Source organism: Miscanthus floridulus, chromosome 6 (genome assembly GCF_019320115.1).
Source record: "Miscanthus floridulus cultivar M001 chromosome 6, ASM1932011v1, whole genome shotgun sequence".
NCBI lineage: Eukaryota > Viridiplantae > Streptophyta > Magnoliopsida > Poales > Poaceae > Miscanthus > Miscanthus floridulus.
The window spans coordinates 92,633,646-92,704,706 of NC_089585.1; the positions used below are offsets into that span (position 1 = coordinate 92,633,646).

At 50.7% G+C, this 71,061-nt stretch overlaps 4 protein-coding genes and 1 pseudogene across 4 annotated transcripts; 4 read left to right on the forward strand and 1 right to left on the reverse strand.

Moving 5' to 3' along the window:
* Positions 1–11,781: 11,781 nt before the first annotated feature.
* Positions 11,782–13,061, forward strand: LOC136458632 (acidic endochitinase-like). The gene has a single exon (XM_066458569.1). It carries the CDS (start codon positions 11,890–11,892, stop codon positions 12,775–12,777), a length of 888 nt encoding a protein of 295 aa, XP_066314666.1. The 5' UTR covers positions 11,782–11,889; the 3' UTR covers positions 12,778–13,061.
* Positions 13,062–21,278: 8,217 nt separating this feature from the next.
* Positions 21,279–22,477, forward strand: LOC136458634 (acidic endochitinase-like). The gene has a single exon (XM_066458570.1). The coding sequence runs from the start codon at positions 21,383–21,385 to the stop codon at positions 22,268–22,270; it is 888 nt and encodes a 295-aa protein (XP_066314667.1). The 5' UTR covers positions 21,279–21,382; the 3' UTR covers positions 22,271–22,477.
* An 8,194-nt stretch (positions 22,478–30,671) lies between these two features.
* On the forward strand, positions 30,672–31,907 carry LOC136458635 (acidic endochitinase-like). Its single transcript, XM_066458571.1, has one exon. The coding sequence runs from the start codon at positions 30,784–30,786 to the stop codon at positions 31,669–31,671; it is 888 nt and encodes a 295-aa protein (XP_066314668.1). The 5' UTR covers positions 30,672–30,783; the 3' UTR covers positions 31,672–31,907.
* Positions 31,908–36,733: 4,826 nt separating this feature from the next.
* Positions 36,734–56,681, reverse strand: LOC136456318 (plastidial pyruvate kinase 2-like). Its single transcript, XM_066456138.1, has 12 exons — positions 56,280–56,681; positions 55,310–55,597; positions 54,888–55,053; positions 48,005–48,139; positions 47,815–47,925; positions 47,639–47,727; positions 47,340–47,402; positions 46,903–47,078; positions 40,066–40,168; positions 39,836–39,984; positions 37,909–38,017; positions 36,734–37,156 (listed from the first exon to the last, which is right to left on the reverse strand). Exons 1-12 carry the CDS (start codon positions 56,511–56,513, stop codon positions 37,049–37,051), a joined length of 1,731 nt encoding a protein of 576 aa, XP_066312235.1. The 5' UTR covers positions 56,514–56,681; the 3' UTR covers positions 36,734–37,048.
* Positions 49,259–50,683, forward strand: LOC136457286 (uncharacterized; annotated as a pseudogene).
* Positions 56,682–71,061: the final 14,380 nt, after the last annotated feature.

Consider the following 71,061-nt stretch of genomic DNA (forward strand, 5'->3'; position numbering starts at 1 on the left):
CTGGTGGTCGGGTGTTTCTTCGGCGACATCCTTCCTGATGGCCGCAAGCTCCTTGGAGGCAACGATTGTCGTGGTGTGATCAGTAGCATTTGACCTCGCACTCATAGGCGTGTGATGACTCCACCTAGGGCCCAACATCTTTAGCTTCAAGTAGGTGTAGTTGGGGATGGCCATAAACTTCATGTAGCATGGACGTCCCAGGATTGGTGTGGTAGGTTTCATGGAACCCAACCACCTTGAAGGTGAGCATATTCGTCCTATAATGGGATGGATCCCCGAAGGTGATGGGCAGATCGATCTATCCAAGTGGCATGGCCTACTTCCTAAGCACAATGTCATGGAAAGGCGCTCTAATCGGTTGAATGCGGGATCGGCTGATGCCCATGGCTTTGAGCGTCTCAGTGCACATGATGTTTTGGCCGCTGCCTCCGTCCATCAATACCATGGAGAGCTACTTCATGCTAATGATTGGGTCAACCATAAGTAGATACCTCCCTAGTTGTGGGACGCTCTCTGGGTGGTTGGTCCAGTCAAAGGTTATGGTGGACTCTGACCACTGGAGGAAGGTAGGCACAGTTGGCTTGACCGTATAGACCTTGTGGCGCGTGAGCTTCTAGCGATGCTTGGAGTCATAGGCCGTTGACCCTCCAAAGATCATGAGGCAGCCATCCAATGTCAGAAAGCTACCGTCCATCCCCTCGGCATCGTCCACGGTTGGCTTGGGGTCCTTCCCATGCTCCCCCCTGTTGAAGCCTTTGGACAAGAATCGCTTCATGAGGCTGCAGTCCATGTATAGATGCTTGATGGGGAAGGACCCTCCGTGGGCTTCTGCCCTCCATTGCGGTCGGCGGTGGCCACTGAGCTAGCCCTCGCACTAGCCTGCTTGTTCTTCTTCTTGATGGGATGGTTGGAGATGCCTTCGCCAGCATCCTCGTCCCGCTTTGTCCTTGCCTTTTAGGCTGGTCGAAGATCGCTCCTGACCGCCTCCTCGCCCGAGGCATGGCTGGTGTCGATGTCTAGGAGCTCATGGGTGGTTCATGGGCCCTTACGTCCTTGCTTGTGAACCAGGGACTCACAGGTAGTCCTAGACAGGAAAGCTCCTATAACATCGGCATGTCGGCGATGTTAGGTAGCTCATTGCACTATCTGGGAGAAAGCACCAGATGTACCCACGAAGGGTTTCTCTAGGCCTTCTATCGACTAGTTCTTGAGATCCCATGGGTTTCTAGGTCAGCTTGTACATACCCTAGAAGTTTCCCACTAAGATCTCTTTTAGGTCCGCCCAACTTTGGATTCTGTTGGGTGGAAGGTGTTCCAACCATGTTCGTGCCGAATCGGCCAGGAACAATGGATGGTTGCGGATAATGAAATTGTCATTATCCGCTCCACCGGATTAGCAGGCAAGCCGATAATCCTCGAGCCATAGTCCGGGGTTCGTTTCCCCATAGTATTTTGGGATGTTGGTTGACAGTCGGTACCTTGATGGGAAGGCGGCATTGAGGATGTGTCGTCTAAAGGCCTAAGGCCCCGGTAGGCCAGAGCTTGGGCTTCAGTCATCGCCGCTGTCGTAGCATCCGCCACAACAAGGGTGAAAGCCATGGCTAGCTCCCTCTCTTGGATCATCGTGGGTACGTCTGTGGGCGTCGAGGGTGTCACGTGCGTCATGGTTGCGGCCAAGAAGCTCATGCACCGAGACCGTAGTGCACTTCCTGCCGCATTGTGGCACCTGGTGGACTAACGCATCCTTGTTGGGTCACTCTGAGGGCATGCGCTGGCTGGCATCGAGCTCGTGTCACTGAGACAGCGAGCTCTTGGCCTGCTGCGCCACCACACGCTCGAGTAGCATGTGAATCTCATAGTGGGCCTAACGATCCTCGAGCATCGCTGGCCCTAGAAGCCCATGGAGCAAGGCCGCTGCAGCAGCGATGTTCTGGCTCGCCTGGGCGAAGTGTGGGAGGGTGTCCTCATCCGTGATGATCCTTTGGTTCACGTTGCGGGGCATAGCGCGTGCACACCATCTCCGTGGTGCTCAATCTCCTGATCTAGCTCCGCGCATTCCTGCTTGAGCTAGAGTCATGCTTCCTCGAGCTCTAGGTGTCTGGCCTTCAGCTACTCCACCTACAGGTGGGGTGGGGCCCCTGACTCCACCTCGACCTCATCATCGAGGTCGCTCATCGGGGTAGCCTCCTCTTCATGGATGCTTTTGACATGTCCCTTAGGAGTACCTACCATGAAACACTCATGGGAGGGGTGATGGCTACCCCTGCTAGAGTCAGAGCTAGAGGGCGACTCTGATTCTCCTGCGAGGAGGTCGTGGAAAGACTCCGTGACATATTTGGTCATCCCCATGAACTCATTGTTGGTGGGGGACGGAGGCCCGTGTTTAGCCACAAGGTGGCCATCGGTCTCTACGGCGTTGCGGAGACCAAACAGGAGCGCTGTCGGGGTGCTCCAGATGAGGTATTCTAGAGAGAGCGGCTCCCCTCTAGCAAGCTGCGCCCTGACGTTGGTGAATGAGAAGGTGAGATGGCGTAGGTCTTCCTGGGACGGTCGAGGGTCCTAGGAAGGCGTCGAGCTGGTGCTTTAACCTCCCATAGTCGAAGTCGAGGAGCTAGTTGCTCCTGGGGGCGTGGGCCTCCAGTGCGTGTAGCTGCAGCTCCTCAAGCGTCTCGGCGATTGCGTCGAGGCCAGCGGAGTGGAGAGGTCGAACGGCGGCAGGAGCCATCGCCTACTCTCCCTCCGTCGTGACGATGATGTCTAGATTCCCAAAGCGCATGTGCGCACCCGGGACCTAGCTGAGGTTGTGACTAGCCATCCGAGGCCTGGTGTGGATGTCGAGACACGCAAAAGGCCTCTACCAGGCGTGCCAACTGTCGGTGTTTCGAGTTGCCACCAACAAGTAAATTTCTAATATTGCGCGTCTGGCTCGGATGGTGTGCTAAGAGGACACGAGGTTTATACTGGTTCGGGCAGAATGTCCCTACGTTCAGTTCGTTGCTGTTGCTCGTGTTACTAGCACTGAAAGTTCATAGTAGGGGTTACAAACGGTCGAGAGAGGGACAGGTCCCAAGTCTCTAGTGAGAGGAACGAATGGGTGCCGAGAACTCGGTCGCTTCTCGGCTGTGTGCTCGTGTGTTCTAATCGGTTTGGGGTTCGAGTCCGAATCGGTGCAATGTGTTTTGATGCGATTGATTTGAGTTGAGTCCCCTTCATGGGAGGCCCTGCTTTCCCTTTTATAGGCCAAGGGAAAGCACGGGTTACAGTCAAGGGAAAAGAGGAGAATGAGAAGGAGAAGTCCTCTAGGATCGTCGGGTCCTTCTTTTCTTTCACACGGGTCCCGCCAACCCTGTAGACGTCAACAGGGATAGCTCCACGTCGTGGCCCTGTCCGTCCTTGGCGCCATGCGCAAGCGCCATTTCCCGATCATGGCGCTCCACTCCGTCCTAGCGGACATCGTGGTGAACTGATGCGCCTGGCAGTGCCCATACGAGGGTTAGGCAGAACAATACTGGCACGCCCGACGCTGTTCCTAATGTGAATCCCCTAGTATGGCCTGTCATGGCCATGGGTTATATCGGGGCTTGCGGTCACCTCCCTAGCATCAGAGATTTGACCCAGGGACATTCACTTGGACCTAGAGTGGTTGGTGGAGGTATGGGTCTCCGTCGGTCGAGGCGGAGCCCGTAGCCTCGGTGTCGGGCGAGGTGGAGCCTACCCCTAGAGGTCGGACGAGGCAGAGCGCAGACCCAAGGGTTGGGCGAGACGGAGCCCGCGGCCTTGGGGTCGGGCGAGGCGGAGTCCTTCCCTAGAGGCCGGGCGAGGCGGAGCGCAGACCCAAGGGTCGGGTGAGGCAGAGCCCGTGGCCTCGGGATCAGGCGAGGCAGAGTCCTCCCCCAGAGGCCAGGCGAGGTGGAACCAAGCCTCAGAGGTCGGGCGAGGCAGAGCCCGCAACCTCAGGGTCGGGCGAGGCGGAGCGCAGACCCAAGGGTTGGGCGAGACGGAGCCCGTGGCCTCGGGGTCGGGCGAGGCGGAGTCCTCCCCAAGAGGCCGGGCGAGGCGGAGCCCGCGGCCTCGGGGTCGGGCGAGGCGGAGTCCTCCCCCAGAGGCCGGGCGAGGCGGAACCAGCCATCAGAGGCCTGGCGAGGCAGAGCTCGCAGCCTCAGAGGTCGGACGAGGCAGAGCTCGCGCACCTGGGGTCGGTTGGAGCTGTAGTCACGCTCTTGACTGCTCGAATGTATCAATGTTGATGGTTATTAGCTCCTCCTCTTTGGGTACTCTAGTATTAGTCCCCAACATTTCCCCTACTCGGCTTGGCTTTGGTGCACACCAATCCAAGCTCCTCTTTGAAGAGAGGTTTCCAAACTGTGAGGTTGCAGGCTAGGGGCCATTGTCAAAGATGATGCCGTTCCTCATTTTCCAGATAATCCAGTAGGCTGTTATCATGATTTCCCTGAAGATGATACTGCCAAAGTTTGTTCTTGCTTCTAGTGACCATGTCCAAAGGTTGAAGATTAGTATTCCAATGTAGGTTGATAGAGTTCCAACAGCTCTGACTGAAGGAGCATTCAAAGAAGAGGTGAAAAGCACTCTCTTCCACTCCATTGTTGCAAAGGACACAGTTGTAGTCATCTATGGCTCTGTCTTTTCTTCTTAGAAGATTTCTTGTATTGAGCTTATCTCTGAGAAGCAACCAAAAGAAAAATTTGTGTTTGCCCAGATTGCCCGAGGACCAGAGCCATGGGAACAACGGTGAAGCTTCCAAAGTTCCAAGAATGTGTTTGTAAGCCTTTCTTGTATTAAAGCTACTAGAACCCCATGTGTATGTCCAGCTATATGTGGCCTCTTCATCCAAGTTTCTGGCCTCTAATAGTTCCTGTAGCTCTGACAATTGCTCTACTGCCTGACAAGGAAGGGGAAGACTGGAAATTCTAGCCAGGTCTTGCACAAGGAGGTAGCTGAATGAACGTTTTGATTTTCTAGAGAAAGAAAGCAAACGAGGGAAGGAGTTTTTTAGGATACTGCCACTCCAATTATCAGCCCAAAGCATAACAGAGTTGCCTTTGTTAGGAATGCAGATTGAGAAATTTCTGAATTTTTCAAACAGCTTTAAAACATCTTTCCTACCAGAAGGATTCAACTGGACTTCTAGCATGGGGAGGGGTCTGTGTATTTCCATAGAACTTAGACCATGTTATTAATCTCACCCATGGTAAGTCTACACTGTTGTAGAATTTATCTAGGTGCTTGAGGAGCAAAACTGAATTTTGTGTCTTCAGATCAATAATTCCATGTCCTCCTCCTTCTTTTGGTGCAAGAGCTTCAATAATTTCTAATAGTTGCTTGCTAAAAATCAAAAGCCGAGCGTCAACAGGAGAGGAAAACTAAAAGCAAAGCTAATAATATAACCTGCTGCAGGCTGTATGAATCTTTGCAGCCCATTTATCAGCCTACCCATGTAGTAGTTAGTATGAATCTTTACAGCCCATCTATTAGCCTACCCATGTAGTAATTAGCTCTTCACTATTAATATTCGCAAAAAAATACTCTTCACTATTAATATATGGTCTCACTTTCTTTTTTCATAAAGTTTCTTGATTGTTGTGCATAAAGTGGCTTATGCAAATTTATAGCCCATTTTCCTTCTCTCTCCTCTACGTCACCATCCTACCCAACTACAGTTTATTATTATATTTGCTCTAACATGGCTATGAAAAACGTGCAGAATTAATGTTATAATTCATGGCTTGTTGGCATCAATTTCAAAAAGATGCGCCCTTCATTGCTTCATCGAAAATGCACGTGACTCTAATTTTCAAGAAATAAAGGGTGCATCTTTTCCAATCCGAGCTAGGATTTATGACCCATCTAGTGGAAGATGCACAGGCCTTTGATGGCTGCATGAGAACGGAAGACTCATAAAATACCCCACTAAGATGACCTTCTACTTGCTTTTACTTATGCTTATGTTTAAGCCCAGCTAGGAGGGATATTTCTAATATAAATAATCTATGTGATCTTTCATTTGGAGGGGAGTTGATATTAAGAAGAAATTTATAGGGATAATCTCCTGTGCTAATGGACCTTATTGAGTGATCTTCGAGCAAGTGGTTTTATTTTTATATCCAATCCACCATCACATACCCTTTCGCCCGAGTTGATCCTTATAAAAAACCAAACGCAAAGAGAAAAACCCGCACCAAAGTGCCAATAGTAAGCGCGGAATGCAAGCATATATATGAGAGTTTAGGGAGAGATTTACGAGATACTTTTCTTTAGGGAGTTTAGATATAAAACGTTGGATGACTTTTTTCTTTTTGCCAAAAAAAGAATTAGCAAGTTATTTTAAGGAGCTCGAAGATGCTCAGTATACATATGTGATGTGTCTAGATAATTAGATGAAAATAAACCGCTAGAGACACTGGCCTACAAATCTCGTGGATTGGATATATTATATTATAGTAGTATACGTCCAGATGAAAGACGCACTTTAGAATTGAAATGCGAAATCTGAAAGATGTAACCTCTCGTGAAGGTGTATTTGCCCCCCTTATCAAAGAAAAAAAGATGTACTTGGCCAACAATTACGATTTTCCACAAAGTACATCTGAATTACTACAAGTCTAGCAGCAAGTCAATTGTGAATGCTCAAATCTTCCAAGAGGGGCCATGCAGGTCTACGTGCCCACTTTTTTTTTTTGCCCTTTTTTTAAAGTTTTTCACAAATATGCCGGCTTTCAAAATCTGGACCCTTAGCTCGGCGCCCTCGTTGGTGGCGCCGAGCTTACAATTCTCGGCGCCAAAGGGTTTGGCGCCTAGGTCGGGGTCACGTTGGCGGCGTGGACGCTGACCTGGCAGGCAGCACGGCGCTGGGGTTATTGGCACCGAGCTTGGCGCCGTTCTCGGCGCCAAGATCTATGGCGCCGAGGTGGTGTTTTAACTCGGTGCCCAACCTTTCTGCCCGAACCTTCTTCCTCTTCTTTCTCCTTCTCTCAGGTTTTTCTCTCCGCACTTTGCCCTACCTCACGAATCGACATATTAGACCTTGGAAACTTTGATTTGATCCGTAGATCTTCGAGAGCAAGATATCATCGCTCCCTCCTAGTTTTTTTCACATCGATTCGGTATATAGTAGTCGGATTTTTCAACTTAAGAATCGTCATTACTTAGGGTTTCATGCAATTTTAATATTTATATTATACAACCGTAGGATGCCAAGACGTGGAAAAGCTAGCAAACCAGGGTAACCTCAGCGCACGTTGTTATATTATGGGTTTATTGTTGTGGATCAAATGGGAAACCCTAGGTGTAGAGTTTAATGTTAATTGCTTTCGGTTCTTAGAACGAAAATGGCTAAATTGTAGTTATGGCCGGATGACCTGAAAATGCCTTCGACCTATTGCCTCTACCTAGTGGTGTTCCAGTGTCCATGTGCTTTTGCGACGATTCTTGCAAGGTAGCCAAGTCCGATAAAGAGTACACGTATAGGCAGAGGTATTGGATGTGTTCCAATTTTACGTTTGAGCCTATACTTCGTCAGCACCGCATTAACAAAATGGTGAGGAATTGATATTGTGTAATAATTATTTCGTGTCATATGACATCTTGCATGATTTTTTTGTTTTGTAACAATTACATTTATTGCAGACCCCTCCACCGCTCTGTGATTTTGAGTAGTGGATCGACATTAAGATCGAGTCTAAAGACAAGGAATGGATACAGAAACTGTTGCGGTGGGAGGCAGAGGACAAGGAGATGATGGAGAAGAGACGAAGAGAGGAGGCTGCAGAAAAGGAGCACAAGGAAGAGGAGGAAAGGAGGCTGTGTTGCTGCGTACAGGGAGGAGAGGAGAGAAGAAGCTTGAGCGTGCACGTTGAGCGAAAGCAGCGATGGAGGAGAATCTCGATGCCCTGAGGAAGGGAAAGTAGCCTCGTTGCACTCAGTAGTCTCCATTACTTGCTAGTTCTATGGTTTATTCATGAACAATGTTGTCTACTGTTGGACTTTTCATTGTGTTGTCATATAATGCACTTTAAGTATGGGCATGCTTAGGTCACTGTACTGCGTTATTTAGTTTGTCGGCACTGTACTTCTATTATTATTGTGTTGTTTAATGTGTCATAGTATTGACTTTTCATTATATAGTTATTTTCATTATTTGTGGTCATAATATTCAGTTTAATAATGCAGACGTAGTGAAATGTGATCACGTGCTGCAAACAAAACCTAACGAAGTAGGGCATTATATAATTCAACACACACAACACATGAAATGGTAATGTGAGAACATGTACCGAACTAGGGTACAGAGGTCCTTGAACTAAACCTAACATGCCTTAGGTAATTGAAGCGAACAACAAGCACACGAAATGGCATGTGAGAACATGTACCAAACAAGGGTACATAGTTCCTTCGACTAAACCTAACATGCCTTAGGTAATTAAACCAAACAACAAACACATGGATGTGCCATGTGAATAAGATAGGGTCGTCCTAGTAGTGTGGTCACATAGCAAATTGTGTTGCACCTTCTCCACAGTAGCCTTCCATTGTTGGTGGTGGTGGCGGCGGGGGGTGATGGCGGAGGCCCCTTGTTCTTGTGATTAGGGCAGGTGCAATATGGATCATTGTAGAGTGCCTCCTGTAAACTTGCACCATTGTTAGTTGTCATCGTCTTGTCTTCCTTGTACCCGCTACTAACTTCCCTTTATAGATCAAAGATTTGGTCCTACAGGTAGTAGATGTACTGCTGATGCGGATAAATTGGTCATAGGATCGACCCATCTAGTGAACCCATAGTTTTCTTTGGACTCGGAAGACTACAATAAGTATGTCCTATGAGTTATAAGGGCATTCGAGAAACATATTTAACAAACGAAATGTAATAGCAATTACCTATGCTCGTGGGCATTTGAAGAAGCGACAACCTTCGTCGATCCCCTCGGTGAACATCCACACTAAGCAGTCCTCACCATGCATGTATTTTGGACAATCTTCCTTCTTGTTATCGTATCCTCTGAGAGGGCACTCTTTAGTGAAATCACTCTTGCTCTCGGGGGGGGGGACTGATACACTGGTTCCTCAAAGAAATCAGGCCTAAGAGACCCCTCCCACACAATAGGAGTTCCCTTCGTCCCCCCTTTTCTCTTCCACTCCCGAAACCCTTTTCTCTAGATGACCCTCCAGACATTCCTACTCCAACGAAACCAAATACTAGTTTGGTTTTCCTTTTGGTTAGCAATGCATCCTACAACACATATATATAGGCGGAGGCAGGTTTGCTAGCCGTTGTATTGTGCTGTAAATGATTCTAGAAAGTCTACTCAGAATCACTGAAAAGCCAACATCATAGGACACTGGAGAGCCTAGATTCCATGACTGAAAAGCCTATTCGATTTTCAGACTTCAATCACTATTTCGAAAGACACTGACAATTTTATGCCTCGATAACTTTTGTGATCTTCCACTTTCCGATGACCTTTTGCTTCTGTACACAAACCCTCCATGGACAGCATTCCTTGTCACACACAACTATGTAACGACGCTCTGCATATGAATACAAGACCTTGTAAGGTCTCTTTTGTATCACTACAAACTTCAACCACCTCTTCAATGCAGGGAGGTCCTTGAATACCCTACCATTCTCAATTACCATGTTAGGGCTGGCCTCAGGAGCTTCTATGAGCTCATCATAACGTCCTTCTACACACGCCTGATCGAAATGAGTAAGATCGCTGAACTCGTGAACTCTTGGATCATGGCGGCCGAGAAAGATACGCCTCAGCATCTCAACATCACTCTCTGTCAGCTCTCCAACAGGGCAATCATCATCAGAATCAAGAGCCCTTGCCATCTCATATGGCTCCGAATCATTCATAATTTCAATACTATTGGAGCCACGGAATCTATCTCCACAGTGCACTTGTGCAGCAACAGGGGGCACATCCACATTGTCAGGAATGTCTCCTGCAACATAAGTAGAAAAATGATGAAAGAATGAAAAAATAGATGTAACGAAGGGGGTAAGCTCCCAATAACCATGCAGATAAGACACTTACTCAGATGATTCTATGTCAAAGGGAACTCATGAGGAGGATCTGCCACAACATCATGAGTCTGACAAGCATCTCCAACTAGCTCATTAGGGGCAGATTGAGCATCGGGAACCGTAGGGTGCAACCTCCACATCCATATCAGGTTCCGGGACGGGAGGGTCGAAGTGTGCCTACTGACCCATTGGTGGGGAAAACCCATGAGAGATGGGATCAACTAACACTCGCCGCACAACCACGTCCAAACTTTGGAACTGGCACTTCATAGCCGATCTCACATAGTTCTCCCACTTGTCTGCACACACAATTGGGATCATCTTCTAAGGATATTGGGAGGGAAACCTAGGTGAAGTACACCCTCAACTACGATGCCATCGTCATCATGACAATGTAGCTCCTCCCGAGCCCTTGCAACCAAATCACTAAATGAAGGCTTCTCATTGAATAACACAGGCACGCTTTGCATGTCAACAAACTCAACATATCCATAGCGATCTCTTTCCACGGTGCCTCCATGATATATGCTCACTAGGTTGTCCATCTATTTCATACACAAATCCAAACATATTTCGTTTAGTCCAAATTACATGCCAACAACTACATACTAGGTAACTGCTAGCTTTGCAAATAACATAATAGCTAGCTCCATACATGTCCAACAACTAGGTTATCACCTTATTATCACTACATCACCAACTAATTAAACTAAATAGGTTATCATAACTAAGTAGATAGCTAACTAAGTAAGTAAATAGTCTAACTAGGTTATCACATAATCTCTAGATCACCAACTAATTAAACTTAATAGGTTATCACATTACCATCCTAAGTACATCAATAAACTAACTACTACACCACAATTCAATCTTACTATCTAACTACATTGCATATACACAAAATTTACATGTCCAACGATGGCAGTGCACGACGCGGTGGAGAGCAGGAGGAGGCACCGGGCGCGGTGGAGGGCCGTGGGACCGGGTGGCGGAGAACGACCTACGCGTCCGGCCGGACGTGGAGGACGGAGAGGCAGCAGCGCCTGGACCAGCGCCGCGGGGCGGGTAGGGCACGATGGCCGTGGCGGCCGCGGCGGGGAGGGCGATTCGAGCGGGGGCGCGGTGGTGGCCGGGGCGGTGGGGCAGCCAGTCGGCGCAGCGCGGCCGGGACGGGTGCGCGGGGCCCGGACGCCGGGCCACGGCGGCCGGGGCGGTGGGCCGGCGCAGTGCGGTCGGGACGGGGGTGCGGGGCACGGCGGCGGGAGCGACGCCGGCGGCGGGAGGCGTCGGGCGAGAGAGAAGAAAGGAAGTGAGGAAAAGGAAAGGAAGGAAGAGAGAAAGGAAAATGACCTACCTGTAAGGCCGGCTCAGCGCCAGGATCTATGGCGCCAAACTCAGCGCCAAGATCTACGGAGCCAAGATTCACGGCGCCGAGCTGGCTGCCATGTCACCCCCGGCTCTACTTTGATGCCGACGTGGCCCCCCGACCTAGGCGCCAAACCCTTTGACGCCAAGACGTGTAAGCTCGGCGCCACCATCGATGATGCTGAGTTAAGGGTCTAGATTTTAAAAACATACCTCCAGAGGCATATTTATGAAAAACTTTCAAAAACAAAAAAATAAAAAAATCGGGTCTACGTGCTGGTTCCCTCTGCCTATCTCCTTGGAACAATTCAACGATCCACGCCTATATAAAGGGTTCCATGCTACCACTACTTCACCACCAACCAAGGCACCAAAAGCCAAAGCCAGTAGCTAGCTAGGAGTGCTACACATAGTAGTTCTCTGAACCAGCTGAAGTTTACTCTCGTCTCATCATCGAACGAGACCACTAAGCAACTGACATGGCGGCTAATCTCAAGTGGCCTCCTGTTCTGGCCCTTCTCCTCGTTGCTGCCATGGTTGGCAGCACCAGTGCTGGCAATATCGCCGTGTACTGGGGCCAGAACGGCAACGAAGGCACCCTGGCGGACACCTGCAACTCCGGGCTCTACGCCTACGTCATCCTCGCGTTCCTCACGACCTTCGGCAACGGACAGACCCCGGTCCTGAACCTCGCCGGGCACTGTGACCCGGGCTCCGGCGGCTGCACGGGCCTGAGCAGCGACATCCAGAGCTGCCAGTCGCAGGGCATCAAGGTGCTCCTCTCCATCGGCGGCGCCACCGGCAGCTACGGCCTCTCCTCCACCGACGACGCCAACAGCGTGGCCGACTACCTGTGGAACAGCTACCTGGGCGGCAGCGACGGCTCGACCCGCCCGCTCGGCGCCGCCGTGCTCGACGGCGTCGACTTCGACATCGAGAACGGGCAGTCGGCGCACTTCGACGACCTGGCGAACGCGCTCAAGGGCAAAGGGAGCGTGCTGCTGTCGGCGGCGCCGCAGTGCCCCTACCCGGACGCGTCGCTGGGGCCCGCGCTGCAGACGGGGCAGTTCGACAACGTGTGGATCCAGTTCTACAACAACCCCGGGTGCGCGTACGCCAACGGCGACGACACCAACCTGGTGAACGCCTGGAGCACGTGGACCAGCAGCGTCACGGCGGGGAGCTTCTACCTCGGCGTGCCGGCGTCGACCCAGGCCGCCGGCAGCGGGTACATCGATCCCGGCACGCTGACGGGCACGGTGATCCCCGCCATCCAGGGCGTTGGCAAGTACGGCGGCATCATGGTGTGGAACCGCTTCTACGACGTGCAGAACAACTACAGCAGCCAGGTGAAGGGCAGCGTCTGAGCATACCAAGCTTCAGGCTACAGCACAGGTAGCCATACAGATACAGTGGCTATTCATTCGTCAAGTTATCTGACTAGATACAATAAGAGCGGATCATCAGGGGACAAAGATGCATCTGCTACACCACACAAATTCTACGATAAGTTTGTGCTATATATACCCAAAATGAATAAAACTTGACTTGCAATACCCTCCGGTCAAAAGTACAAAATATGACCACAACACATGCATTTCTGGCAGCATTGAACGCATGCATGTTAGCTATTCTCTCGTACTCTCTCGTTTTCTGAACCACATAAGCAAGAGCTGCTCTTTCATCAAGATTGTATTGCCTGGAAAACCAAAAACAACACGTCTAGTGGGCTGTATTTCAAGCTGGTATCTTCTTTCTTAAAAAGCTGAAAAGGCTATTTTCCAAATGATAAAACAGCACAACTAAATCGCAAAGAAACAAAACACTCCTAAATCTAGCTAATAATAAACATAGAAACTAAATGGTCTCCGACGTGACTCATACGCCATCTTTCTGACGATCGACCTCCGTGATTAAAAAGAAGACCTATAGGAATTAACAGGTTTTGTTTGGGTGGTTTAATTTAGAAAAGGGGCGCTCCATCAAAAGTATCAAAGCTCATGTTTGACATCATGTGCGTCTCATCACCAGCTTGCTGATTATTTATTAATGATAGGTGATGTGCTCGTCGTCAACCTCGTCAATCTCATGATCTACTTGATTAGTCTCCCACAGACATTCATAGATGCGAATGTCAATGTTGTACCTTGTTTCCAAAAGAAAGAACTACCGCGTGGGTGTTTCTCACTTTCACACCAAATAATTTTAATGTATCTTCCTCATTCTTAACCCAATCACCATCTTCTTCACTCCCACGCCATGCTCCGACGACGTATAGTTTAGTGTAAGTTTCTCCAATAAGGTTTTGGTGTTCAGGCTTTGGCATGATTCCGTCTAATCCTTAAGCTTTAGAGGCCACCTAGGGCCAATCTAGGCATCTAGCCATATGGTGCTAGTGATGATTGGTGAGCAGGTGTTAGCGAGGATGGACTATGAGTAGGTACAACTCAAAATTTGATGGTCCTCATGATGATGGGTTAACAGTGGGAAACGATTTCTCTTTTTGTTCAAAAAGAATGTAATTCTAGCTATATATTTTTACCATTTTCTTAAAATAAGGTGCTCATAAAATTTTTCTTATAGTATATCTATTTAAAATTATAATTGTTAATATTATTTTTTATAAACTTATAAACATAAAAATAGTTTGACTTAGATTAGATCTAGGATTACAGTATTTTTTAGGTAATATGTATATAGGGCGGGAGATGCTAGAGATAGGTGGCAAAATGTGTAGTGGAGACCAACTATTAAGTGAAAACATACAGACCAATTTAAAAAAACATACTTTGGTCATTCATTTTTTTTTAATTTTGGTGCATCCATAGTGCATACTAATATGTATTCACATACAAAAGCTGAGATGCAAACTTAAACTAGAAAAAATCACCCAAAAATAATAAATTTCATATACATGTACACTAAAAGATAAAATACCTAAGATTTTGTCTTCTAGGGCACATGCATCTGAAATTTGCTATTTTTGTATGAATTTTTCAAAAGCGAGTTTGCATCTCAACTTTTGTATGTAGGTACATATTTGTATGCCCTATGGCCGGATGTGCTAATGTCAGATTTTTTGAACAACCAAAATAATCTTTTTTATCGGTTTTTATGTTTCTACTAGCAGGTGGTTTGCACTATATATATTTTGCCGAGATAAATAAATGATAACGGGACGAGGGTAAGTGCGCCATAAAAGTTCAGTGACGGACTACGTAGGTAAGTAGCCAGAGAGGAGGGAGAAGATGGGGTCACCTTTACTGTCGGTATCGGACAACGGAAAATTCAAAAAAAAAATTCAAAGAACGTGCATTTCACGTATATTTATATATAAGAGGAAATTCGAGCGTGGTGACAAGAAAATAAAATGATACAGTCAGATGAAAATATCGATAAGATAAGACAATCATACGCAATTACGCACGATGGAACAAGGATCATGATGGAACGGCAGCGAAGTCCATGCAAAGGATTCAAGCGCGCTCAGGGCCAACGGCTGCGCCAGACAGTACTGCCTGTCTGCCTCCCTCGTTTGACCGGACCATGCAGATGCGATTTGCCATGGGATGAGCCTCGTTTAATTAGGACTAGGTGGGCTGGCCGGCTGCGCACAGGCCGGGGACTGAAGGCGAGTGGTCGCTCCAAGACGAGGCTCACACGCTGCCGGCGAGACTCATATAACCATCGGTCGACGGCTGAAGATTCCGACGAGCTGGACTCGCCGTCGCAAGTCAGATCTTCCAAGATTACGTTCAACAGTTTCCATAGGCAAACAACATGTTCTCTGGTTGGTTTCTGGGCTGATAAGCCCGGCTAATCCTGGTTTGTTGTGAGAGAAAAACACTGTAACATGGCTGATAAGCCCCGGCTAAAACCAACGACCGAACAGGCTAAAAGCCGTCACATCGTTGGTTCACCTCGAATCCTCAGTGTCTGCCTTGTCTCCGATCCTCCTCGTCTCGTCGATGACAGTAGTGCTGAAAAATTAGGCAGCTTCACGGCTTTAGAGAGGATGATGTTTCACTTCTGATATATCCATTTTCATCTGTTATCAATGACTCTAGCGCCCGAAAGTGCGGCGCGAGAGTGCGTCGGGACGCCGGTCCCTTCCCAAAGCCCACCCGCCCCCCACGTGGAGTAGAATGGAACCCCGCTCGCCCCCCACGTATAGAACGGAATAGAACGGACCCGCCCCTGTCCTCCGCTCCCCACCGCGCCCCTGTCCCCCGTTCCCCAACGCACCCCATTCCCCCATCGCGTCCCTATCCCAAAAAGAGCATGAAACACTTCAAATGCAACATTGCAAAACATATGGAGAAACTATATAGTGCAACGTCGGGATATAAACACTGTAACATCGTAAAAATATGTAGTGCAACATTGAAAAGCATGCACTGAAACATCAAAATTGCAACATCGAAAAACATGTACTGCAACATCGAAAAACATGTGCTGCAACATAAAAAATTATGTTCTGCAACATCGAAAATTATGTAGCGCAACATCGCAAAAAACGTCTGTTGCAACGACCCAAAAATCCCATTGTAACATGCGAAAATCATCTGTTGCAACATCCCAAAAAAACCAATTGCAACACGGGAGAAACAGCAAAAAAAAAGTGTACAAAACAACCCCTGTCCCATCATCTTCGAGCTCATCGAAGGGAGGAGGGAATAGGACCCTAGAGCTCGCCGGAACCCTAGCCACCGCCGCGTCCCTCAGATCCAGAGGAGGAGGAGGAGGAGGAGGAGGAGGGGGGCTCAGATCCAGAGGAGGACGTGGAGGAGCGCTCAGATCTAGAAATGACCGACCTATCTCATCGGAGCCACCGCCGTCGTCCTCGTCTCTGGTGAGGGTCGCAAGGAGGTCGCGGAGGGAGGGAGGGGCGGCAGCGACCTGGCGCGCGGGCATGGCATCCGTCCCGGGGGCGATCCGGAGAACGGCGTGAGGCGCGGCAGCGAGTGGGTGCGGAGGAGTAGGGAGGAGGGGGGGAGCGGGCGAGCGAAACGAGCAAGTGGGCGCAGGGGGTCGCGGGATGGAATCGCACTCGGTCGAGTCGTTGCGTGTGCGGATCTGTCCGGACTGGATGGACGCCCATACAGTATCATTGTACGAATACGGTGCCACAAAACAACGTTCATTAAAATAATCAAAGGAGGGGAGGTGGGAGTATGTCTGAGACTAAGAAAATAGATGTTGTATCAGTATATATGCAATGTTCTGCACGCATAAAACTTGATACCACTTGTGTTCGCTGAACTACTACTGTACTTCCTCCGTCCATAAAAAAAATGTAATTCTCGCTTCCTGAGAAATCAATGTGTTTGAACTTTGACCAAAATTATATAAAAAAATACTAATATTTCTGATGCAAAATTAGTATTATTAGATTAGTCATAGAATATATTTTTATAATAAATTTATTTAGAGACATAAATATTAATACTATTTGTTATAAATTTAATTAAATTTGATCGAGTTTGATCGGCACGGATCCACGTCTGGACGGAGTGAGTACGATGTACGTGGAGACAATTGGTTGATTGGAACGTCTGGACGGAGGGAGTACGTTGTACGTGGAGACAATTGGTTGATTGGAACGTAAAGAGCAGGCGAGGGAGGGGCGCGTTGGGTGTCGGAGGCTGACTAGTCAGATTCGAAGATTCCGGGCTGATCATCGGGTTCGTTCGTCTGCCTGTTGGGCCGCGCCGGCCGCCCGACCTCCTCGTCCAGCTTTTGCCGTTGTGCGTGGTCCCGCCATTTTGCCTCAACGGCATGCTTGCATTGCAGCCGCTGGACCTATTTTGTGACAGCCTGGTGACCGTATTCATTGCCCAAGATTTCTGAATAAACAACGCCTGTAACTCTGCAAGTAATAATAGGTCGACCAGGACTCCAGGCCGCACCTATGACCGATGGTTTCAAAAGCGTGGAAAATACGATGCAAAGTGCATTGCAATTTGCAAATAGATTGCTGAGCTTTGGACTTGTGGTTTCAAGTTATGCCTAGTTCTACTGCATTTCAGTCTTTGACAAAACGTCCCTGTCGAGACGAAAGTCCTTAACATTGACAAATGGAACGAACTGTATTACAACAAGAAGCCTATTTTCCTATTAAAAAAAAACAAGAAGAAGAAGCCTACAGTGTTCCCAAGCTGCAGCTAAAACCGGGCGGCAAACTAAAACGTCTATATCGAGTTAAACATCCTTATAAAATAAAGATCTGAAAAACAATTGAAAAGAATAAGTATAAAAGATCTCCTTGGCATAAGTTCGCACCACGAACAAATTTACAATCGCAGCCGTGTGAAGCCACCGTCAGCGTGCCCCCTGGAACACGCCAATCTGACCAGACGGACAAGATTCGTTGAATCCATAATAACAGATACTGACCGGCCGGTGCCTTTTTGTTTCAGCCCCCATAGACGAGATCAGCGCTTCATTATTAGCATTTGCTCCATCCATAGCTAGACCTAGACTAGATAGACGGTGTGCCTGCACAGATTGAGGCAGACGTTAATCGTAATTGGTGGGAAAGACATGCCCAACTTGCTAGTACGCGTTAGCGATCTTAGTACACAACCACCTAGTCTTGAGACCTGCTCTGATCCACGTACAGTTTACGCGTGCCCGGACGATCAAATCATCACGCATCCATCAATTACACACTCCGTCTACACACAGATTACTGGATTAAGGAATCCAGAAATATAAGGGATTCTAGGTACAATTTCTATCAATTTTGGATCAGACTTTGCTTTAATCAAGGATATGAGGGTCATTTCAAATCTTGCTTAATTTGTGCTAAAAGTACCATTATGTATATTTGTGAACTGAATTTTTTTTTAGAGTTTTAGGGCCAAGCCCCGGTCTTTCAACTGAAGTCAAAATATGATTGAATTGATCCGTTACAGCATTGAAATTGGCATTCCAATCTAGAACACCAATTGCAAAGAACAGGAGGTAAAAGCCCCAGCAACTAGTATCACAAAAAACAACCCTCTTCAGACCTCCGCCAGCAATGAGAAACATAAACTTCTTCTGACCAAAAGACGCCACTGTCTGTTAACACCAGACTTGGCTCCATGGAAGTCCACCTTGAGTTAGCTGGATCCAGATCGAGAACTGAAGATGTCGCAAGCCTGATCTCTTGGACTTTGTTCATCAACAAATTTTTTTTTCTCCTTCGGGCATAGAATTAGCCAATTCTGAGCCGTATTCGCTACCTTTCAGAGAAGACATTGCAAACTTCTCCACCTAGCTCTCTGAAAACACATATCATTTCTGAGTTTCCACGCAAGCACCAAAAAGTAGCAGAAGTAATCATGTTCAGTACAATTAACGCGTTTCTTGTTACTAAGCCAGAACTTCCCTACACAGTCTAGAGTATTACCCAGTTGGGTGTGTTTAAGACCTAAGATAGCATCACCGAAAGCTGTTTAGCTACTACACAATCAAAAAAGATGTTGAACAGATTCTTCTTCACAGCAAAACAAACACCTAACATCTTCTGACAGATGCAAAGTCAGTAAGTCACCATTTTCCGCGGCGCCTATAGTAGTACGTACCTTCACGTGAAATTACCATGCACTTTTGTTTTGTGGCTTCAAAGAATCGCTTAGCTTCTTGGCCTGAGAGATGGAATGTGACACAACTTGAATGGCTACAGAAACCGCGTGGAGAACTGGAGATTGGACCCATGCCGTGGACTATTCGACGCTTATATGTGGATTGCTTAGCTGAATAGGTCATTGATGAGTTCGGGGAAAAAAACGGCAATTGTCATGCTTTTCTTTTTTGCTTTTGATTTTGTTATTTATAAATCTAGCAGATTTATTAAAGAAACCCTGTCAAATTTATCCTTCAAAAAAATCCTGTCAAATTTGCTACCATTAGATATAGCTTTGTGATGTGGATCTGTAGGCTTATAGGGCTCAAATTGGTTGCCAAGCTATAGGAAATCACAGACATATGAGTGCAAGAACCATTTAATTTTTTTTCTTATTAACTAGGATCACAAAGAATTTGCAAACTAGATCAGAACATGTACAACGAAACAATTGATACTGAGAACATCACCAAGAAAATCTTGATCGTTCCAAGTGAACAAAAGGAATACGATAGGAAGCTCTATTTTTTTTTTTTACCTTTCTTCAATAATCCTTAATAGCTGCTTGCTTAGGGCCTGTTTGTTTCCACTTCTTTTGGCCACGCTTGGATTATAATCTAAGCGAAGATTTTCTCGCTTCTCGCTTTTCGCTTCTCGTAGTTCAAATCTCTGAAGCGGCTTACCACATAAGCGAGAATCGGTGGAAATAAGCAAAGCGTTTAGCGGGATTCTCGCTTATTTCCACCGACAAGTCGCTTATAAGCGGAAACAAACGGGGCCTTAAAATCAAAAGCCAGGTGCCAGGAGAGGAAAACTGATAAGGCCATGGGAAACAAGCAGAATTAATGTTATAATCCGTGGCTTGCTGGCATCAATTTCGAAGGTTTCAACATTAATTTACATACTAACTCCAATTTTCACCGCAACAAACGGTACACCTTTTCAAAATACGAGCTAGGATTTATGATTGATTTAGTGAAAGGTGCACAGGCTACTGGTGGCTGCGTGAGAACTGAAGAAGACTCATAAAAAATACTCCACTAAGATGGCCTTCTACTTGTTTTTTTTATTTATATTTATGTTTACACCTAGCTAGGAGGGATGTTTTTAGTATAAATAATCCATATAAACTATCTTTTGAAAAGGGGTTGGTATTGATATGATATGAGAATTGAGCATGGCTCTTCTTCAAGAAACCCCTAGAGTAATCTCAAATATTAGTTGATCTTGTTGAGTGATCTCTGAGTGATACTAGTTTTATCCAATCCACCACCACATATCCTTCCGCGAGTCAATCCTTATTCAAAACCAAGTGCTAGGGGAGAAAAACCCGTGCAAAAGTACCGATAGTAAGTACAGAACGCATGCATATATCTAAGAGTTAGGAAGGGATTTAGAGCATCTCCAGCAGTAGGAGAAAACTCTAACCGCAAAAACTAGTTATTGGGGGAGATACAAAACTTGTTTTGGGGTTTTGAAGGTCTTCTCTCCAGCAGAACGAGAAAATCCAATCTCCAATAAGAAAAATAGTGGATTGGAGGAGGAGAGGTCTCCCCTTTATTTAAGGGGTGGGAGGCTATGATTTGAGGGACCGGGAAAAAAATTCTCATTGGGGTTGGGTTTGGGAAACTGCCGGAGCTACGAGATCACCAAAATAACAGTTTTTTCTCATTAGGGTTAAGAAAGGGGGACTGCTGGAGATGCTCTTACCAAATACTTTTCTTTTGGGAGTTCAGATATACAATTGTTGGATGGCTTTTTTTCTTTTTGTCGGAAAAAGAATTAGCAAGTTATTTTAAGGAGCTCGAAGATGTGCAGTATACATGTGTCTAAATAAATAATTAGATGAAAAATAAACCCAAGAAACGCTAGAGACACTACACTTGGCACAAATCTCGATGGATTGGAATTGGATATTAGAGTAGCATACGTCCATACTAAAAACTCACTTTAGAATTGAAATGTAAAAAATGAAAGATGGAACCTCTCGTCAAGATGTACTTTTACTTGCCCCGGCCCCTTATCACTTATCAAAGAAAAAAGATGTACTTGGCCAACAATTACGATTTTCCACAAAGTACATCTGAATTACTACAAAGTCTAGCAGCAAGTCAATTGTGAATGCTCAAATCTTCCAAGAGGGGCCATGCAGGTCTACGTGCTAGTTCCCTCTGCCTATCTCCTTGGAACAATTCAACGATCCACGCCTATATAAAGGGTTCCATGCTACCACTACTTCACCACCAACCAAAGCACCAAAAGCCAAAGCAAGTAGCTAGGAGTGCTACACATAGTAGTTCTCTGAACTAGCTGAAGCTTACTCTCGTCTCATCATCGAACGAGACCACTAAGCAACTGACATGGCGGCTAATCTCAAGTGGCCTCCTGTTCTGGCCCTTCTCCTCGTTGCTGCCATGGTTGGCAGCACCAGTGCTGGCAATATCGCCGTGTACTGGGGCCAGAACGGCAACGAAGGCACCCTGGCGGACACCTGCAACTCCGGACTCTACGCCTACGTCATCCTCGCGTTCCTCACGACCTTCGGCAACGGACAGACCCCGGTCCTGAACCTCGCCGGGCACTGTGACCCGGGCTCCGGCGGCTGCACGGGCCTGAGCAGCGACATCCAGAGCTGCCAGTCGCAGGGCATCAAGGTGCTCCTCTCCATCGGCGGCGCCAGCGGCAGCTACGGCCTCTCCTCCACCGACGACGCCAACAGCGTGGCCGACTACCTGTGGAACAGCTACCTGGGCGGCAGCGACGGCTCGACCCGCCCGCTCGGCGCCGCCGTGCTCGACGGCGTCGACTTCGACATCGAGAACGGGCAGTCGGCGCACTACGACGACCTGGCGAACGCGCTCAAGGGCAAAGGGAGCGTGCTGCTGTCGGCGGCGCCGCAGTGCCCCTACCCGGACGCGTCGTTGGGGCCCGCGCTGCAGACGGGGCAGTTCGACAACGTGTGGATCCAGTTCTACAACAACCCCGGGTGCGCGTACGCCAACGGCGACGACACCAACCTGGTGAACGCCTGGAGCACGTGGACCAGCAGCGTCACGGCGGGGAGCTTCTACCTCGGCGTGCCGGCGTCGACCCAGGCCGCCGGCAGCGGGTACATCGATCCCGGCACGCTGACGGGCACGGTGATCCCCGCCATCCAGGGCGTTGGCAAGTACGGCGGCATCATGGTGTGGAACCGCTTCTACGACGTGCAGAACAACTACAGCAGCCAGGTGAAGGGCAGCGTCTGAGCATACCAAGCTTCAGGCTACAGCACAGGTAGCCATACAGATACAGTGGCTATTCATTCGTCAAGTTATCTGACTAGATACAATAAGAGCGGATCATCAGGGGACAAAGATGCATCTGCTACACCACACAAATTCTACGATAAGTTTGTGCTATATATACCCAAAATGAATAAAACTTTGCAATACCCTCCGGTCAAAAGTACAAAATATGACCACAACACATGCATTTCTGGCAGCATTGAACGCATGCATGTCAGCTATTCTCTCGTACTCTCTCGTTTTCTGAACCGCATAAGCAAGAGCTGCTCTTTCATCAAAGATTGTATTGCCTGGAAAACCAAAAACAACACGTCTAGTGGGCTGTATTTCAAGCTGGTATCTTCTTTCTTAAAAAGCTGAAAAGGCTATTTTCCAAATGATAAAACAGCACAACTAAATCGCAAAGAAACAAAACACTCCTAAATCTAGCTAATAATAAGCATAGAAACTAAATGATCTCCGACGTGACTCATACGCCATCTTTCTGACGATCGACCTCCGTGATTAAAAAGAAGACCTATCGGAATTAACAGGTTTTGTTTGGGTGGTTTAATTTAGAAAAGGGGCGCTCCATCAAAAGTATCAAAGCTCATGTTTGACATCATGTGCGTCTCATCACCAGCTTGCTGATTATTTATTAATGATAGGTGATGTGCTCGTCGTCAACCTCGTCAATCTCATGATCTACTTGATTAGTCTCCCACAGGCATTCATAGATGCGAATGTCAATGTTGTACCTTGTTTCCAAAAGAAAGAACTACCGCGTGGGTGTTTCTCACTTTCACACCAAATAATTTTAATGTATCTTCCTCATTCTTAACCCAATCACCATCTTCTTCACTCCCACGCCATGCTCCGACGACGTATAGTTTAGTGTAAGTTTCTCCAATAAGGTTTTGGTGTTCAGGCTTTGGCATGATTCCGTCTAATCCTTAAGCTTTAGAGGCCACCTAGGGCCAATCTAGCCATATGGTGCTAGTGATGATTGGTGAGCAGGTGTTAGCGAGGATGGACTATGAGTAGGTACAACTCAAAATTTGATGGTCCTCATGATGATGGGTTAACAGTGGGAAACGACTTCTCTTTTTGTTAAAAAAGAATGTAATTCTAGCTATATATTTTTACCATTTTCTTAAAATAAGGTGCTCATAAAATTTTTCTTATAGTATATCTATTTAAAATTATAATTGTTAATATTATTTTTTATAAACTTATAAACATAAAAATAGTTTGACTTAGATTAGATCTAGAATTACAGTATTTTTTAGGTAATATGTATATAGGGTGGGAGATGCTAGAGATAGGTGGCAAAATGTGTAGTGGAGACCAACTATTAAGTGAAAACATACAAACCAATTTAAAAAAAAACATACTTTGGTCATTCATTTTTTTTTAATTTTGGTGCATCCATAGTGCATACTAATATGTATTCACATACAAAAGCTGAGATGCAAACTTAAACTAGAAAAAATCACCCAAAAATAATAAATTTCATATACATGTACACTAAAAGATAAAATACCTGAGATTTTGTCTTCTAGGGCACATGCATCTGAAATTTGCTTTTTTGTATGATTTTTTCAAAAGCGAGTTTGCATCTCAACTTTTGTATGTAAGTACATATTTGTATGTCCTATGGATGTGCTAATGTCAGATTTTTTGAACAACCAAAATAATCTTTTTTATCGGTTTTTATGTTTCTACTAGCAGGTGGTTTGCACTATATATATTTTGCCGAGATAAATAAATGATAACGGGACGAGGGTAAGTGCGCCTTAAAAGTTCAGTGACGGACTACGTAGGTAAGTAGCCAGAGAGGAGGGAGAAGATGGGGTCACCTTTACTGTCGGTATCGGACAACGGAAAATTAAAAAAAACAAAACAAAACAAAGAACGTGCATTTCACGTATATTTATATATAAGAGGAAATTCGAGCGTGGTGACAAGAAAATAAAATGATACAGTCAGATGAAAATATCGATAAGATAAGACAATCATACGCAATTACGCACGATGGAACAAGGCAGCGATCATGATGGAACGGCAGCGAAGTCCATGCAAAGGATTCACGCGCGCTCAGGGCCAACGGCTGCGCCAGACAGTACTGCCTGTCTGCCTCCCTCGTTTGACCGGACCATGCAGATGCGATTTGACATGGGATGAGCCTCGTTTAATTAGGACTAGGTGGGCTGGCCGGCTGCGCACAGGCCGGGGACTGAAGGCGAGTGGTCGCTCCAAGACGAGGCTCACACGCCGCCGGCGAGACTCATATAACCATCAGTCGACGGCTGAAGATTCCGACGAGCTGGACTCGCCGTCGCAAGTCAGATCTGCCAAGATTACGTTCAATAGTTTCCATAGGCAAACAGCCTGTTCTTGGGTTGGTTTCTGGGCTGATAAGCACGGCTAATCCTGGTTTGTTGTGACTGTGAGAGAAAAACACTGTAACATGACTGATAAGCCCCGGCTAAAACCAACGAGCAAACAGGCTGAAAGCCGTCACCCGTCACATCGTTGGTCCACCTTGAATCCTCCGTGTCTGCCTTGTCTCCGATCCTCCTCGTCTCGTCGACGACAATAGTGCTGAAAAATTAGGCAGCTTCACGGCTTTAGAGAGGATGATGTTTCACTTCTGATATATCCATTTCCATCTGTTATCAATGACTCTAGCGCCCGAAAGTGCGGCGCGAGAGTGCGTCGGGACGCCGGTCCCTTCCCAAAGCCCCCCCCCCCCCCCCCCACGTGGAGTAGAATGGAACCCCGCTCGCCCCCCGCGTATAGAACGGAATAGAACGGACCCGCCCCTGTCCTCCGCTCCCCACCGCGCCCCTGTCCCCCGTTCCCCAACGCACCCCATTCCCCCATCGCGTCCCTATCCCAAAAAAAGCATGAAACACTTCAAATGCAACATTGCAAAACATATGGAGAAACTATATAGTGCAACGTCGGGATATAAACACTGTAACATCGCAAAAATATGTAGTGCAACATTGAAAAGCATGCACTGCAACATCGAAAAACATGTACTGCAACATCGAAAAACATGTGCTGCAACATAAAAAATTATGTTCTGCAACATCGAAAATTATGTAGCGCAACATCGCAAAAACGTCTGTTGCAACGACCCAAAAATCCCATTGTAACATCTGAAAATCATCTGTTGTTACATCCCAAAAAACTAATTGCAACACGGGAGAAACAGCAAAAAAAAAGTGTACAAAACAACCCCTGTCCCATCATCTTCGAGCTCATCGAAGGGAGGAGGGAATAGGACCCTAGAGCTCGCCGGAACCCTAGCCACCGCCGCGTCCCTCAGATCCAGAGGAGGAGGAGGAGGGGGGCTCAGATCCAAAGGAGGACGTGGAGAAGCGCTCAGATCTAGAAAATGACCGACCTACCTCATCGGAGCCACCGCCGTCGTCCTCGTCTCTGGTGACCGCATGGAGGTCGCGGAGGGAGGGAGGGGCGGCAGCGACCTGGCGCGCGAGCGTGGCGTCCGTCCTGGGGGCGACCCGGAGAACGGCGCGCGGCGCGGCAGCGAGTGGGTGCGGAGGAGCGGGGAGGGGGGAGCGGGCGAGCGGAACGAGCAAGTGGGCGCAGGGGGGCGCGGGATGGAATCGCACTCGGTCGAGTCGTTGCGTGTGCGGATCTGTCCGGACTGAATGGACGTCCATACAGTATCATTGTACGAATACGGTGCCACAAAACAACGTTCATTAAAATAATCAAAGGTGGGGAGGTGGGAGTATGTCTGAGACTAAGAAAATAGATGTTGTATCGGTATATATGCAATGTTCTGCACGCATAAAACTTGATACCACTTGTGTTCGCTGAACTACTACTGTACTTCCTCCGTCCATTAAAAAAAAATGTAATTCTCGCTTCCTGAGAAATCAATGTGTTTGAACTTTGATCAAAATTATATAAAAAAATACTAATATTTCTTATGCAAAATTAGTATTATTAGATTAGTCATAGAATATATTTTTATAATAAATTTATTTAGAGACATAAATATTAATATTATTTACTATAAATTTAATTAAACTTGAGCCAGTTTGATCGGCAGGATCCACGTCTGGACGGAGTGAGTACGATGTACGTGGAGACAATTGGTTGATTGGAACGTCTGGACGGAGGGAGTACGTTGTACGTGGAGACAATTGGTTGATTGGAACATAAAGAGCAGGCGAGGGAGGGGCGCGTTGGGTGTCGGAGGCTGACTAGTCAGACTCGAAGATTCCGGGCTGATCGTCGGGTTCGGTCGTCTGCCTGTTGGGCCGCGCCGGCCACCTGACCTCCTCGCCCAGCTTTTGCCGTTGTGCGTTCCCGCGGTCCCGCCATTTTGCCTCAACGGCATGCTTGCATTGCAGCCGCTGAACCTATTCTGTGACAGCCTGGTGCCCGTCGCCCGGTTTGTTTGGGCTGGTTTAGCTTATAAATCATGGCTGAAAATACTATTAGCTGATTTGATGTGAGAAAAAAATACTGTTCGTTAGCTGATAAGCCATGGCGTATAAGTCAAATACGACCCAGCGAACATGCTGCGTATTGATCACCCAAAATTTCTGAATAAACAACGCCTGTAACTCTGCAAGTAATAATAGGTCGACCAGGACTCCAGGCCGCACCTATGACCGATGGTTTCAAAAGCGTGGAAGATACGATGCAAAGTGCATTGCAATTTGCAAATAGATTGCTGAGCTTTGGACTTGTGGTTTCAAGTTATGCCTAGTTCTACTGCATTTCAGTCTTTGACAAAACGTCCCTGTCGAGACGAAAGTCCTTAACATTGACAAATGGAACGAACTGTATTACAACAAGAAGCCTATTTTCCTATTAAAAAAAACAAGAAGAAGAAGCCTACAGTGTTCCCAAGCTGCAGCTAAAACCGGGCGGCAAACTAAAACGTCTATATCGAGTTAAACAACCTTATAAAATAAAGATCTGAAAAACAATTGAAAAGAATAAGTATAAAAGATCTCCTTGGCATAAGTTCGCACCACGAACAAATTTACAATCGCAGCCGTGTGAAGCCACCGTCAGCGTGCCCCCAGGAACATGCCAATCTGACCAGACGGACAAGATTCGTTGAATCCATAATAACAGATACTGACCGGCCGGTGCCTTTTTGTTTCAGCCCCCATAGACGAGATCAGCGCTTCATTATTAGCATTTGCTCCATCCATAGCTAGACCTAGACTAGATAGACGGTGTGCCTGCACAGATTGAGGCAGACGTTAATCGTAATTGGTGGGAAAGACATGCCCAACTTGCTAGTACGCGTTAGCGATCTTAGTACACAACCACCTAGTCTTGAGACCTGCTCTGATCCACGTACAGTTTACGCGTGCCCGGACGATCAAATCATCACGCATCCATCAATTACACACTCCGTCTACACACAGATTACTGGATTAAGGAATCCAGAAATATAAGGGATTCTAGGTACAATTTCTATCAATTTTGGATCAGACTTTGCTTTAATCAAGGATATGAGGGTCATTTCAAATCTTGCTTAATTTGTGCTAAAAGTACCATTATGTATATTTGTGAACTGAATTTTTTTTTAGAGTTTTAGGGCCAAGCCCCGGTCTTTCAACTGAAGTCAAAATATGATTGAATTGATCCGTTACAGCATTGGAATTGGCATTCCAATCTAGAACACCAATTGCAAAGAACAGGAGGTAAAAGCCCCAGCAACTAGTATCACAAAAAACAACCCTCTTCAGACCTCCGCCAGCAATGAGAAACATAAACTTCTTCTGACCAAAAGACGCCACTGTCTGTTAACACCAGACTTGGCTCCATGGAAGTCCACCTTGAGTTAGCTGGATCCAGATCGAGAACTGAAGATGTCGCAAGCCTGATCTCTTGGACTTTGTTCATCAACAAATTTTTTTTTCCCCTTCGGGCATAGAATTAGCCAATTCTGAGCCGTATTCGCTACCTTTCAGAGAAGACATTGCAAACTTCTCCACCTAGCTCTCTGAAAACACATATCATTTCTGAGTTTCCACGCAAGCACCAAAAAGTAGCAGAAGTAATCATGTTCAGTACAATTAACGCGTTTCTTGTTACTAAGCCAGAACTTCCCTACACAGTCTAGAGTATTACCCAGTTGGGTGTGTTTAAGACCTAAGATAGCATCACCGAAAGCTGTTTAGCTACTACACAATCAAAAAAGATGTTGAACAGATTCTTCTTCACAGCAAAACAAACACCTAACATCTTCTGACAGATGCAAAGTCAGTAAGTCACCATTTTTCCGCGGCGCCTATAGTAGTACGTACCTTCACGTGAAATTACCATGCACTTTTGTTTTGTGGCTTCAAAGAATCGCTTCGCTTCTTGGCCTGAGAGGGAATGTGACACAACTTGAATGGCTACAGAAACCGCGTGGAGAACTGGAGATTGGACCCATGCCGTGGACTATTCGATGCTTATATGTCGATTGCTTAGCTGAATAGGTCATTGATGAGTTCGGGGAAAAAAACGGCAATTGTCATGCTTTTCTTTTTTGCTTTTGATTTTGTTATTTATATATCTAGCAGATTTATTAAAGAAACCCTGTCAAATTTATCCTTCAAAAAAATCCTGTCAAATTTGCTACCATTAGATATAGCTTTGTGATGTGGATCTGTAGGCTTATAGGGCTCAAATTGGTTGCCAAGCTATAGGAAATCACAGACATATGAGTGCAAGAATCATTTAATTTTTTTTTCTTATTAACTAGGATCACAAAGAATTTGCAAACTAGATCAGAACATGTACAACGAAACAATTGATACTGAGAACATCACCAAGAAAATCTTGATCGTTCCAAGTGAACAAAAGGAATACGAGGAAGCTCTATTTTTTTTACCTTTCTTCAATAATTCCTAATAGCTGCTTGATTAAAATCAAAAGCCAGGTGCCAGGAGAGGAAAACTGATAAGGCCATGGGAAACAAGCAGAATTAATGTTATAATCCGTGGCTTGCTGGCATCGATTTCGAAGGTTTCAACATTAATTTACATACTAACTCCAATTTTCACCGCAACAAACGGTACACCTTTTCAAAATACGAACTAGGATTTATGATTGATTTAGTGAATGGTGCATAGGCCTATTGGTAGCTGCGTGAGAACTGAAGAAGACTCATAAAAAATACTCCACTAAGATGACCTTCTACTTGTTTTTTTTATTTATATTTATGTTCACACCTAGCTAGGAGGGATGTTTTTAGTATAAATAATCCATATAAACTATCTTTTGAAAAGGGGTTGGTATTGATATGATATGAGAATTGAGCATGGCTCTTCTTCAAGAAACCCCTAGAGTAATCTCAAATATTAGTTGATCTTGTTGAGTGATCTCTGAGTGATACTAGTTTTATCCAATCCACCGCCACATATCCTTCCGCGAGTCAATCCTTATTCAAAACCAAGTGCTAGGGGAGAAAAACCCGTGCAAAAGTACCGATAGTAAGCACAAAACGCATGCATATATCTAAGAGTTAGGAAGGGATTTAGAGCATCTCCAGCAGTAGGAGAAAACTCTAACCGCAAAAACTAGTTATTGGGGGAGATACAAAACTTGTTTTGGGGTTTTGAAGGTCTTCTCTCCAGCAGAATGAGAAAATCTAATCTCCAATCAGAAAAATAGTGGATTGGAGGAGGAGAGGTCTCCCCTTTATTTAAGGGGTGGGAGGCTATGATTTGAGGGACCGGGAAAAAATTCTCATTGGGGTTGGGTTTGGGAAACTGTCGGAGCTACGAGATCACCAAAATAACAGTTTTTTCTTATTGGGGTTAGGAAAAGGGGACTGCTGGAGATGCTCTTACCAAATACTTTTCTTTAGGGAGTTCAGATATACAATCGTTGGATGGCTTTTTTTTCTTTTTGTCGGAAAAAGAATTAGCAAGTTATTTTAAGGAGCTCGAAGATGCACAGTATACATGTGTCTAAATAATTAGATGAAAAATAAACCCAAGAAACGCTAGAGACACTACACTTGGCACAAATCTCGATGGATTGGAATTGGATATTAGAGTAGCATACGTCCATACTAAAAACTCACTTTAGAATTGAAATGTAAAAAAATGAAAGATGGAACCTCTCGTCAAGATGTACTTTTACTTGCCCCGGCCCCTTATCACTTATCAAAGAAAAAAGATGTACTTGGCCAACAATTACGATTTTCCACAAACTACATCTGAATTACTACAAAGTCTAGCAGCAAGTCAATTGTGAATGCTCAAATCTTCCAAGAGGGGACATGCAGGTCTACGTGCTAGTTCCCTCTGCCTATCTCCTTGGAACAATTCAACGATCCACGCCTATATAAAGGGTTCCATGCTACCACTATTTCACCACCAACCAAGGCACCAAAAGCCAAAGCAAGTAGCTAGGAATGCTACACATAGTAGTTCTCTGAACCAGCTGAAGCTTACTCTCGTCTCATCATCGAACGAGACCACTAAGCAACTGACATGGCGGCTAATCTCAAGTGGCCTCCTGTTCTGGCCCTTCTCCTCGTTGCTACCATGGTTGGCAGCACCAGTGCTGGCAATATCGCCGTGTACTGGGGCCAGAACGGCAACGAAGGCACCCTGGCGGACACCTGCAACTCCGGGCTCTACGCCTACGTCATCCTCGCGTTCCTCACGACCTTCGGCAACGGACAGACCCCGGTCCTGAACCTCGCCGGGCACTGTGACCCGGGCTCCGGCGGCTGCACGGGCCTGAGCAGCGACATCCAGAGCTGCCAGTCGCAGGGCATCAAGGTGCTCCTCTCCATCGGCGGCGCCAGCGGCAGCTACGGCCTCTCCTCCACCGACGACGCCAACAGCGTGGCCGACTACCTGTGGAACAGCTACCTGGGCGGCAGCGACGGCTCGACCCGCCCGCTCGGCGCCGCCGTGCTCGACGGCGTCGACTTCGACATCGAGAACGGGCAGTCGGCGCACTACGACGACCTGGCGAACGCGCTCAAGGGCAAAGGGAGCGTGCTGCTGTCGGCGGCGCCGCAGTGCCCCTACCCGGACGCGTCGCTGGGGCCCGCGCTGCAGACGGGGCAGTTCGACAACGTGTGGATCCAGTTCTACAACAACCCCGGGTGCGCGTACGCCAACGGCGACGACACCAACCTGGTGAACGCCTGGAGCACGTGGACCAGCAGCGTCACGGCGGGGAGCTTCTACCTCGGCGTGCCGGCGTCGACCCAGGCCGCCGGCAGCGGGTACATCGATCCCGGCACGCTGACGGGCACGGTGATCCCCGCCATCCAGGGCGTTGGCAAGTACGGCGGCATCATGGTGTGGAACCGCTTCTACGACGTGCAGAACAACTACAGCAGCCAGGTGAAGGGCAGCGTCTGAGCATACCAAGCTTCAGGCTACAGCACAGGTAGCCATACAGATACAGTGGCTATTCATTCGTCAAGTTATCTGACTAGATACAATAAGAGCGGATCATCAGGGGACAAAGATGCATCTGCTACACCACACAAATTCTACGATAAGTTTGTGCTATATATACCCAAAATGAATAAAACTTGACTTGCAATACCCTCCGGTCAAAAGTACAAAATATGACCACAACACATGCATTTATGGCAGCATTGAACGCATGCATGTTAGCTATTCTCTCGTACTCTCTCGTTTTCTGAACCACATAAGCAAGAGCTGCTCTTTCATCAAGATTGTATTGCCTGGAAAACCAAAAACAACACGTCTAGTGGGCTGTATTTCAAGCTGGTATCTTCTTTCTTAAAAAGCTGAAAAGGCTATTTTCCAAATGATAAAACAGCACAACTAAATCGCAAAGAAACAAAACACTCCTAAATCTAGCTAATAATAAACATAGAAACTAAATGATCTCCGACGTGACTCATACGCCATCTTTCTGACGATCGACCTCCGTGATTAAAAAGAAGACCTATAGGAATTAACAGGTTTTGTTTGGGTGGTTTAATTTAGAAAAGGGGCGCTCCATCAAAAGTATCAAAGCTCATGTTTGACATCTTGTGCGTCTCATCACCAGCTTGCTGATTATTTATTAATGATAGGTGATGTGCTCGCGCCCCTGTCCAAAAAAGAGCATGAAATACTTCAAGTGCAACATTGCAAAACATATGGAGAAACTATGTAGTGCAACATCGGGATATAAATACTGTAACATCGTAAAAATATGCAGTGCAACATTGAAAAACATGAACTGCAACATCGAAAAACATGTACTGCAACATCGAAAAACATGTGCTACAATATCGAAAATTATGTACTGCAATATCGTAAAAACGTTTGTTGCAACGACCCAAAAATCCCAATGCAACATACGAAAATCATCTATTGCAACATAAAAAAAACTAATTGCAACACGGGAAAATGGTGCGCGGCGCGGCAGCCAGTGGGTACGGAGGAGGGCCAACGGCTGCGCCAGGTAGTACTGCCTGTCTGCCTCCCTCGTTTGACAGGACCATGCAGAAGCGATTTGCCATGGGATGAGCCTCGTTTAATTAGGACTAGGTGGGCTGGCCGGTTGCGCACAGGCCGGGGATTGATGGCGAGTGGTCGCTCCAAGACGAGGCTCTCACGCCGCCGGCGAGACTCATATAACCATCGGTCGACGGCTGAAGATTCCGACGAGCTGGACTCGCCGTCGCAAGTCAGATCTGCCAAGACGACGTTCAACGGTTTCCATAGGCAAACACTCTAATCGCTGGTTAGTTTCTGGGCTTATAAGCCCGACTGATGTTGGTTTGTTGTGAGAGAAAAATACTGTAACATGGCTGATAAGCTCCGGCTGAAACCAACAAGCGAACAGGCTGAAAGCCGTCACCTGTCACATCGTTGGTCCTCCTCCAATCCTCCGCGTCTGCATTGTCTCCGATCCTCGTCTTCTTGTCGACGACAATCGTGCTGAAAAATTAGGCAGGACACGATGATGTTTCACTTCTGATATATCCATTTCCATCCGTTATCAATGACTCTAGCGTCCGGACTTGTGGTGCGAGAGTGCGTTCGGACGCCAGTCCCTTCCCAAAGCCCACCCGCCCCCACGTGGAATAGAACGGAACCCCACTCGCCCCCCGCGTATAGAACGGAATAGAACGGACCAGCCCCTATCCTCCGCTCCCCACCGCGCCCCTGTCCCCCGTTCCCCAACACACCCCATTCCCCATCGCACCCCTGTCACAAAAAGAACATGAAACACTTCAAGTGCAACGTTGCAAAACATATGGAGAAACTATATAGTGCAACATCGGGATATAAATATTGTAACATCGTAAAAATATATAGTGCAACATTGAAAAACATGAACTGCAACATCGAAAAACATGTGCTGCAACATCGAAAATTATACACTGCAACATCGCAAAAACGTTTGTTGCAACGACCCAAAAATCCCATTGCAACATACGAAAATCATCTATTACAACATCTCAAAAAAATCCATTGCAACACGGGAGAATGGTGCGCGGCGCGGCAGCGAGTGGGTACCGAGGAGCGAGGAGGAGGGCCAACGGCTGTGCCAGACAGTACTGCCTGTCTGCCTCCCTCGTTTGACCGGACCATGCAGATGCGATTTGCCATGGGATGAGCCTCGTTTAATTAGGACTAGGTGGGCTGGCCGGCTGCGCACAGGGCGGGGACTGATGGTGAGTGGTCGCTCCAAGACGAGGCTCGCACGTCGCTGGTGAGACTCATATAACCATCGGTTGATGGCTGAAGATTCCGACGAGCTGGACTCGCCGTCGCATGTCAGATCTGCCAAGACGACGTTCAACGGTTTCCATAGGCAAAGCTGTCACCCGTCACATCCTTGGTCCACCTCTAATCCTCCGCGTTTGCCTTATCTCCGATCCTCCTTGTCTCGTCGACGACAATAGTGCTGAAAAATTAGGCAGCTTGGAGAGGATGATGTTTCACTTCTGATATATCCATTTCCATCCGTTATCAATGACTCTAGCACCCGGACGTGCAGCGCGAGAGTGCGTCCGGACGCCGGTCCCTTCCCAAAGCCCACCCGCCCCCCACGTGGAATAGAACGGAACCCTGCTCGCCCCCGCGTATAGAACATAATAGAACGGACCCGCCCCTGACCTTCGCTCCCCACCGCGTCCCTTTCCCCGTTCCCCAATGCACCCCATTCCCCCATCGTGCCCCTGACCCAAAAAGAGCATGAAACACTTCAAGTGCAACATTGCAAAACATATAGAGAAACTATGTAGTGCGACATCGGGATATAAATATTGTAACATCGCAAAAATATGTAGTGCGACATTGAAAAACATAAACTGCAACATCGAAATTGCAACATCGAAAAACATGTACTGCAACATCGAAAAACATGTGTTGGAACATCAAAAATTATGTGCTTCAACATAAAAAATTATGTACTGCAACATCGCAAAAACGTTTGTTGCAATGACCCAAAAATCCCATTGCAACATGCGAAAATCATCTGTTGCAACATCAAAAAAAACCATTGCAACACGAGAGAAACAGCAAAAAAGTGTACAAAACAACCCCTGTCCCATCACCTTCGAGCTCGCCGAAGGGAAGAGGGAATAGGACCCCAAAGCTCGTCCGAACCCTAGCCACCGCCACGTCCCTCAGATCCGGAGGAGGAGAAGGAGGAGGAGGTGGTGGAGGAGCGCTCAGATCCAGTGGAGGAGGAGGGCTCAGATCCAGAAAATGACTGACCTACCTCGTCGGAGTCACCGCCATCGTCCTCGTCTCCGGTGGGAGTCGCATGGAGGTCACGAAGCAAGGGAGGGCTGGCAGCGACCTGGCGCGCGGGCGCGGCGTCCGTCCCGAGGGTGGCCCGGAGAACGGTGCGCGGCGCGGCAGCGAGTGGGTGAGGAGGAGCGGGGAGGGGGGAGCGGGCGAGCAGAACGAGCAAGTGGGCGCAGGGGGTCGCGGGATGGAATCACGCTCGGTCGAGTCGTTGCGTGTGCGGGTCTGTCCAGACTAGATGGACGCCTATCATTGTACGCATACGGTGCCACAAAACAATGTTCATGAAAATAATCAAAGGTGGGGAGGTGGGAGTATGTCAGAGACTAAGAAAATAGATGTATCAGTATATATGCAATGTTCGGCACGCATAAAACTTGATACCACTTGTGTTCGCTGAACTACTACTGTACTCCCTCCGTCTAAAAAAATGTAATTCTCGCTTGCCGAGAAGTCAATCTGTTTAAACTTTGATCAAAATTATATAAAAAATACTAACATTTCTGATGCAAAATTAGTATTATTAGATTAGTTATAAAATATATTTTCATAATAAATTTATTTAGAGATATAAATATTAATACTATTTGCTATAAATTTGGTTGTCAGTACTAAATTTGGTTGTCGGTACGGATCCACCGTCTGGACGGAGTGAGTACGATGTAAACAATTGGTTGATTGGAACGCCTGGACAGAGGGAGTACGTTGTACGTGGAGACAATTGGTTAACTAGAACGTAAAGAGCAGGCGAGGGAGGGGCGCGTTGGGTGTCGGAGGCTGACTAGTCAGACTCGAAGATTCCGGGCTGATCGTCGGGTTCGTTCGTCTGCCTGTTGGGCCGCGCCGGCCACCCGACCTCCTCGTCCAGCTTTTGCCGTTGTGCGTGGTCCCGCTATTTTGCCTCAACGGCATGCTTGCATTTAAGGATGGCAACGGGTCGGGTTCGGATCGGGTGGAGTCTCCGTGCACCCAAAACCGAAACCCGAAATCAAAATCTGAATCCGCCCCGAAAACCGATTCGGGTGGAAATCCATCACCAAAACCAAACCCGCGGATACCCAAAACCCGAACAGATACCCGAAACCCGAATGGATACCCGAAACCCGCGAATATATATACACATATTCACATGTATAAACAAGAGGCAACAAATAATAAATATTTTCATGAGTCAACTTTAAATAAATTTAATAATTTAAGTAAACAAATTATTATTAGTATATTATAAAACATGAGTTTTAATTCCAAATGATTTATTTCGGATATCCATTGGATATCCACGGGTGGAAAACCAAACCCGAAACCGAACCCGATTGGTTTCGGGACCCCGGACCCGAAAACCGTGGATGAAAAACCATCTCCGAACCCGAACCCGCAGAACCCGAAACCTGCAGATATCCGCCCCAAACCCGATCCGTTGCCATCCTTACTTGCATTGCAGCCGCTGGACCTAATTTGTGACAGCCTGGTGACCGTATTCATCGTCCAAGATTTCTGAATAAATAACGCCTGTAACTCTGCAAGTAATAATAGGTCGACGAGGACTCCAGGCCGCACCTATGACCGATGGTTTCAAAAGCGTGGAAGATACGATGCAAAGTGCATTGCAATTTGCAATTTGCAATTTGCTGAGCTTTGGACTTGTGGTTTCAAGTTATGCCTAGTTCTACTGCATTTGTCTTTGACAAAACGTCCCTGTCGAGACGAAAGTCCTTAACATTGACAAATAGAACGAACTGTATTACAACAAGAAGCCTCTTTTCCTCAAAAAAAAAAAACAAGAAGAAGAAGCCTACAGTGTTCCCAAGCTACAGCTAAAACCGGGCGGCAAATTGATTGGCCTTTTTACATGAAAGGAAAACTGCACTAGTGCACAAGAAAAGAATCACAATACTAGCCCAGTACTATCTCACCAATACCGGTACTACCAGTGTGGGTATTATTGTAACAAGACCTTCCGGTTTGCTAGAAGAAATGGTATCCTCAACAATCAGAATACTATGTGCCTTCCGCATCAGATCTTCCTCACCTGAATGTTGTGTGTTGATTGTGATCTCCAGATGGGCTGGCTACCACTTTGAACGAGTGCAACCTCCTCACCGTCCTTAACCATACCATGTTTCTATGAAATGCGACATGATATAATGATATCCATCATAGACCCATGGTTCAACAAATGGTATCAAAAAAATACATGATACAGATATCTAAGGCCCCATTATTGCTCTATTGTAAATTCATATTGTCTCATTCTACTACCAATAGCTGCAGTATTCTGGTCAGATTGCCAAGATAAAGATGTGGTATGACCGCATCAGATATTCCAGGCCCAAAAATTTTATTTAGAAATCGTTCAAGCAGCCAATTGTTATCCACAAGGCACAGGGCTGGTGCTCACAGCGTGCCGGTCCTTTTGGTTGTCGGATATTCAAGGTTAATTCATGCTTGGTTTTATGTTATTATCGTGGTTGGGAAAAAAAGTGCTGCATCTGTTGCTCCAGGCATATTCATCCCCACTTTGTTTACAAATTATCGGTTTGGCTGGCCTCTCTACCCTTGAATGATCATATTTTCAGACGTGACCATGTTGTCATGTTGAACATCAAGGTGCCAAAGCAGCAAAGCCACAGCATGCATTGTTAGTCCTAGTTATGACTGTTGCTAAACCAACTTTAAAGGTTACAATGCTAAGTTCAACTGTGAGGCTGTTCTTGACGTTAATATATTATATGGATAGCTGATGCTAATATAACAATTTGATAAAAAATTGAGATCACAGGTATAGCAAATTAAACTTGTGCTTAATCATACATTCAGTAATAATTAAAGTGGTGCCAAAAAAAAATGCAAAGGATAGATTGTAGTAGTTGTTACCAGCAAATAAGACAAAGCGTTGCCAAACGTCTTCTCAGCATCATCAGAAAATTCCATTTGAATTGGACATACACCTTGGTACAAAGCCAATCGTTGCCTAACTCTCTCCCTATAATATTACAACAATTATTCGCTAGATATGCAAGGAATTGTAAAAGAAAAATGAACAAAAGGATATGTTATGTTTCAGATCAGTTTCCCTTGTCACTGCAACAAGTGTATGTCACTTCTTTTCCTAGGGCATGCTAATAATGGATATTTTACAGATTACTACTGTTGGTAGAGCCTCCAGCCGAGAGGATGCCACCTGGGTGCCCACAGATTATGTGAGTAACTCCGTAAAGGGTTCAGTAGCCCCACATCAGCCTGGGCATTCGGTTTTAACCGACAATTCGGTTAGGGTTTTCCGGTTCCTAAAAAGTTCGGTTTCCCAAGAGACAGCAGCCGATTGGTTTTCCACAGAACTGGAACCAACAACTTCAGTGCCGGTTTTGTTACTTTGTTTTTTTTTATTTAAACCATAAAAACCGAATCTGACATCTACCTTACTCATAGCTCCCTGCTCGCGCTGGCACTCATGCGTGCCGCGGCCACCGCGCCCTGCTCGCACTCGCACGTGCCGCGGCCGCCACGCCCTGCTTGCGCTCGAGCGGGCCGCCGCCCGTCGCACCCTGCTCCACGCTCGAGCGCCACCGCCACGCCATGCTCCGTGCTCAAGCGGGGCCACTGCCTACTCACTCTCGCCGCCACGTCGGGCACCACCGTCGGGCCGCCGCTGCTTGTGGAGATGTCACCGCCACCGCCTCACCTGGACGGGTTAGGGTTAGCATGGTGGTGCGACTGCGGACTGCGAGTCCTGCCGATGCCGAGTGCAGAGTCGAGTTGATGTGGGGTGGGGGTGGGGGTGGGCCATGGGGGTGGGGTTGGGGAGATGAGGCGCGGCCGTTGCTGTGTTGGGCCATGGTTTGCTGTCCGCCTGAGGAGTCAAGTGGCTGGGGACGCTGTGCTGTTTCTGGCTTTTCTGCAGACGTGATTCACTTCGGTCCTATACGGTTTTTCGGTTCGGTTTGCATAGAAAACCGAAGCCGAAGCCGAGCACCGAATTTGTTAAACCCAGAAACCAAACCCGCAACCGAAAACCGAATAGACCAACAATTCGTTTCGGTTTGGTTTTGTGGTGTAAAAGTGCCCAGCCTGAGCCCCTCTTAAGGCAGAACCAGGGATCTTAACCCTGAGGTCAAGATTTTTGGTTGACTATGTATTTTTTTTTTAAAAAAAGATTAATAGTAAACTCTAAGTTCACTGACATCAAATGTTTCCTTCCATGATGAAGCGTTTTGGGCTGTCTTTGTAGTTCATATTTAGTATTCGGTAGAGGGGTTTAACATAGGTAAGTTCCAGGCTTCCATTCCAGCCCACTCACTGATTAATCACGAAAGCCAAAATCTAGAGTTCACTTTCTAGAGCCTATAACTAAAAGAACGCAAAGGTGCTGAAGTATCTTCAGTGCAGTATTTTGGTTTCTAGAATTTGTATCTTATGCGTGAACCAGAAGTCACATATATGATTTTGGGTGCATGGTCTCATCACTAAAATTACACTAACCAATACATACCTCACACTTTAAATGCTATGGTTGTTCCAAAGGTTACTAACAAATAGTTGTGTTGGACAAGCAGCCTAATTGGCTCATATTTCATAAATTATGTTAGGTTACTAGGAAGCAGAAATGAATTGCTAAGTACCGCATATATTATGTTTAAGTATTTAACACAGTCTCGCCAACAGGGCCATCTTCAGCACAATTAAATAAAAGACGCACTTAGGAGAGATTTTATTGATAAGTCATGATCATGGGATATATAGAAAGGATTGTATAAAAGTTGTCTTGTAGCACCCACTGGCACAAAAGGAACAGAAAACTTACTCATCTGTGAAGGCAAAAATAGTGCCAGATGGACGGTAGTGACTAAGCAGTATAGCCATAAATCCTGTCCTGGTGAAAACCACTATTGATGTTCGAAGGGTATTTGACATCATTGTTGCATGGTATGCGAACATTTCGCTCATGTGGTTCTACAGAAAGAGATGTGGTTAGAAAATGGAAAAGGAAGATCAGCATGATGGAAAAAGACTGAAGAAGTGAAGGTGGCAAACCTTGAAAGCCTGACCAAGGTCTGCAGGTGTTTCCCCACCAGGAATAGTTGCCTCAGTTCTCAGGGCAACAGTGTGCATGACCTTAACAGCCTTCAAGGGAAATCTGTCACAAAATCAAGTCATAAGCTTAGCATCATATATCTGCCGTGATCTTCAACATATATCAGGGGGAGGGAAACACACCAGAAGACTTGCAAATATATGCATACAATCCAAAACAAGGCAGCGACTTTTTTTAACTAAAACTACAAAAAGTATTAACCTATATGTTTGCAACAATGTCGTTCTAGCAGCTATTATAAGTATGTTATTCTTTGAATAATTGAGACCAACCAGGCAATCCATTGTTATTTGGTTCCATAAAACTTCAAAGGAAACTGAAAGAAATAGATGCCATATAAATGTTAGATTCCTGATTTGATACACTGAAAATATAGTTAAACAGTAAATTCCCTTTCCATAGAAGGAAACATAAGGGGGCAGCAATTCTGTTAGTTGCTGAATTCTCACTCTTGGTAGTAGGAGAATTCTTACTCTCATCGAGAGAGGATGACACTAGGAGTTGGGGCAATTTTCTTGTCTATTTCTCACACAAACTCACACAAATGCCATACCAACCTGAGGGGTTGGGGTTACATATTTATAGGCTGCTAGCCAGCCAAGCATATGCCAAGATGCTAGTCTAAGATGCTAGTCTAAAATGCTAATATGTTGTACTAGCTAAGATGTTGTCCTCTAGTCTAAGATGTTGTCCTCTAAGATGCTGTCCTCTAGTCTAAGATGCTGTCCTAAAAACAGAAAAACAGCCACAAGGACCATGTGAGCAGCACAGCCCCACAAAGACCAGCCACACATGAGACTTATCCATCATTCTCCCCCTAAGTCTTGTGCGTCGTCTTGTGGGAGAGTTGAACCATCCCGGTCCTGAAGCAGAGCTCAAGGAACTTGATCCTCCCAAGGGGCTTGGTGAGCAGGTCTGCAAGCTGGTCCTTGGTGTTGATGTAGCTCACCTTGATGCTCCCTTCCTCCAAACAGCCTCGAATGAAGTGGTACCTCACCCGGATGTGCTTGCTGCGTTCGTGGAACACGGGGTTCTTTGTCAGGGCCAGAGCGGATTTGCTGTCCACCCTGAGCTCCACCGCTCTAGTGTCTCTGCCGAGGAGATCACCAAGCAGTCGAGCGAGCCAGAGCGCCTGAGTCGAAGCGGTGGAGGCCGCTATGTACTCGGCCTCGCAGCTGGACAGGGCCACCACCTGCTGCTTGACCGACTGCCAGCTAACGAGGCACTTGCCGAGGAAGAAGAGGATCTCGCTCGTGCTCTTGCTGGTGTCGATGTCGCCGGCGTGGTCGCTGTCGCTGTACCCGACGAAATGTGCCGCCCCAGGGCACCTTGGGTAGTAGAGGCCGTGGTCGAGAGTCCCCGCAACGTAGCGGATGATCCTCTTCACAGCCTGCTGGTGCTCCGTCGTCGGTCGCTGCATGAACCGACTAACGTAGCCGACGGAGAATGCCAAGTCCGGCCGTGTGTGGGTGAGGTAGCGAAGGCTCCCCACAAGACGCTGGTACTGCGTAGCGTCCACCTCCGTCGTGCTGTCGCGGCTCAGCTTCAGCCTCCTCCATCGGAGTGAGAGCTAGGTTGCAGTCGGTGAGCCCAGCTAGCTCAACGACACGCTTAGCGTAGGCGGTCTGTCGAAGCGTGATCCCAGAGTCATCCTGGTGCACCTCGATTCCCAGGTAGAAGGAGAGAGGCCCCAGGTCACTCATCTGGAAGGTGGCCTTTATCTCTTCCTTGAATGCCGCCACCTCCGCATCCTTGGTGCCGGTGATCACCAAGTCGTCGACGTAGACATCCACCAGCAGGGCATTTCCTCCATTGCCCCATCGGTAGATGGCCGCCTCGTGCGGGCTTTGCTCGAAGCCCATCCCCTTTAGCGTGGAATCCAGCTTGGCATTCCACGCCCTCGGTGCCTGCCGCAAGCCATAGAGGGCCTTGCGCAGGCGAAGCACCTTGCCCTCCTTGCCGGGGATCGCAAATCCCGGCGGCTGGTGCACGTAGACCTCCTCCTTCAAGTCGCCGTTAAGGAACGCCGACTTGACGTCCATGTGATGAACACGCCAGCCCTCCTGGGCAGCTAGCGCAAGGAGTCACACGGACTCCATCCGTGCCACGGGAGCAAAGGCGTCGTCGAAGTCGACCCCCTCCTGCTGCACGAAACCTCGTGCCACCAAGCGAGCCTTGTGCTTGACGATGGCACCGGCTTCATCCCTCTTCAGCTTGTACACCCACTTAAGGGTGATCGCGCGATGACCACGAGGAAGGTCAGCAAGCTCCCAGGTGCGGTTCTTCTCAACCGCATCCATCTCCAACTGCATCGCGGCGCGCCATGCCGCGTGTCTCTCGGCCTCTGCGAACGACCGAGGCTCGCCGTCGTCACACGCAAGGTGCAACTGCGCCTCCAGGTCATGAGGCACCGGTCCCGGCACCGGCTAGTCGCCGAGAAGGTTCTCCATCGTACGGTACCGCAACGGCTTGCCGTCGTGGTACGCGCCGACGCGCTCCTCGTCGTGAGAGAGCGGAGTAGCGAGCTCAACCGGGCCGTGCTCGACACGAGCTGGTGATGGAGTAGACGTGCCCGGAGTGGTGCCTGTCGGTGCTGGAGTGCGTGGCGTTGCCGGCTATGGTGGAGCCGGCGAAGAACTCATCGCAGCCGAGGTCCTGGCTGGAGAGCGTGGTGCTGTCGGAGTAGCAGGCGCCAGGGTCGGTGGAGGCACGGGGACTGGGGTAGACGCGCTCGCCGAAGAAGAGCCGCCTACTCCCCCAGCTCCCTCGAAGTGGACATACTCGACAGAGAAGTCGTCGTACGTTGGAGCCGAGCCGTCGTCCACCGCCTTGTCCCACGCCCATCCTCGTCCTTCGTCGAACACAATGTCGCGCGCCATGCGCACACGCTGTGTCTTCGGGTCGAGGATGCGGTAGGCCTTTGAGCCCTCCGCGTAGCCGATGAACACTCCCGGAGTGCTCCTGTCGTCGAGCTTGCTGATGTGGCCAAGCTCCTTGGCGAACGCGAGGCAGCCAAAGACCCGCAAGTGGGAGACCACCGGCTTGCGCCCATGCCAAGCCTCGTACGGCGTCCTGCCGTCGAGCGCCTTGGTAGGCGAGCGGTTGAGGATGTAGACGGCCGTCACCACCGCCTCTCCCCAGAAGACAGCCGGCATCCCCCTCTGCTTGAGGAGGGCCCGAGCCATCCCCACAACAGTCTGGTTGAGCCGCTCGACGACGCCGTTCTGCTGCGGGCTGTACGGCGCGGAGTAGTGACGCTGAATGCCCTCGTCAGCGCAGTACGACGCGAATTCAGCCGCCGTGAATTCGCTGCCGTTGTCGGTGCGCAGCACGAGCAGCCTACGCGCGCCTGATGGCGTCCGCAGCCTCTCCCTTGCTGCCGAGGACCATCACCCACATGTAGCGGGAGAGGTCGTCGACGAGCAGCAGGAAGTAGCGTCGTCCTCCCGGTGTGGCCGGTGTCACCAGGCCACACAAGTCCCCGTGCACAAGCTCGAGCCTCTCCTTGGCTCGAAAGCTAGCCCGCTGTGGAAAGGGGAGTCGCCTCTGCTTCGTCAACACGCAGACGTCACAGAGCTGCTCCACATGGTCGAGGCACGGCAGGCCTCGCACCATCTCCGTGGCATTGAGCCGCTTCAGGGCCTCAAAGTGAAGGTGCCCGAAACGCTTGTGCCACTGCCACGCCTCGTCGTCCCGACGAGCAGCGAGACAGAGAGGCTGTGCCACCTGCACGTTAAGGACGTAGAGTCGATTTGCGCTTCTGGATACCTTGGCAAGAAGGCGACGACGACGATCCCAAATCCTCATGACTCCGTCCTCAACCACCACGCGTGAACCGTTCTCATCCAGCTGTCCCAAGCTGATGATGGAGTTCTTCAACGCGGGGATGTAGTAGACTCCGGTGAGCAGCCTGCGTTCACCAGACACGGTGGTGAAGATGACGGAGCCGACGCCCTTGATCTCCACGCCGGAGGCATCCCCAAACTTGACGGAGCCTCGGACGCTAGGGTCAAGCTCGGTGAAGAACTCCCGTCGACCGGTCATGTGATGGGTGGCGCCGGTGTCGAGGCACCACCCGTCAGTCTTGTCGTTGCCGGAGCTGTCGCCGAGGAGAGCGTGTGCTTTTGGCTCGTCAAGGTGGAGGAGAGCCGCTGCGGCCGGTGCCACTGGAGGTAGCTCGATGCTGGCATGTGCCATGAACAGAGCCGGCTCCTCCTCCTTCGCCTGTGCGACGTGGGCCTGGCCGCGTCGTGGCTGTCGACAGTCCTTGGCCCAATGGCCAAGCTGGCCGCAGTTGCGGCAGGTGTCGTCTCGTGCCGGCCTGTGCCTGCTGGCGGCGCCGCCCTGGGCGCTTCCGCGGGCATCACCCTCGGCACGTCCTCGCGCCTCGGCCTGGGCGTCTCTGCGCGCCTTGCGCGGCTTGCCACGCTTGCGGCCACCTGTCGCGGAAGAAGGCTACCCCTTCCTCCGATCACCTTGGCTGGCAAGCCACTGCTCCCGAGTGAGAAGGAGCTTCCCGCCAGTGGTGATGGGCCCCGAGAGGGACCGTGGCTCATCGCTATCGACGACCTTGAGGCGACCTATCGCCTCCTCGATCGACATCGTGGAGAGATCCAGCAGAGACTCGATCGAGCGAGCCATCTGCTTGTACTTCTCGGGGACGCAGCGGAAGAGCTTTTCGACAGCTCTCTCCTCGCCGTAGGTGTCGTCGCCGAACTGCACCATCTTCTGCAACAGAGTGTTGAGACGGAGAGCAAAGTCATCAACGTCCTCACTTGGCTTGAAGGCCAGGTTCTCCCACTCCTTGCGAAGTGCCTGCAGTGTGGACTTGCGGGCGTGGTCGCTGCCGATGCGTGCCGCAGCGATGGCGTCCCAAGCCTCCTTGGCAGTCCGCTTGCTGGTACGCGAGAACTGCATCTCGGGCGGGACTGCAGCGATGAGAGCATCCAGCGCCCGTCGATCTAGGTCGTAGTCGACGTCGCCGTACCGGACTGCCTCCCACATGTGCCGCACCTGGAGCTTTACCCTCATCACCGCAGCCCACTCGACGTAGTTGGTCTTGGTGAGGGTAGGCCACCCACCGCCGGGACCGACGTCCCTGACAACAGCCTGGAGCCCGTGGTAACCACGGTACCGATCCGGGGAGAGAGAGCCACGCTGCCTGTGAAGGCCGCGCTCTCCATCGACCCGTCCACCACCGTTGTCGTGCGCGCCTCCTCCAGGAGCGCCGCCAGCGCGTCCGCGCCTGTCTAGGCTGCCGCCGCGCTCGTGGGCGTGCGCGGCTGCCCCAGGAGCGCCACCGCCGTGTGCGCCTCCTCCAGGAGCGCCGCTAGCGCGTCCGCGTCTGTCTGGGCTACCGCCACGCTCGTGGGCGTACGCGGCTGCCCACTGCGCCGCCCGCGCTCGCGCTGCTTCCCTCTCTAGCAGCTCAAGATCCGCGTCGGCAGTGTCGTCAGCGGAAATGAAGATGCCGATGTTGCCGCGCAGAGCCTCGACCTCCGCTGCCGCCGCACGAGCTGCATTCGCCGCCGCCGCTGCTTCCGCCTCCACTCTGGCTGCTACCAGCTCCGCCGCTGCCAGCCTCGACGCCCTTGCCGCCGCTGCAGCGGTCTCTGCCGCCGCTCGCTCGCGTTCCTCTGCCGCGGAAAGTTCGGCCTCCTGCCGACGCCGCGTGCTCGAGGCGACCGAGCGCTGAGACTGCCCTGCGGACATAACGCGCTACCGGGGGGCTGCTGCGTGGGGAGAGGGCTGCTTCAGACGAGCTGGGAGAGTAGTGAACAGGAGCGGCCGGAGGAGCTGCTGCTGCCAACAGCTGGGGCTGTTGTGGGGCTGGGAGAGAAGATGAGCAAGAGATGCTCAGGCTACAGGATAATACGGCTCTGATACCAGTTGTTAGTCGCTGAATTCTCACTCTTGGTAGTAGGAGAATTCTTACTCTCATCGAGAGAGGATGACATTAGGAGTTGGGGCAATTTTCTTGTCTATTTCTCACACAAACTCACACAAATGCCATACCAACCTGAGGGGTTGGGGTTACATATTTATAGGCTGCTAGCCAGCCAAGCATATGCCAAGATGCTAGTCTAAGATGCTAGTCTAAGATGCTAATATGTTGTCCTAGCTAAGATGCTGTCCTCTAGTCTAAGATGTTGTCCTCTAAGATGCTGTCCTCTAGTCTAAGATGCTGTCCTAAAAATAGAAAAACAGCCACAAGGACCATGTGAGCAGCACAGCCCCACAAAGACCAGCCACACATGAGACTTATCCATCAAATTCCATCCATAACATTGTTTTTCATGTATTAATTCATATTGTCACTTATGATATATCTGGAACTTTTGAAGAATGCAGTCACCAAATAACAATAATGTAGCAGTGCAAAAGCATACTAAAACAATCTAATTGTCCATGAAACACAAAAAAAAATGATAATAATATATATATAAATGTAATGTCATATCTGGCCATACATCTCAGCTAGCTCATAGAGATCCACCTCATCATTTTGCTTACGTGGAAGAGAGAAGAGCAACCTTTTAGTTCCCAGCTAGGCTCAGACAAAGTACGAGGCCATTACTGGGGGGCACCTTGAGGTGTGGATGGGGAAAAGAAAGGATGTGGGACTAGCGGTAAGGTGTTAAGAGTTGGATTATTGGAGAGCTTGTAATGATGCGGCAAGTTATGAGCTGGCTTGCTAGCTCAATTGTTGGAGCCACCCTTAGCTAACAACTAAAACATCAATTTCTTTCGAACAAAAAGCAAAACATGTGACATACTTCCCATGTGCAGTTTCTCCAGAAAGCATGACTGCATCAGCACCCTCTCGGACAGCTATAGCAATGTCTGAAACTTCTGCTCGGGTTGGAGTTGGATGAACAATCATACTTTCCAGCATATTTGTAGCGACAATAACAGCCTTCCCCATGCTCCTGCACATTCTAATAATTTCTTCCTGCATGAAGGAAAATGATATTTGAGGAAGATGTAAATGTCAGACACCTTTATCGGCAAAGAAAAAGATATTTTTTACTGATGGCTCATAGTAAGCACTAGGCACAGCAGATTTCAAATGGGACTGCAACATATAAGTCATATTCCTATGTACAAACAATAAAGTAACTCAAAATAATCCAATAGAATAGGCATATATATGTGTACGTTTTAGCTTTGCAGTGCAATAGCTTATAAGAAATGATGATCAGCGACATCATACCTGCAACAGCGGCACCTCCTCGATGGGCAGTTCAGCTCCAAGGTCACCCCTGGCAACCATAGCCTATAGTGTTCAATATTAAATTAGTCTGTTCCCCCGAAATGACAAACAAGCGATAACTGCCAGTGGCAAAATCTAGGTCTGCCCTTAAACTAAGTCAGAATGAGGATAACAGATACTAAAAGGTGTATTCATGATTCATGATTTCCCATACAACTCAAAGACCATTCATGCAAAGATAAACCTTTTGATGGCATTTCACTAGACCAAAGCATAATTAGGATAAGATATTTTTCTACCCCATCAGATGCTGTGATGATTGAATGTAGGTTTGGGATGGAGTCTGCACTTTCGATTTTTACAATTACATGTATGTCGGCATTGCAACCTGAGAAGAGAATAGAATAGAATGAGCTCAATAAATTATCAAAAAGGTGCATGATATGATTTTTTACAAAGTTGGATTGAAGATTACTTCTTAGATAATCCTTGAGTTCATGGACAACTTGAGCATCTTTCACAAAAGAAACAGCATAGTAATCAACCTGATTATCCACACCAAACTTAATGTCGTCCCAGTCCTTGTCTGTACATTTGAAACATGTATGAAACAAGGACATATAGATTAGATCCAGTAGACAGAGAAAAAAGTAGCTGACTATTACCAGTTATTGATGGCAAGGTTGCACTCTTTCCACGAACATTCAGATGGCGCCTAGATTTCAATTCACCACCGTCAATAACTTCACATTTCACAGAATCTTCAGTTTTTGATTTGACCAAGAATGACATCATTCCTCCTAAAAATTGATAACAACATGAAGAACAATCATTGACCACCAAAGATACATTTGACAAGAGTCAAGACTCAAGACTGAACAGGACGTTAAGACAAATATCTGACATCCAACATAATTGAAGGAGTAACCAGTTATGCACAACAAAGTAAGAAGAAAATTGATGTTCGTGAATTTCATCTCATTAAATTTAGTGCAGTACTGACTACTCACAGTAACGTTGTACACCCTCCTAACAATTTTCGTGTACAGGGAGCCAAGCATGTTTCAAACACTGAGTCAGAATATTCATACACATTTAATGAAGAAATTGTGCTATTAAATTTCCAAAAGCTCTAGGGAAGCACCATGTGATGTGTAAGTGAGTAAACTGAAGGATATCATTATGATGAGCAAATCTAGGGAACTTTACTGAAACTGTTGACATAATTTTACAAGTTCAACCATGTAAAACTTAGTACTGGGACTATTTTAAATAAAGTGATTATTAATACTATTTGTGTTGGGTTTCAACTCTAGCCTACCCCAACTTGCTTGGGACTAAAAGGCTTTGTTGTTGTTGTTGATTATTAATACTATTTGTGTATTCAGGTTGCAGAGACAATTGTGAAATCATGTGGCACTCGGCAAAAAGAGAGTTAAAACATAGAATAACAGAGAAGGAAAAGGTCTATATAACACCCTGATCTATTGTTGTCGGTCTACTTCACCCCCCTAACCTACAAAACCAGGTATTCACCTCATCAAAACCATTCCCTGTAGGTGGTTTTGCCTCTCGGGTACATCAGGGCCCACATGTCATCACTACCATAGTTTTTATGGTAAATAGTGCTCGTGAAAGGCTAAAAGTACAGGGTTATCTTTGTAAAACGACCAGGCTTTTATTTAGAATTACCCAGTACAACGCAAACGGTCACAACGCAAACACACTCACCCCATCAGGCTTGGCTGGATTGAATGCATCAAAGAGTTTTAGGGGTCATTCATAAAAACACCTACATAAAAACCATAATTACTACTGTCATGTGGGGACGCACGTATACCAGGCGCCGACGGGCGCGTGACGTGCGGCGCGCCACAGAGCGCGCGATCAGCGCAGCAGCCGCGCGGGAGGAGGCCAGCGAGTGGCTGAGAGGAAAGAGAGATTAGTTTCCTTTTTATTCCCTTAAGTCTAGGAGAGGTTATTTCCAGGAATAGTTTGTTGCCAAGTTGGTTAGGCAGGCTGGCCTATTTATCGGTACTTCCGCAAACAATTGGGATTAAGAAAAATATTACCATCTAATCTCCTATCTCCTTCTCTCAACTAAGCCTGCGGCAGGGGCAACCTCGCCGGAGAAGATGACGGACCGAGGCTACGAGTTGCGTAGCCGAGGGCCAGCTATCCGAGGGTTTGACGCCCTTGACAACCTGGTATCACGATCCCGGCGATCCTCGACTTCCCGATCCACCTCACCACCAGCCGCCGCCACCCCACCACCACCAGCCGCCGCGCCGCCATCCCCGACGTCGTCTTCTGCAGCATCGTGTTCGGCAGCCATGGGTGACCAAAGTGACCTCAAGGCCACGGTGGAGTCGCTCGCCGAAGTCGTCAAGTCGTTGCAGGCCACTGTCGAAGCCAACGCCAAGGCCATCGCCTCCCTCGCCGCCGACCGCTCGTCCTCCTCGGGCAGCAAGGCGCCGGTGTCCGGCGAGCACCATAACGACCGGCCGCCAAAATTCCAGAAGATGGATTTTCCCCGGTACGATGGCAAAACCGATCCCCTCATCTTCCTTAACCACTGCGAATCCTACTTCCACCAGCAGCGCATCATGGAAGAGGAGAGGGTCTGGATGGCGTCGTACAACCTCGAAGAGGGCGCCCAGATGTGGTACATGCAGGTACAGCAAGATGAGGGCACGCCGTCTTGGCGGCGTTTCACCGAGCTGTTGAACCTGCGTTATGGGCCGCCGCTTCGCTCTGCCCCGCTGTTCGAGTTGGCGGATTGCCGGCGCACGGGCACGGTGGCGGAATACCAGGACCGCTTCCAGGGCCTCCTGCCGCGTGCGGGGCGACTCGACGAGGCGCAACGCGTCCAGCTCTTCACGGGAGGTCTCCTGCCCCCGCTGAGCCTCGCCGTGCAGATTCAAAACCCGCAGTCTCTTGCGGCGGACCATGAGCTTGGCCCGGCAGATGGAATTGATGGCGCAGTATACCGTCGCCCAGCCCAAGACCGTAGCCCGGGGACTTCTGCCGGTTCCCTCCACCGCGTCACGCCCTGCCGGCTCCAGCAGCACCCAAGGCCGCCCCACCGACGGTCACCATAGATGGACGCCCGGTCAAGCGCCTCTCCCAGGCGGAACAAGAGGAGCGTCGTCGCCTCGGCTTGTGCTACAACTGCGACGAAAAGTACACACGCGGCCACAACAGGGTGTGCAAGCATCTTTTCCTCCTGGATGGCGCCAGTGGAGGTCGACGATGCCGACGACGACGCGGCCGCCGAGGACGAGGCCTGTCGAGGAGGCCCCGGCCTACTCCCTCCACGCCGTGGCGGGCGTCCGTGCCCATGACTCCCTCCAGTTCCGCGTTCTGGTGGCCGGTGTGCCGCTGATCGCCCTCCTCGACACCGGCTCAACGCACAATTTCATCTCGGAGGGCGCAGTGCAGCAGACCGGGCTGCCCATCCAGAGCCGCCCGCGCCTCACTGCGACGGTGGCCAACGGCGAGCGCGTCTCCTGCACCGGCGTGCTGCGTTGCGCCGCGTTCACCATCGAGGGGGCTTCGTTCGCTGCGGACCTCTTCGTCATGCCGCTGGCGGGCTACGATGTGGTCCTCGGGACCCAGTGGATGACCGGCCTGGGGCCCCTCACCTGGGACTTCACCGCCGGTACGCTGTCCTTCAAGCGCCAGGGCATGGTGGTCTGCTGGCGGGGCGCCGATGGACCGGACGCGCCTGCCCTCGTCGCCACCACCACGGGCGCGCCGGCCTCCAGTGCCCCGACCGCGGAGCGCCCGCTGCTGGACGCGGTCCTGGCCGCCTTCGACGACGTGTTCGCGGAACCCCGCGGACTGCCGCCCCAGCGTGGCCGCGACCACGCCATCCACCTCCTGCCGGGCGCCCCGCCGGTTGCTGTTCGCCCATACCGGTACCCGGTTGCGCACAAGGACGAGTTGGAGCGGCAATGTGCAGCCATGATGGAGCAAGGACTCATCCGTCGCAGCACGTCGGCGTTCTCGTCCCCGTCCTCCTCGTCAAGAAAGCCGACGGATCGTGGCGGTTCTGCGTCGACTACAGAGCCCTCAACGCCATCACCGTCAAGGACGCGTACCCGATTCCGGTGGTCGATGAACTGCTGGATGAGCTGCACGGCGCCAAGTTCTTCACCAAGCTGGACCTCCGCTCGGGCTACCACCAGGTCCGCATGCGCCCCGCAGACATCGCAAAGACGGCGTTCCGCACTCATGACGGCCTTTACGAGTTCCTGGTGATGCCGTTCGGGCTGTGCAACGCCCCCGCCACGTTCCAGGCTCTGATGAACGACATCCTGCGCGCCTTCCTCCGCCGGTTCGTCCTTGTGTTTTTCGATGACATACTCATCTACAGCTCCACCTGGGCGGATCACCTGCGCCACCTCCGCGCCGTTTTCCTCGTCCTGCGGCAACACCGGCTCTTCGTCAAGCGCTCTAAGTGCGCTTTCGGCGTCGACTCCATCTCCTACCTCGGCCACATCATCAGCGCTTCGGGCGTCGCCATGGACCCGGCCAAGGTGCAGGCGTCATGGACTGGCCCCAGCCTACGTTCGGCGCGCGGGGTCCGTGGGTTCCTCGGCTTAGCGGGCTACTACCGCAAGTTCGTCCATGACTACGGCATCATCGCCGCGCCACTCACGGCGCTCACCAAGAAGGACGGGTTCAGCTGGACCGAGGAGGCTGCAGCTGCCTTCCTGGCGCTCAAGCGCGCCGTCACCTCCGCCCCGGTACTCGCCCTACCGGACTTCGACAGGCCATTCGTCGTCGAGTGCGACGCCTCCACGTACGGGTTCGGCGCGGTGCTCCTCCAGGACAAGCACCCGCTGGCCTTCTTCAGCCGGCCCGTGGCACCTCGTCACCGCGCCCTCGCCGCTTACGAGCGGGAGTTGATCGGCCTCGTCCTCGCCATTCGTCATTGGCGACCATACCTCTGGGGGCGTCGGTTCGTGGTGCGCACCGACCATTTCAGCCTCAAGTACCTCCTCGACCAGCGCCTAGCGACCATCCCACAGCATCACTGGGTGGGCAAGCTCCTCGGTTTCGACTTCACGGTGGAATACAAGCCGGGCGCCTCCAACACCGTGGCGGACGCCCTGTCCCACCGCGACACGGAGGAGGGGGCGGTGCTCGCTGTCTCGGCGCCCCGCTTCGACTACATTGAGCGTCTTCGTCAAGCTCAGTCCACGGATCCCGCTCTCGTCGCCACTCGTGACGCGATCCTGGCTGGTTCCCGGGGGGCGCCGTGGGGTCCTGTGCGACGGCATGGTCACCTTCGACTTCCGCCTCTACATCCCACCGTCGTCCCCACTGCTCCTAGGAGGTGCTGGCTAGCCGTACACTGAGGACGGCCACGAGGGGGTGCAGCGTACCCTGCACCGGCTCCGCCGCGACTTCCACTTCCCCGACATGCGCCGCATGGTCCGGACTTCGTACGCGCGTGTGACACGTGCCAGCGGTACAAGTCCGAGCACCTCCACCCTGCCGGCCTCCTTCTACCCCTGCCGGTCCCGACGACGGTGTGGGCGGACATCGGCCTGGACTTCGTGGAGGCCCTTCCCCGTGTAGGCGGGAAGTCAGTGATCTTGACGGTGGTGGACCGTTTCAGCAAGTATTGCCATTTCATTCCCTTGGCTCACCCATATACTGCAGAGTCCGTGGCACAGGCTTTTTTCGCTGGACATCGTTCGTCTTCATGGTGTTCCCCAGTCCATGGTGTCGGACCGGGACCCCGTGTTCACCTCCACGTTTTGGCGAGAGCTCATGCGGCTCATGGGCACCAAGCTACATATGACGACCGCCTTCCACCCCCAGTCTGATGGCCAGACCGAGGCGGCGAACCGCGTCATCGTCATGTACCTGCGTTGCTTCACCGGCGATCGGCCACGACACTGGGTGCGCTGGCTCCCGTGGGCGGAGTACGTCTACAACACCGCCTACCAGTCGTCATTGCGGGACACGCCCTTCAGGGTGGTCTACGGCCGCGATCCCCCCACTCATCCGGTCTTATGAACCGGGTGAGACTCGCGTGGCTGCCGTCGCGCGGAGCATGGCGGACCGGGAGGAGTTCCTGGCGGACGTCCGCTATCGCCTGGAGCAGGCGCAGGCCATCCACAAGAAGCACTACGACAAGTTGCACCGCCCCGTTTCCTATACAGTGGGTGATTGGGTGCTCCTGGCCTTCGGCATCGCGCCTCCGGCCTCCTTGCCCCAAGTCACCAAGGGCAAGCTGAAGCCCCGATACTACGGGCCATACCGCATAGTCGAGCTCATCAACCCCGTCGCCGTTCGCCTCGAGCTGCCTCCGCGTGCCAAGCTGCATGATGTGTTTCATGTGGGACTCCTCAAGAAGTTCGTTGGGCCGGTTCCGGCTGCTCCACCTGCCTTGCCGGCCATCCACCATGGCGCTGTCGAGCCCGAGCCGGAGCACATCGTGCGCTCGCGCCTCGCCCGCGGTGTTCAGCAGGTACTCGTCCACTGGAAGGGCGAAACAGCGGCTTCAGCGACGTGGGAGGACCTCGACACCTTCCGGGAGCGCTATCCGGCGTTCCAGCTCGAGGACGAGCTGGCTCTCGAGGGGGGGAGAGATGTCATGTGGGGACGCACGTATACCAGGCGCCGACGGGCGCGTGACAGTGCGGCGCGCCACAGAGCGCGCGATCAGCGCAGCAGCCGCGCGGGAGGAGGCCAGCGCGAGTGGCTGAGAGGAAAGAAAGATTAGTTTCCTTTTTATTCCCATAAGTCTTGGAGAGGTTATTTCCAAGAATAGTTTGTTGCCAAGTTGGTTAGGCAGGCTGGCCTATTTATCGGTACTTCCGCAAACAATTGGGATTAAGAAAAATATTACCATCTAATCTCCTATCTCCTTCTCTCAACTAAGCCTGCGGCAGGGGCAACCTCGCCGGAGAAGACGACGGACCGAGGCTACGAGTTGCGTAGCCGAGGGCCAGCTATCCGAGGGTTTGACGCCCTTGACAACTACACTATTCCATGGGGGTCTATGTGTCAAACGGCCAAGACAGTACTGTAATCGCACCGATGCCCACGAATGGCCAATGGCACTTGATCCTTCGCGGAGGCGCAGCTCGGCAATGAACGGCACAAGCAACCCGAGGCAGTGGTGGCGGCAAGCCGTGACAAGCGGCTTGCAATGCTGTAGGTGGTGACACATAGTAGCGATAGCGCGCGGGCACGAGACGACACTTGCTCCTCAGGTGAGTTCGTCGATGAGGGTGTGCCGTGACCAGTTGGGCAGAGGGGCATGAGGAAAGGGATGCCCGAAGGTTGAAGGAAATGCTAACGGGTGGTCACGTGCCACAGTGGCTCTTCATGTGGGCCCTAGTTGTGCGGCAAGACAAAAACCCCAATTGAAACCGCCTAGGAGTTAGATTAAGCAGTTCTGGATAGATGAGGGGGGTAGAATACCTAGTTATGTAGGTCAGGGGTTAAAGTAGACCCAAACATTAATAGTTCAGGGGGTTATAGAGACCTTTTTCCTTACAGAAAAGGAATGTAATATCAGCATACCATCTACAAGGAGCATGTCGCCAACTTCAACATCATTAACAAAGTCATCATAGTTAACGCTAACACATGTATCAGTCCCAACTCCCCTTTTGATTGTAAAAGTGAATTCTTGCCCGCTTTCCAGAAATATCGGTTGAGGCAAATCTCCACTTCGAACTTCTGGTCCCTGAATTGTAAATCAAGGCAATATATGATTAACGAAATGCAAAATAAGAAATGTTTAATTCTATTTATGACTAATATAGTGAATCAAACTGCTAGCACGGCATAATAAAGAACTAAGAATAATGCAGGAAATCAACTTTTTTATTTATTTTTTCTTTTCTTCTTCTTTTTGAGACCATAGGAAAGTAGCCTCTAAGGACGAGAACTATCCCTCTTTTGTGATTTAGTGTTGATACTCTGGAAGAAGTAATACTAACCTTTGTGTCAAGCATGATAGCAATCACATTGTCAGCATGTGATGCATTATACTCCTTCACCAGATCGATAACTTTCTGGTGTGACGCATGGTCTCCATGTGACATATTAAGCCGAGCCACATTCATGCCAGCCTCAGCAAGTTTCCATATCATCTCCCTTGTGTTAGTTGAAGGGCCGATTGTACACACGATCTTTGTCTTGCGCCTTACATTTGGTTTAGACCACACACCACTTGCTGCAGTTGCAAGCTGCTGGATAGCCTTAAGGTGCTGGAAGTTTGCTTCTTCCTGTCAAAGAAAACATATTACTGACAACAGATTTTCAAATTTCAAGTCATATAGGCAGAATTCCAAAGGTACCTCACCACTAATCTATGTAAGATGCAACACTCGGAAACACTTCCCATCTTGGCAAAGGTTTCATAACTAACTCAGTGATGTTGGTGCCACTTTGGCAAACAGGAAAACAAATGACAAATCCAGTAAGTATATAAGTTGCAACAATGTATAAGGACATCGCAAGTTACCAGGGTTGCACTGTAATTAGTATTTTACATTGTGTGTTCTTGAGTCTTGTTACTTAACAAAAACAAACGGTAACAGTTTTAGATGTCAAAAGGTTCAGTAGGGATGCATGCACATGGAATAGAGAAAGCAAATTAGACGCTAAAGTTCAATTGATTTTCATGTGCGTATATATTGATGCCAAGTGATAATGACATCCCCTGGACGATTCCGTCCTCCAAAATTTGCCGTCACGAGGCCACGAGCACGAAAGCGGTCTCACAAATCCAATTTCACCGTCAGGGAAAGACAATCTCCACGCCCAATCAGCCCGACGGTAACCTGAAGCGGTCGAAATCCCGTCCCCGTCCCAAATCCATTCCACCGGGAGCGGGGCTCCCAGGCCAGTGTCCAGCAGCTCGCGGCAGCAGTCAATGAATCAGTACGAGGAGGATGGTCACGCTACCTTTACGGCCGCGTCGTCGTCGGGCGACACCGGCAGCACCTCGGCCTCGGGGCGTGGGGCGCGGCTTATGACGGATACCACCTGCGACTCGCGGCGTCCCCTCGCCGCCACAGCGCCGCCCCACCTCTCCCTTGGCATCCTCGCCCCGGCACGGGGCACGGCGTTGGCCCCAGATCCGTCGCCCAGCGGCCTGGCCACCGCGGTGCCCGCCGCTGCCACCACCTGCGCCGCCATCCTCGAGCCGGTCGAGAGATTTGGAATTGGAATTGGTAGTGAGGAGGGTGGCGGCTGGCTGGGGGTGGTGAGGCGTGTCGTGCGTGCGTACGCGGTGCCGGGGTGGGTTTAAGGAAGGAGGAGATGGCTGGCTGGTTGGATGACTGCTGATGCGGCGGACTTGTTTCTATCGAAATGCAGGTGGCTACCCCGGGACAGGGGGAGGGGACGAGCCGACCCTTAGTTCTGGGGTCGTGGAGCCCGTGCGGCAGCAACTGCTGAGCTGGCGGCGTCACTCGTCGTGCTACGCTACGCTGCTCGGCGCAGCCAGTGACTCTCACTCACAAGTCACACGACACATGCGACAACACTGCTCAACCTTGGAGTCTCCGTCTCCGCCGTGGCTTTTGTTTTGGCTTGGGATTCGGAATATTATGCGACGCGTTTTTAGTGCCGGCTTAGTTCACAAAATTTTGTAAAATTTTTTTAAGATTCTTCGTCACATCAAAATCTTTGACACATACATGAAGTATTAAATATAAATAAAAAATAAAACTAATCACATAGTTTAGACGAAATTCACGAGATAAATCTTTTAATCTTAATTAGACTATGATTGAACACTAATTGTCAAATAACAACAAAAGTGTTATATTACCGTTTTCTAAAAAAATTTCGCCAACTAAACAAGACCTTAAACGTCCCTAACGGCGTCTATAACTAGGGAGATAAATTTTTTATACTATATTTAAGAGAGATGGACAGAAGTAAACTCGCTAGCGCCGAGCAAATCCGTCATACTCGCACACTTTCCCCTGTGTTTCTCTCTCGTCCTCGTATGTTTTATATATCTGTGCTTCTATTTTTTATTCTATCTTATGGACGCCCTAACAGCCCCCGTTCAGTGTTGTGTTGGGGTCCAGTCACCAGGCGGAGCACGGAGCGGTTCGTGAGTCGTGACTTCGGAGGCGATGCTACGAGACACGATCAGGCGAGCGTGTTTTGGCTTTATATCTGCACCAGACAACACAGCTCGGCAGGTTAATGTAATTTTGAGGTCTCATCACGGTGATGTTAAGCGAAAGGGAAATCAAGGTTTAATTACTAGTACTCCTGTTTCGTTGGCGACGCTGATGGAGATGTGGCGGCAGGCGCTCCATGTCGATACGACACAAAAGTCAGATTGCGCGCTCTCGCTGTGTTTAGGGTATTTCCATTACAGAAACACAGAAACTATGATAGTTTCTTTTTTTTTACGACGAAAAAAGAATCATATTAAATAATAGCTGGGTACATCAACACGTTACAAACATTCTGGATTACATAAATATTCATAAATTGATTTCCATCTAAATTGTACCCACGCTATGAATAGCTCCGGATCTCAAAACCAAACATGTACGACATTTTACAATGTGGATGACCGCACAGCCAAACACTCGGCAAAATGCCTAAGAACATATGTCCAACGAACGACGGCTAATATTTATGTAGGCGGAGTTGAAAAACTTGTTCTTTCTGGTGTCTTCCTTCTTCTTCTTTCTACCACCGAAGAATGAGGAAGACTAATCTAAAACTTATTCTCCCTAGTCCTTCATCGTGGCTAGATCTAACCACAATAAAACAGAGAAAAGACCAAAGAAAATTATTCCATAGCTGCGACACCATCTTCGCCTTGATGTCGTCGTATCGGTGAAGATGCTGACGCCATAGTTGTCACCCTCATCTTTAACAGCCACCATGGAGAAAACAACTTCACCCTGCTCTCTCACCATCGCCGGAGAGGAGGACGAGGAGATGAATCCCCAAAACCAAAAAACTTGGCATGAAGAGACCCTAACCCTAAGGATCGATCTACTGAAAAATTTTATTAGAAACGATGGATCCCCACTTCCTCTGGCCTCCGGCGATATACCGGAGGAGGGGGGGAGGGAGACCAGCGGTGGTGGAAGACGGAGGCGGCGGCGGCGGAGCTAGGGCAAGTCACCGCGAGAGGGGCAGATGCAACGAACTATTGAATGAGTTAGAAACTATGATAGTTTCTATAGCCATTAATTGCATTGCCACGTAGACAGTTTGCTGATGTGGCAGATCATTTATTGAAGAGAGAGGGAAAATGAAGAAACGACGTCTTAAGTAGAAACGACGTCTACGCACGAATCGAGACGGAAGAGGCGAGTCTCGTCCGCGTTGGGAGGGCACCATGGTTTCTTCCCGACATCTCCAGATCTCGTGTGCCAAATCTCCCCAGAGCGCTCCTATCCCCGCCCCGACTCGTCGTGTCCATCCCAACTCACGCAGCCATCCGGCATCGCCACCTGCGGAGCTCACGGCCGCCCGGCGGACGTTGTCATCGGCGCATAGGACGACGGCGACATACTTGATGAATGAGACGACCGTGAGTGTCCGGGAGACGAAGGAGAGAGCGCTAAAGATTTTCTACGAGTAAATAATGTCTTCGGCGATGGTGCTCTTGTACACGTGCGTGCCCTCCCCGATGGCCGCGCCGCTGAGACTCATCCTCGCCACGTCGCCGCACGGACGTGGCCTTCCCGCCGGCCGCAACACCGCGCTACCGTAGGACCCGCGGGACCCTATCCTCGCGCGTGCCGTGGAAGCCCATCTACGCGGACGCGCCCTCCTTGTCGATCGCAACGCCGCGCCGCCCGCACCACCGCCGTGAAGAGAGCTGTCGTAGAGCCTCGCGTGCAGAGCGTAGCCGCCGCCTTGGAGCCGCCGTGGAGAGCGTCGTCGCCACCCCCATGGAGCCTCGTGTGGCCGCCTTGCTTGCGCACCACCACGAAGAGGGCTATCGTGGACCTCGCTCGATCGCTGGTAGGGTGCTCGCGAGGTCACCGCCGACTCATCGTGGACACTGGTAGGGTGCTCGTGAGGCCATCGTGGACTCGCGTGCGGACTCGTCGGCCGACGCTGGGAGCTCGTGTGGTTGCCACTGCGCCACAGACCTCGCACGGCCTCCGTCGGGGAGCTCACTCCGAGCCTACGTGACCGAACCACAGGGGCATCCACCCGCACGGGATCTGGATGAATGTTGGAGAGAGGACGTGAATGATTGGTTTGATTTTTTTAGGAGCCCTCTAAATATTACTATGTTGGGGAGGATAGTTTCCAAGAGTGGTTTCTTGTGGCGTAGAAACTACGAGGTAGTTTCTACGTTGGGAGTACCCTTAACACGTTTTCAAAAGTCGTGCGGACAAAAAAGTCAAGAAACCGATCGTAATTGTAATTGAATTCTGATGAAGCCCTAGACTGCAAGCAATAGGCATGGATGGCGGGTGTGTGACCTAGGCACCATTTGGTAGAGCTTCCACTTGCTCTAGCTTCTCTGATGCATTCACTGTTCATGCACCGTGCACATGAGTTCTTTTTCTCTCTCCTCCAGCTTCTCTTACGCATACACGGTTCATGCACCGTTCACATAAGTTCTTTTTCTCTCTCTCCTCTCATAGAGCCTACAGAAGCAGGTGAAGTCGGAGAATCTCATATAAACAGTGCATGAACAGTGAATGTGTCAGAAAAGCGGGAGCCGGTGGAGGCAAAACAGGTCCTACTAGTCCAATGTCACAAGTGTCCCATCATGAGGGCTAGGCGGCTAGCTATGATTTGGCTAGATTCGTTCGTTCGTGCTTGGGCTATCAATTCATAGAGCCTATACAGGTCTATTTGTAGCCTGTTCATTTGGTCGTAAATGATCATAAATTTCCAGCTAGAACACTATTTTTCTCTCACACTAAACCAGCCAGCAGTAATAATCCACGATCATATACGATCATTTCAGCCCCAGCCGAACATGCTATTGGATTGAGGAATGTGTTGAGACTCAAATTTGGTTTGAGAACAAATTTTTTTGTAAGTGTAACATAATCTCTTGATAATGATTAAGGGGAGGGACATACCATTGAAGGCAAGCTAGTTGGGTTAACAATCATAACAAAGGATGGCAGAGGAGTTTTTCTTGCAGGCACCGAAGTTCTGTTATAATAACAAAGAATGGTTGTGTCGGTGTTTCAGACCGGGGGGTCCTCAACCAACCAGTGAATTTGAACTGCGTGCCCCTAATCCCGGATAGTGATGCAAAGAGACACAAGGTTTATACTGGTTCAGGCAATTGATGTCCTACGTCCAGTCTGAGAGATCGATCTTGTACTCCTTGCACCGAAGTGCTTGTAGTAGGGGGTTACAAGCTAGGGGAGGGAGGGAGCTAGTCCCAGGTCTCGGCAAGGTGTCATGTGGGCCGCTTGAGACATTGCTCTCAGGCGGTTGGGAAGTGTGTGTGTGTGTGTTACAAGGTGTTCTTCTCTATTTTTCTAAGTGGCCCAAGTCCTCTCCTTTTATAGTTGAAGGGAGGACAAGGACAGTACATGTGTTAATTATGCGGCGTCGTGCCAACAGGGGCGGCATGTCCGAGCCCTGTGGCCTGTTCCTGTGACGGCGTGGTTATCGGAGTGGTCCGTCCTTGGAGCACTAGGGCAGCGTGCTAGTCCCATCCGATCCTGTACGTCGTGGGAGCCCCGGGACTGCCTCGGAGTGGGTGCAGCAGTGGACGTGCAAGCCGTTGTGGACAGACTTTGCGCGAGACCGAGGCTTGGTCGGTGCCGAGGCTGCACCACCGTGGGGGGTCTCGGCGGGCACAAACCCCGAGATAGCCGAGACCTTGGTGCACAGTGTCGAGGCCCCGAGTGGGCGACTGATCTGGTGCGCCGGCTTGGAGGCGGTGATGACCCGGGCCAAGTTGTCCGTGCGATGTTGTTTTCGAGGCGGGGATCGCGGGACACAGTGTAGGGTGGGCACTGATCGTGGGCACAGCGTCAGAACACAGTGGCCGGTAATCTCCGCCGTGCCCTATCCTAGTTGGTATGGCGCTGATGTGACCTCAGGTCTCGTCGGCCATTTTGTGGCGTCGAGCCATTGTCTGGCTGAGATTGCGGGAGTGGTTGAAGTATTAATGAGACATGACGTGATGTCAGGAGGGTCGGTCGAGGCAGGGGGCGACAGGCTATGGACGAACCGGCCTCGAGCGATACGGAGAATGAGGCCTCACGTGAGACGAAGAGCGGAGCCTCGTGCAAGACGGAGATCGGACTCTCTGCCGAGGCCTTCCATGAGAGGCCTCGCGCGATATGGAGAATGCACCCCCTGCTGAGGCTTTCCATGAAGAGCCTCTCGCGAGGTGGAGATTGCGTTCCCAGCCGAGGCCTTCCATGGGGAGCCTCGCGCGAGGCGGAGATTGCGTCAGGACGCCGAGACCTCCTGCGCGAGGTTCGAGGCGAGGCAGAGAGCCTGGCGGGCTCGGACGTGGCGGGTGAGGGGCCCACGACTTACCTTCTAGCTTTGTTTTTTGATGGGGCTTAAGTGACCCCTTTGATGTTCGCTCGGGGTACCCCGTTCTAAGGTACCCGACAGTAGCCCTCGAGCCTCCGGGGGAGTGCGTGCACTCTCCCTTAGGGTTTGCCGAGGCTTGGTTTATACCCGCTCCCATAGGAATTGGGTTTTGTTTCTTGTGGTTCTGGTGGGTGCGCGCGAGCGCACCCGCCGGGTGTAGCCCCCGAGGCCCTGGAGGAGTGGAGTTACTTCTCTAGGGGCTTTTTTCATTTTCGCGTTTGAGCGAGTAGTTTTTACCGCATTTGCCGAGCCCATAAGCGCAAGTTTGGGTTGCGGGGGTCTCGGCGAGGCTACAGGAAAAGCCCTCTAGCCTCCGCACAGAGCGAGAGGTCCATCAGGGGTCCCCCTGACTTTGGGTACGACCCTCACACTTCCTTTTCGCTCGAAAGGAGGGGTGGAATGTGCCAGGCTACCCTCGATGGGCACAAGCGGTGACACTTCCGGTGAGCTGTTATCGGGTGAGTCTGAGTGGAGGCCCGTACCCTGTTCGCTAGGGGACGGCTAGTGGTCTAGAGATGCACTCCAAGAGTACCAGAGGGTTTCTCTAGTGGGTGCCGAGGCCGTTCGCTGGGCCTCGGTGGCTCGATGCCTCCCTACGGTTGGATCCCATTCGGAGACTTCCTTGCCGGTCTCAGACACGACTTAGGACGCCCTGAGCAATTGTTTGCTCAGGCCTCGGCCATTCGTAGGCTCGCCCCGAAGTCGTCCCTGACTCTATTGCCCTAGGGCGGCTATCGAAACCTCTTGGAGGCCTAGCCTTCGAACCCCTGGACCATAACGGGCTCGGTGCCCTTTATTGTGTTTGTAACAAAACCTCTAGCATGGACTTGGACCGTTTGTCTTTGTCTTGGGTGCAAGAGGAGCCCCCGAGCCTCTGCCTAGAGCAAGAGGGCGGTCGGGGGTCCCTTGACCTTTTCATCCAACCCTCATATATCCTTTTCGTTCGGACAGAGGGTTTGTTTGCCGAGCCCATTCTGGTCTCGGCAAGGTTGCAGGAAGAGCCCCTAGTCTCTGCATGGAGCGAGAGGGCCATCGGGAGTTCCCCTGGCTTTTTATACGCCCCTCGCACGTGAGGGTTTGTTTGCCAAGCCCCCTTTGGGCGTGAGCCCAGGTCGTGGGGTCTCGGCGTATCTACAGGAAGAGCCCCCTAGCCTCTGCATAGGGTGAGAGGGCCATCAGGAGCTCCCCTGTCTTTTTTGTATGACCCTCGTGCTTCCTTTTCGCTCGGAAGGAGGGTTTGTTTTGCCGAGCCCCTTTGAGTGCGAGCTAGAGTCGCTGGGTCTCGGCAAGGTTGCAGGAAGAGCCCCTTAGCCTCTGCATAGAGCGAGACGGCCGTCGGGGGTTCCTCTGACTTTTTGTGCGACCCTCACGCTTCCTTTTTGCTCGGAAGGAGGGGTAAAATGTGCCTCGCTACCCTCGGTGGGCACGAGCGGTGGCACTTCCGATGAGCTGTTATCGGGTAGTTCGAGTGGAGGTCTAAACCCCGTTCGCTAGGGGACGGCTAGTGGTCCAGAGACACACTCCAAGAGTACCAGAGGATTTCTCTAGTGGGTGCTGAGGCCGTTCGCTGGGCCTCGGTGGCTCGGTGCCTCCCTACGGTGAGATCCCATTCAGAGACCTTCCTGCCGGTCTCGGACACGACTTTGGGCGTTCCAAGCGTTTCGCTTGCTTGGGCCTCGGCCCCGTATAGGCTCGCCCATGGTCGTCCCTGACTCTGTTATCCTGGGGCAGCTGTCGAAACCTTTTGGGGCCCAACCTTCGAACCCCTAGACCGTAATAGGCTCAGAGCCTGGTTCCTTCATACGAAAGGAATAGGCCGTGGGGAATATCTTCCCTATTGGCTTGGCAACGGGTGGTGCGCCTTTTGAGGCGGTTTCCTGGGGAGGCGAAATGACGCCTGCTGCCATAGTGGTCGAGCGTGACGTGGTGGATGGGACGTAATTGTTCTCGCATTTAATGAGGGAGACGTGGGCGCATGGGCCAGCGAAATCGGCTCATGATTAACTGCGCCGGATCGGGGGGGGGAAACTTCCCCGATTTCATCGCCCGTTTGTTTTGCCTCCTCCCTGCATAAATACCCGAAGAGTCTCGCCCCTCCTTGTCTTACCTTACCTGCATTAGCACTGCCTTCGTTGAGCCATCGCTAGAGCAGTGGGTGCTAGGAAGAAGAGGGGAGAAGAGCGAGCCTAGGGAGAAAGCGAGAAAAAAGCGAGAGCGTGGGAGAGAGAGAAAAACTCACCGCTGCACCCACTTCCTCCATCGCACCCATGGCCGGCAACATCGTCGTTGTCGAGGTGGACCCCTAGGATCCGTTGAACGTCACTGAGGAGATGCTTCAGTTGCTTGTCGATGGTGGACTCCTTCACCTGGTGACAGACCCCACCAGGGCGGAGTAGATTGCTCCGTACGACGAGCCAGAGCTGAGGCCTCGTGACGGCTACATCGTGAGCTTCGTCTCCTTTCACGAGCGTGGCCTCGGCGTCCTGGCGGATCGGTTCATGTGGGTGCTCCCGTACTACTACGGCGTAGAGCTCCACAACTTCAATCCCAACTCCATCGCTCAGGTGGCTATCTTTGTTGTTGTCTACGAGGGGTATTTGGGGATTGCTCCCCATTGGGAGTTATGGCTCCACCTATTCCGGGCAGGGCACACTACCATGCCGACAGGCACATTGGGTAAGAGGAAGGCGACGAGGGCCGGTGGCTACACTCTCCAAGTGCGCCAGGACCGCCTACACCTCTACATCCCAGCCCAACTCGCGTCCTCCAATCGCCGGTGGTACACGAGTTGGTTCTACCTTCACAACGATGACGGAGGACTTCTCCCCTACACTGGGTGGATTGTGGGGAGTTGCCCGGAGAGATGGAAGTACGGTGTCCCGAAGGACGACCAGCCCAAGCTACAGCCGCTTCTAGAGGGGCTGGCGAGGCTACAGGGCCACGGTCTCACCATGGCTGTGGTCGTGGCCGCCTTCCACCACTGGAGGGTGCTGCCACTGATGGCTCAGCGGCGGCGGCTGTTCGAGATGAAGCCGGGTGAGCCTATTGAGGGCACCCAGATGTCCTCCTCCACCCTTTCTGATGAGGAAATTCTTCGTCGGGTGGGGGAGACGGTAGAGGCGAAGCTGAGGGGTGGCAACTTGACCCCTATCGCGATGCGGCCATCATGGGGGTTCCTCTCGCTGGTAAGTCATGTGCCGCTGTAGCCTTCGAGCCTCCTCAATCTCCCCTTACCCCTTGTTTCCTTATGCGCGTCCGTCATTCCTGCAGGGGATAAGGGACGTGCGCTCCTCTCCGCCGCCCGTCCCTGAGGACGCAAGGCGGTGGGCGATCAACTGCGCGCATGCTGACGCGCAGAAAAAGTGGAAAGACGCCAAGGCGGCGAAGCGCACGAAGCAAATCCTCGTGCGCGAGGAGCTGGATAAGCGCCGTATCAACAACGGAAGGATGGTCTCCCATTGGAGGAATCCCCGTCGATGTCCCTATCGACGAAGGCCTCGGATGGGGATGACGGGGGCGAGGTGGGGCGAGGTCCCCTGGACCACCTTCCTGACGTAGTGGAGGTGGTGCCCGAGGCTTTAGCAAGCAGCCCGACACTCCCGGGAGGAGGAGGAGAAGTGGACCCGGGGTTGGCGATTGCCCGCTCCGGGGCCGAGGCCGACATGCCTGAGGCGCGGGTGTTGGGCAAACGCACCATCAGCCCGGTGGGCTCCGCGGCCATGGTGGAACAGGTGGCGGTGGAGGCGACACCACCGCCCCCGTAGAGGACTGAAGGGGCGCCGGGGTCCATTGAGGACCGACCGGCGCCGATGGATACGGAGGCAATGCCTCTGCCGCTGCCTCCGCCGTTGCAGACGAGGTTTGCCGTGGCAAAGCGGTTGCCACCCCGTTCAAGGTAAGTATATTCTTGGCAGGGTTATAGTGCCTCCCGTTCGCCTTTTGGTCTCGCGCTGACCCTATAGGTTATTTTTCCTTAGTCGGAAGCGGCCCGCAGACGAGCTTCCCTTGGTGCCCCTTAAGGCACTCAAGGCGAGCCCCGGCTCCTCCGCCCACTGGGTGGTGGAGGCCCAAGCCGCTATCCAACGCGGCGCGGCATCGGCGAGGGTCGACCCGAAGGAGCCGGCCGCCCAAGGAGGGGCTGCCGAGGTGACCCCTACACAGACGAGGGAGGGAGTGCTTCCACCCCACGAGGGCAAGGCTCACGAGTTGGATGGGGCCAGCGTGCCCTTGGTTGCTGAGGCCCCTAGGGTCTTCGAGGCTGAGGCGACGGAGGGAAGGGCGCCTAGGACCACCGAGACCGTAGTGGCCACGATCAGTGTTCCTGCGTCTTCCGAGGCCACGATGGTAGGGGCCGGAGCCCCCGAGACCGTCAAGACCATCGAGGCCAAAATCTCAGAGGCCGAAGCCCCCGAGATCACCAAGACCGTCATAATGGTGGCGAGTCCGTCTATCCAGGAGGTGGAGATGAAGGCGGTAGAGGCCTCGGTGGTGCCCTTGGTTCAGGGGCTGCCGTTGTTGCGAGAGAGCACCTGGGAGGTGGAGGTCTATCCGATCTCCTTCGATGATACTTCCTAGGCGCGGGAGGTGGTCGACGCCAAGGAGGCCGGTGCCGTGGAACAGCCGGCGCTGATCTTGGACGAGGGAAGCTCGGCCCTCGTGCGGGCGCGACCCGAGCCTCGTGGGTGGGATCACCCATGGGTACTGTGGCAGAGCCGGGACGACCCTGAGGGTGAGCCTCTATTCACCCTCGAGGACGTAGCCGAGGGCGGGCGCTGGGGCACCTTTGAGCAATACCGCCAGCTGGCAGAGCGGTCGCTATGGACGACCCTGTCTGTGGTGGCTGACGAACTGCCCGGAGTCGCCTAGGTTCGCGTTTTCATTTCTCGCGTGATGTTGTCCTTTTCTAGTTTTGCTGCAATTAATGACCCCTGTTCTGCTTCCCTAGGAGCTCGAGACCTAGTCCCTTGGGAAGTCGGTCTTTCTCCGGTGGGAGAGGGGCGTCTGGGACCAGCTTCAATAGCAGAAGGGCCTTCTTGCCGGCGCCAATGAGCTCCTGTCGGCGCGGAGCGCGGAGGTAGAGGACCTCCGCCTTTGTTGTGCCGACGCAAAGGTCGAGGCGGCCATGGCCCAGACGCAACTCGCCCCTCTGGCGGCGTGGGTTAAGGAGTTGGAGGAGGAGCTCACCCACGCGGTCAGTGATCGGGATGCCTTCAGGGGCCAAGCCGTTGGAGCTACGGCCTCGGCCGCGGCTCTCGCGGGCAGCTGGGGGCAGAATAGAGGGCGCACCAGCTGACGAAAGGTGCCTTGGATGAGGCCCTTGCTGCATCTGAGGCCTCACGGACCGAGGCTGTGGTTTGGAGGGGGATGGTCGAGGGTGAGTTTTAGTCCCCTCATTTTGTTTTCTTTTTCTTATGTTTGCTCCCTAACTCCCTTGTGTGACGCAGAGCTGGGAAGTGAAGCTTCTAGGGTGGCCAAGGCTTCTCGGGTCGAGGCCCAGCGTTTGAAGGAGGAGGCCAAGGCTTCTAGGGCCGAGGCCCTGCGCTGGAAGGAGAAGGCCAAGGCCTGCCAGGTCAAGACCCGACACTGGGAGCTGAAGGCCAAGGGTGAGTTCCGTGGGCTTCCTCTCCTAGTGTAGGTTGTTTTTTCCCTCGCTCAACCTTACTCTGTTCTCCATGGTGCAGAGTTAGAGGCGGAGGTTACTCGGGCAGCCGAGGCTTCCAGCATGGTGCAGATGGTGCTCGAGACCGAGATCGGGGAGCACGAGGCGCTGAAGCGTGCTGCCCTTTCTGCCTACGAGGCCTTGGAGGTTGAAGGGGTTCAGTCAGGCAGCTCCCTAGGGAGCCATTTGATCGCGCTGAGCAACCAGATGCGCGAGCGGCTCCGAGGAGCGCTACACACGGGTGTTAAGCGCGCACTGGCCATCATCTCTTCTCACTACATCGGCATCGACCTCCTGGCCATCAGTGATGGGTATGTCCTACCTGATGATGACGAGGAGGCTGACACGGTGGTCACGAAGCTGATGGAGGCGGCAGAAGGCCCTAGCACGGTGCTGGCGACGCTCTTTGAAGAGGAGGTGGTCCCTCCCCTACCATCTGCCGGTGCTAAAGGCCCTGAGCCTTGATCTAGGCCCCAGGGGCTATGTAAAAATAGAGTAGGAGTTATTTTTGTATCATAACGCTTGTGGCCATCGAGGCCTTTATTTTTGAAGTATTTGTGTTTCTTAGTTGTTTTTCTCGTGTTTCCGAGCCTCTGCCCTCTATTGCTCCTGATCAGATTTTATTTGCAAAACACCCCCTTGGGGCCTAAGCCGTCCCTTGGGCGAGAGGTAGTGAGGGAGTGCCGTAGCCTGAAGGTCTAGGCCGTCTCGTGACTCTACCAGCCTCTTGCTTAGGAAACAGACCTTGGTTCGAGGGGTTTTTACAACCGATTCGTCAGAGCATGCTAGAGTCTTGGCATAGGAATTTTTGCAAAAAATGACTGAAGAATGGTGTGTGGGACCTAGGGGGAGTCCCCCATCTAGCCCCTGAGGGAGGCTTGGTTCTGCTGAGGCAGAGCCGAGTCTCCCTTACCGTGTTACTGTATTGCCGAGACCTACGATGGGCTCGGGAGGTTTCTCGAAAAATTAGACCAACTAAAGAACGCTTTTTAATTGTATTTCGAGAAACGACATATACACTGCTTGGAAATTTAGGGATAAAAGCGACATAGCTGTTCTATGTTCCAAGCGTTGGTGAAGACTTTGCCCTTCTCGTTGGCTAGCTTGTAGATCCCGGGCTTCAGTACATGGGCGATGATGTACGGTCCTTCCCAAGGCAGGGTCAGCTTGTGGCGGCCCTTGTTGCTCTGTGCTAGCCTCAACACCAGGTCACCCACCTTCAAGTCTCGGCCTCGGACGCGTCGGGCCTAATAGCGCCGTAGGCTCTGCTGGTATTTGGCTGAGTGTAGTAGCGCAACGTCTCGGGCTTCCTCCAGTTGATCGAGGGCATCCTCTTAGGTGGTGCGGTTACTTTGTTCGTTATAGGCTTGTAGCCTCGGAGAACCATATTCCAAGTCAGTGGGGAGGATGGCCTCGGCCCCATAGACTAGGAAGAAAGGCGTGAACCCCATGGCTCGGCTTGGAGTGTTCCTTAGGCTCCAGATGACCGATGGGAGTTCAGCGAGCCATTTCTTACCAAACTTTTTCAACCAGTTGTGAATCCTTGGCTTAAGGCCTTATAGGATCATGCCGTTGGCATGCTCTACTTGGCCGTTGGTCCTTGGGTGTCCTACAGCCGACCAGGCCACACAGATGTGGTGGACGTCGCAAAATGTCAGGAACTTTTTGTCGGTGAACTGTGTCCCATTGTCGGTGATGATGGTGTTGGGGACCCCAAATCTGTGGATAATGTCAGTGAAGAACAGCACTGCCTGCTCGAATTTGATTCGATTGATCGGACGAGCCTCGATCCATTTGGAGAACTTGTTGATTGATACCAGTAGATGGGTGTAGCCCCTAGGGGCCTTTTGCAGAGGCCCGACCATGTCAAGCCCCCATACGGTAAATGGCCACATGATGGGGATGGTTTGGAGGGCCAGGGCCGGGAGATGTGTTTGCCGAGCATAGTACTGACATCCTTTGCAGGAGCGCACTAGCTTGGTGGCATCGGCGACCGCCGTCGGCCAGTAGAACCCTTGGTGGAAAGCGTTCCCCACGAGCGTCCGAGGTGCCGCATGGTGCCCGCAGGCGCCTATGTGCAAGTCCCAAAGCAGGGCTCGGCCTGCCTCGGCAGTGATACATCGTTGGAGGACACCTGAGGGACTTCGCCTGCACAATTCATCATTGTAGAGGGCGTAGGTCTTGGCTCGGCACGCAAGCCATCGTGCTTCGATTCTGTCGCCAGGAAGCTCCCCCTGATCAAGCCAATCGAGGAACGGGATTCACCAATCTGCGTCCTGATCAGTCTGTGGAGGCTCGATGTTGACTTCCATGACCTCGGGCTCGGTCGAGGGGGTCTCGACAGTGGAGGGGGCGTCGAGTTTCACCGTGGTTTCCACCGGTGGGCCCTCCTCTGTTACCAAGGTGTAGTTAATGGAAGGCTTGTGGAGGTCTCTGGCAAAGACGTTTGGGGGGACCGGTGCCCGTGCCGAGGCCATCTTTGCCAGCTCGTCGGTGGCCTCGTTGTACTTCCACGTGTCATGGTTTAGTTCGAGACCGTCGAACTTGTCTTCTAGGCATCGTACCAACTTGCAGTAAGCCTCCATTTTAGGGTCGAGGCAATTTGACTCCTTCATCACTTGATATATGATGAGCCACGAGTCGCCTCGGATGTCGAGGCGCCATGCCCCAAGTTTGATGGCGACTTGTAAGCCGTTGATGAGGGCCTTGTACTCGGCCACGTTGTTGGAGGCGGCGAAGTGGAGCCGCACCATGTAGTGCATGTGTACTCTGAGGGGCAAGATGAATAGCAGACCCACGCCTACCCTGGTTTTCATCAGGGATCCATCGAAGTACAGGGTCTAGTACTCCGTCTGAGTTTGAGCAGGTGGTAGTTGGGTGTCTGTCCACTCAGCCACGAAATCGGCCAGGACCTAAGACTTGATCACTTTTTGAGGCACAAAAGTCAAGGTTTCCCCCATAAGCTCAACGGCCCACTTGGCTATCCTGCCCAAGGCCTCCTGGTTATGAACTATCTCCCCTAGGGGAAAAGATGATACCACAGTCATTGGGTGAGACTCGAAGTAGTGACGCAATTTGCATCGGGCCAGGACCACGGCGTAGACCAGCTTCTAGATGTGGGGGGTAGCGTGCTTTGGTCTCGAAGAGCACCTCGCTGATGAAATAAACAGGACGTTGGGTGGGTAGAGCATGCCCCTCTTCCCGCCTCTCTACCACTACGGCAGCGCTGACCACTTGGGTCGTTGCGGCGACATAGAGTAGGAGGGCCTAGTCCCTGGCCGGGGGTACCAGGATGGGAGGATTTGTGAGCAGTGTCTTGAGTCTGTCGAGGGCTTCTTCGACCTCAGAGGTCTAAGAAAAACGCTCGGATTTTCTCAAGAGTCGGTATAGAGGCAAACCTTTTTCACCGAGGCGCGAGATGAAGCGGCTTAGGGCCACAAGGCATCCCATGACCCTCTGTGCTCCCTTGAGGTCTCTGATTGGTCCCATGCTAGTTATGGCTGAGAC

Excerpts from the sequence above, each read along its gene's own strand:
- LOC136458632 (XM_066458569.1), top strand. The coding sequence starts at position 11,890 with ATGGCGGCTAATCTCAAGTGGCCTCCTGTTCTGGCCCTTCTCCTCGTT.
- LOC136458634 (XM_066458570.1), top strand. The coding sequence starts at position 21,383 with ATGGCGGCTAATCTCAAGTGGCCTCCTGTTCTGGCCCTTCTCCTCGTT.
- LOC136458635 (XM_066458571.1), top strand. The coding sequence starts at position 30,784 with ATGGCGGCTAATCTCAAGTGGCCTCCTGTTCTGGCCCTTCTCCTCGTT.
- LOC136456318 (XM_066456138.1), bottom strand. The coding sequence starts at position 56,513 with ATGGCGGCGCAGGTGGTGGCAGCGGCGGGCACCGCGGTGGCCAGGCCG. Across the intron at positions 55,054-55,309 it reads CTATCATGCTTGACACAAAG|GGACCAGAAGTTCGAAGTGG; the intron begins GTTAGTATTACT and ends TTTACAATTCAG. Across the intron at positions 47,079-47,339 it reads AGGAGGTGCCGCTGTTGCAG|GAAGAAATTATTAGAATGTG; the intron begins GTATGATGTCGC and ends TCCTTCATGCAG.